Below are 72,089 nucleotides of genomic sequence, written 5' to 3' on the forward strand. Positions count from 1 at the left end.
ATGAAGCTGACAGTTCAGATGCATAGGATCACCACAGACTAATATCTAATCACAGGACTATAGAGTGCTTCTTTTCCACACATAGCTTACTACTACATTACTAAAGCCCTTTACTTCACATCATGTGCAGCTGTCAAGAAAAATTTACAAGGCATACCAAAAGGCAAAAAAAGATGATGTGGGAAAGACAAAGCAAACAATAGAACCACACATGGTAAGGACACCAATTATCAGAACAAGATTTAAAACAACCGTCGTTAACATGCTTATTCTTCTGATGGATAATGTGGACAGCACACAATACCAACTAGAGAGCTGGAAATCCCAAGAAAGAATCAAAAAGAAATACTAGAGACCAATAATACTGCAATAGAAAGAGGATGTCTTTGCTGGTGTTATCAGGATACTGGACACAGGTGATGAAAGAAACTCTGTATCCAAAGATATCTCAGTGGAAATCACTAAACCTGAAAAGCAAAGTGAACAAATACTGAAAACAGAACACCCCAGACTGTGGGAAAATTTCAAAAGAGATACTATACATATAATGTGAATACTAGAAAGAAAGAAAGAAATAGCAGCAATAATTGAAACAGTAATGACTGAAAATTTCCCCAAATTAATATCAGACACCAAACCACATATAAAAGAAGCCCAGAGAATACCAAGATAAATAAATTCCAAAACTACCACCTAGTCATAATATTTTCAAACTACAGAAAATTAAAGTAAAAGAAAAAAAATCTGACAGGAGAGGAAAAGATTATTTATCTATAAAAAGGAAAAAGATAAGTATATTTGACTTCTTACAAGTCATGCAAGCAAGAAGAGGGTGGACTGAGATATTTAAATTGTTGAGAAAAAAAAAAAAAACACCAACATAAAATTTTGTACCCTAAAAAATTATCCTTCAAATCAAAGGAGGAATAGAGGCTCTCTCAGACCAACAGAAAATTGAAGGAATGTGTTATCAGTAGACCTGTCCTGCAAGAAATGTTAAGAGAAGTTCCTTAAAGAGAAAGAGTATTACATAGGTCAAAAACCTGAGCTACATAAAAAAGTAAGATCATCACAGCAGGTACAGGGAGTAAAATAAAAACTTTCATTTTTTTATTCTTAATTGATCTATCAGAAAATGGTTTGTTCAAATAATAATAGCAGCATACATTCAATTATGTGATATACATATATATATGTGTGTGTGTGTGTGTGTGTGTGTACACACACATTAAGGTATAAGTAAAATGAATCTCAGCAAGGATATAAGGAAGAGGAGGGGAGAATTAAGATTACTTTGATATTATAAGGTTCTCATACTACTTATGAAATGGAATAATATTATTTGGAAGTAGAATTGAATCAGTTGTAAACTTATACTGCAAATTTAGGTCAACCACTAGAAAAAGTAAGAAAAATAAACAAATATGACTGATATGCCAAGAAGGCAAGAGAAAGTGGAATCATATAAAATGCTCAATTAAAACTAAAAAATACAGAAAAGAGTGGAACGACTAAAAAGAATGGGTAACAAGCATAAAATAACAATGAATATGGGAGATAATATTCCAACTATTTCAATAGTTGCTTTGCATATCAATAGTCTAAAAACATCAATTAAAGACAGATTGTCAGAAAGAATATTAAAAAAACACAATGCAAACAGTGTTGTTACAAGAAATTCACTTTAAAATATAAGGACATATATAAATTGGGAAAGGAGTACAGCAAAGTTGTATATGTCACCCTGCTTATTTAATTTCTATGCAGAGTATATGATGCGAAATGCCAGGCTGTGTGAATCAAAAACCAGGATTAAGATTACCAGGAGAAATATCAACAATCTCAGCTATGCAGATAATTGAACTCTAGTGGCCAAAAGTGAGGAGGAACTAAAGAGCTTCTTAATGAGCATCAAAGAGGAGAAAGAGAAACCTGCCTTGAAACTCAGCATTCAAAAAACGAAGATCATGGCATCCAGTCCCATCACTTCATGGCAAATAGGGAAAACGTGGAAGCAATCACATATTTTCTTTTATTGGTCTCCAAAATCACTGGGGATGGTGACTGCAGCCATGAAATTAAAAGATGTTTGCCCCTTGGAAGGAAAGCTATGACAAACCTAGGCACCATATGAAAAAGCAGAAACATCACTTTGCCAATGAAAGTCCATATAGTCACAGCTATGGTTTTTCCAGGGGTCATGTACAGATGTGAGATTTGGGTCATAAACAAGCCTGAGCACTGAAGAACAGATGCTTTCAAATTGTTTCTTGAGAGTCCCTTGGACAGCAAAGAGATCAAATCAGTCCATCCTAAAGGAAATCAACCCTGAATATCCATTGGAAGGACTGGTGCTGAAGCTGAAGCTCCAATACTTTGGCCACCTGATGCAAAGAATCAACTTACTGACAAGGATCCTGAGGCTAGGAAAGACTGAAAGCATAAGGAGAAGGAGGTGGCAGAGGATGAGACGGTTAGATAGCATCACTGACTCAATGAACATGAATTGGAGCAAAAGCCAAGAAACAGTGGAGGATAGACGAGCCTGACGTACTATGGGCCATAGGGTTGCAAAGAGTTGAACATGACTTTGTGATTGAACAAAATATAGATTAAAAATAAATGGATGGCATGAATTGCTCTAGTAATTATCTATGCTGGACATCTTTTTATGTGCTTTTGGCCATCTGTATGTCTTTTTTGGAGACATGTCCATGTAGATCTTCTGTTCATTTTCTGATTGGTGCTATGCATTATTCTGATATTGTGCTGCATGAGATGTTTGTATATTTTTGAGATTAATCCTTTGTTGGTTATACTGCTTGCAAATATTTTCTCCCATTCTGTGGGTTGCCTTTTCATTGTTTTATGGTTTCCTTTGTTATGTAAAAGTCTTTAAGGTGAATTAGGTTCCATTTGTTTATTTTTGTTTTATTTTCCATATTCTATAAGATGGATCTAAAAAAATATTGCTGCAATTTATGTCAAGGAGTATCCTACTTATGGTTTGTGGATAAAGAAGTTATGGTACATATATAAATGGAATAATACTCAGTCATAAAAAGAATGAAATAAGGCCATTTGTAGCGACATGGATGGACCTAGAGATTATCATACTAAGTGAAGTAAGTCAGACAAAGACAAATACCATGTGATACAACTTATATGTGGAATCTAAAATACGATACATATGAACTTATTTACAAAAGAGACAACAGACTGACTCACAGACTTTGAAAACAAACTAATGATTACCAAAGGGGAAGGGAGGAATAAATTGGGATTTGGGATTAACATATACACACTGCTATACATAGAATATATAATCAACAAAGGATATATTGCATAGTACAAACTATATTCAAAATTTTGTAATAACTAAACAGGAAAAGAATCTGAAAAATAACAGATATATGTATGACTGAGTCACTTGGTTGTTCACTTGAAACTAACACAACACTGTAAATCAATTATATTCCAATATAAAAAGTATTTTTAACTTTATTTTACACATTTTTGAAAGCTAAAACAGTAAATGGATGGAGAAAAATATACCATCTTGACAAAAATCAAAAGAAAGCAGGGGTAGCTATATTAATTTCAAACAGAGCAAACTAAAAAGGAAGGAAACTTATCAAGGATAAAGAAGAACATTATATACTGACAAAATGGTCAATTCTCCAAAAGAAATAATGATTTTTTGTATGTATGCACTGACAATAGAGCATCAAACTATGTGAGATTAAAAACTGACAGAATAGCCAAGTTCAGTTCAGTTCAGTTGCTCAATCATGTCCAATTCTCTGCGAATCGATGAACCGCAGCATGCCAGGCCTCCCTGTCCATCACGAACTCCCAGAGTTCACCCAAACTCACGTCCATCGAGTCAGTGATGCCATCCAGCCATCTCATCCTCTGTCGTCCCCTTCTCCTCCTGCCCCCAATCCCTCCCAGCATCAGAGTCTTTTCCAATGAGTCAACTCTTTGCATGAGGTGGCCAAAGTACTGGAGTTTCAGCTTTAGCATCATTCCTTCCAAAGAACACCCAGGGCTGATCTTCTTCAGAATGGACTGGTTGGAACTCCTTGCAGTCCAAAGGACTCTCAAGAGTCTTCTCCAACACCACAGGTCAAAAGCATCAATTCTTTGGTGCTCAGCCTTCTTCATAGTCCAACTCTCACATCCATACATGACCACTGGAAAAATCATAGCCTTGACTAGACAAAGCTTTGTTGGCAAAGTAATGTCTCTGCTTTTGAATATGCTATCTAGGTTGGTCATAACTTTCCTTCCAAGGAGCAAGCATCTTTTAATTTCATGGCTGCAGTCACCATCTGCAGTGATTTTGGAGCCCCCCAAAATAAAGTCTGACACTGTTTCCACTGTTCAAGTTCAGGAGACTAGCCAAGAGAATCAGATAAATCCACTATCATAGTTGGAGACTTCAACACTACTTGCTCAGAAATGGACAGATCTTGCAGGCAGAAAATCAGTATGGACATAAGCTGAACTCAACACCACCATGAATTAACTGGATATAATTGACATTTATAGACTACTTCATCCAACAACAGCAGAATATCATTTTCTCAAACTAACATGAAACATCTTGGCCACTAAACATACCTTAATAGGTTTAAAAGAATAGAAACCATGCAATATCTACTCACCTACCATAAATGAATTAAACTAGTAATCAAAAAGAAATGATAACTGGAAAATCCTCAAATATGTAGAGATTAAAGAACAAAATTTTAATAAAAACTCAAGAAAACAAAATTTTGAAGTAGATGAAAATGAAAACATGACTTAAAAAACAGGATTCAGAGAAACCCATGCTTAGAGAAAAATATGGCATTTTACTACAAGGCATATATTAGAAAAGAAATTATATAAAATAATAATCTAAGATTTCACCTTAGGAAACTAGACAAAGAGGAACAAATTAAATCTAGGTAAGCGGAAGTAAAGAAATAATAAGAGAGTAGAAATAAATGATATTGAAAATAGGAAACCAGTAGAAAAAATAAACGAAACCAGATGGTACGGGGAGGGAGATGGGAGGGGGGTTCAGGATGGGGAACACGTGTACACCTCTGGCGGATTCATGTTGACGTATGGCAAAATCAATACAATATTGTAAAGTAATTAGCCTCCAATTAAAATAAATAAATTTAAATTTTTAAAAAATAAATTAAACCAAAAGCTGGTTCTTTGATAAGATCAATAAAATCAGCATGCTTCTAAGACGTTTAAATAGAATACAAATTACTTATATCAGAAATGAAAGGAAAGAGAGCACATTAAAAGGATAATAAAAGAATATTATGGCCACAAAATAGAGAAGAGGAAATGGCCCAATTCTTTGAAAGACACAATCTGACAAAACTCACATAAGAAGAAACAGACATCTGAATAGTCCTGTATCTATTAAAGAAATTGAATCAGTAATTGTTAACAGTCCAAAAGGAAAATCTGTACATGAAATTGTAATGAACATTATGCTTATGCCATAAACTTAGATGGGCAAAAAAGTCACAAAACTTTATATCCTTTAAGCAAACTAATTCACCATAAGACCCCATTCCATCTCTGTCTATCAGGATTCCTTAACCAATCATGGTCACAATTGTGATAAAGTCCTTAGAGTTTGCATCTCAACAAAAGTCAGAGTTGTCCATCTAGTGTTGGCTCATCTCTTTATTACATACTGCCTATGAAATGATCATCAGCCGAGTTTTTTTTTTTTTCATCATCTTTGAGGACCAGATGTCCAGTCGTTTCTGCATCCACGTTGGGCACAGAGATCTTTGCTGAGGCCAAGAATTCAGGGGCCAGATATTGGGCATCTCTGAGCACATCAGTCATCATTTTCCTTTACCTACTTATTATTAGGGTAAAACTGTGTGATGCAAAGTCACAACTGTGTATACAGTTTACTTTTATCTAAATTCTTCCATAAGCTTAACACAGTTTATAAAACTCTGTGCATAATTGATGGAGAAGGAAATGGCAACCCACTCCAGTATTTTTGTCTGGAAAATCCCATGGACAGAGAAGCCTGGCAGGCTACAGTCCTACAGGGGTCGCAAGAGTCGGATATGACTTAGCGACTAGATCACCGTCATGCATAATTGAATACTACTGTTTGTAATGAAAGTAAAATTGTATGTTCAAGTATTAGGATAAAAAATCTTACAGAAATAGCATATGTCTGTGTAAAAAAAATGAAAAGAAACAATTTTAAATATTTGTATTTAACATAAATGTAGCCACAAAACTAAAAACACAAACATAAAATACAACAAATTACATATAATTATTTGTTACTAAAAATATAGACTAATAAAAAATAATCTTTAAATAGTAAATCATGAAGATAAAATATACAATTACTTACAACAATCTATTACATGTATGAGAATAGAAGCTGTACTGGTCTTAACATTTTCTTATTATACTTACAGTTTTGGGTTAGGCCTCCAACAGGTGAGCTATGAATAAATGTAAATGACTACTAATAGTCTTTGTAATTGGCAACAATTATTTATTTGAAAAATATATGGAGAACATCAAAGCATATAGAAAGGACATAATTCAAAAGCTAATATACGGGTGATATTACACACCATGTATGCTGAACAAATTTGTCATTCCACAGTCATTTTTCAGTCTTAACATCTCACCCCTATTCTCATTCTTCCATCTTGGGGCCTTGTCCTCAGAGCCTTGGCAGAAACTACTTATGAAATGAACTATATAGATGATTTACCTGGTTTCCAATTCCCTCCATCAGCCATACATAGACATTTATCTTTCCTTTTCAAACATGTTTTACACTATGTCAGTTAAAGGTATTACTTGGGAATGATGAATCATGAGAGTTAACTGTAGTGTGAAAAATCTGGGAGCCATATCATGGATGGAACAAAAAGAGCTTTGTCCCAAGTCTTCGTTATTTTAAAGCTTCCAAAATCAAAATAATTATTTAGAAGGCTATGGATACTTTGAGATTCCCTTCTGTTTTATCAAATACTTCACCCACACATTTCCAATTATGATATCAGCAGAGCTGGATGAGAACAGAACACAAGATCAGGAAAGTTGGGCTCACCTTTTTGTAATCAAGGGCCACCTCCTTTCCCTTTAGACCCTACCAACCCCTTTTTCTGCACCACACACACAGATACTCAGTTCCATGAACCTTAGTTCCACACATATATTTGAGTATATGTATCTAGCTTCACTTGCTTGAGGGGACAAATTGCTTCATGACAGACACATCAGCATCCCACATCTTAGACCATAAACCAGTACAAAATAAATCTCTTATAGTACAGAATAAATACAGTACAAAATAAATCTCTTGTGAATTAAGGTTATGTATAAATTATGATTTAAGTCAAAATGTATGTAGGACAGAGACAGGAGTATTTCAGAAAATATATATTTTTATGAGTAAGGCAGAAAAAGATTTAAATAATTTTGTCTGATTAATTAGTCTAGCGGCAGCAAACTGCTTGCTCACAGGCTGAATGAAGATTTGTCAACACAGCAGTACTGACAAAAAAATTAAATCAGCTATAAAGAAAAGTCTTAAATTCACACAAAAATGCACATTTCCAGCTTTTTAAAATAAGTCAGATCTAACCACAAGACCCTATATTGCTGCTTTATATCAATATACCCCTTTGGATAGAAAATGTTTTTTCTAGTTTTCCACAATAATTGTCAGTCTCTTTCAGTCAAACAAATGGAAATTATATTTCCCCACTGGCCTACTATGGTCCTGTTTTACACTTGTCACAACATTTCATTCTCAAACACCAACATTTTCATTCTCACCGGTGGCATAGTTTAAGTAATAATGCATATACACATTCTACTCACTTACTTTCCTGGTTCCTAAAAATATTTCATTCAACCCCCATAAATATCTAACAGGAGAGCTTGCTCAATAACTGCCTTAAGTGGTCATTACTGCCATTACTTCCCTTTCTCTGATAAAAAAAGACCCCTGATGGAATACTGGAGTCTCACTCACAACTTTTTTTCATACCAGAGCTGGTAATAAATGTCCCTTTCTTTCCTGATAAGGCAGTTCTCAGGATGTTAGTATAGTTGTCTATGGCCATGCCTCCAGTGAAGATATCAACAGGCAGAGGGCAGCAACAATAGAAAAACAGATTCTAACAGTGAATAAGAGCTTATTTCCATTGCTACTGTCATCCATGACTTTCCATATTATGATAGGAATATATTTCATATTCACTGAGCTAGACAGATTTCAATTTCTGACCAATTATAAACAAAAACCACCATTGATTTTCATCCCAAAGGCTTATTTATTTTTTATATGTAAATAAAAGTTACTTATATTTCAGTGAAATAATTCAGTGCATCTTCTGTTCTGACTCATTTATATATAATCTTAAGATTAACTGACTGTTCCTTTAACACTTTCTTTAATACCTTTCTTTGGAAAAAGGAAGAAAAAGCATCTGTATATATACAGGAATGTTGGAAGAAACTTTAGAAATCATCCACTTCAGTTTTTCAGTTTTACAGAAGATGTGCCCCACCCCCAAATTTATATGTTAAATTATGGCCTCTATGGAGATGATTAGATCATGAGGGTGAAACCCTCATGAAAGGAATTGTTGTTAATTGTTCAGTCACTAAATCCTGCCCAACTCTGCAAATCCATGCATTGCAGCACACCAGGCTTCCCTGTCCTTCACTATCTCCTAGAATTTCCTCAGATTCATATCAAATGAGTTGGCAATGCTGTCTAACCTTCTCACCTTCTGCTGCCCTCTTCTTCTTCTGCCTTCAATCTTTGCCAGCACCAGTATCTTTTCCAATAAGTTGGCTCTAAGCATTAAGCATTAAAAAGCAGAGACATTACATTGCCAACAAAAGTTCTTTTGGTCAAAGCTATGGTTTTTGCATTAGTTATGTACAGGTGTTAGAGTTGGAACATAAAGAAAGCTGAGCACTGAAGAATTGATGCTTTTGAACTGTGGTGTTGTAGAAGACTCTTGAGAGTCCCTTGGACTGCAAGGAGATCCAACCAGTCAATCCTGGTCAATTTCCAATAAAGGAAATCAGTCCTGAATACTCATTGGAAGGACTGATGCTGAAGCTGAAGCTCCAATACTTCGACCACCTGATGCAAAGAACTGACTGACTAGAAAAGACCCTATGCTGGGAAAGATTGAAGGCAGGAGGAGAAGGGGCCGACAGAGGATGAAATGGATGGATGGCATCAGTGACTCGATGGAAATGAATTTGAGCAAGCTCCGAGAGTTGGTGATGGACAGGGAAGCCTGGCATGATGCAGTCCATGGGGTTGCAAAGAGTCAGACACGACTGAGTACTGAACTGAAGTGAAACATCAGGTGGCCAAAGTATTAGAGCTTCAGCTTCAGCACCAGTCCTTCCTATAAATATGCAGTGTTGACTTCCTTTAGGATTGACTAATTTGATCTCCATTCAGTCTGCAGGACTCTCAGGTGGCTTCTCCAGCACCACAATTCAAAGATATCAATTCTTCGTCACTCAGCCCTCTTTATGGTCCAACTCTCACATCTATACACTACTGGGAAGACCATAGCTTTGACTATATGGACCTTTGTCTGCAAAGTGGTGTCTCTGCTTTTTAACACACTGTCCAGAAGAAGGCAATGGCAACCTACTCCAGTACTCTTGCCTGGAAAATCCCATGGAAGGAGGAGCCTGGTAGGCTTCAGTCCATGGGGTTGTGAAGAGTCAAACACAACTGAGCGATTTCACTTTCACTTTCCACTTTCACTCACTGGAGAAGGAAATGGCAACCCACTCCAGTGTTCTTGCCTGGAGAATCCCAGGGACAGCAGAGCCTGGTGGGCTGCCATCTATGGGGTTGCACAGAGTCGGACATGACTGAAGTGACTTAGCAGCAGGTTTGACATAGTTTTTCTTGGCAGGAAGTATACTGTGTTTTATTAAAGAGGTGTTTTATTAACTTTGCCAGACTCTTAGGCAAAGTTTTGTGTAGAGAATGTTTTTCAGGGATTAACACTTGTACAGTGGAAAAGGAATAAGCAGAATTGTCCAGTGGAGAAGCAGACCTGGAATGCACGTCCAAAAGCCTCACTTGACCCCACTGGAAAGAACTGAAGCTGAAATGGCCTGTCGAAGCTGTCTGATGTCAGCATCAATCAGATATTGAATTTTGGCAACCCCAGGAATGACCTGACCTGGGGTGCATTGTCTACACCATTTATTATAAGACTGTGTTTTTCCCAATGATGTGAAATGTCACTTTAAAAATATACAAGGTCATATATGTTTGTCTCTCCATTATTGGTGCTCAAACTCATATTTGTTTTTTCTATTTTATGGTATTGGCTAAACTCTAGTAAAATGTTGAAAAGCAGGTACAGTAGATATCCTTGCCTTTTTATTTTAACAGGGATATTTTTAATATTTCACCTTTAGGATATCTGTGATATATTTCTGGTAGACACAACTTATGAAGCTAAGACATCCTTGCTCTCTTCTTAACATGTTAAGGACCTATTATAAATGTAAATGTTAGCAAATGCTTTTTGTATATTTATTTAGGTGGTTACAAGCTTTTCTACTTTCATCTCTTAATGTAGATAATTTCCTAATGATATAGTTCTGTGGTTAGTGCAATTAGTTGACACGATCTTTTAATTCTCTATACATCAACACTCTTTCCGTTGCTTTATTACCAGAGAAATGTATTTACACACCTCTTGACTTTAGACTGGGTACGTGACCATGTGTGTTAGTTGCCCAGTCATGTCCGACTCTTTGAGACCCCAGGAACTATATAGCCTGCCAGGCCCATCTATCCATCGGGATTGTCCAGGCAAGAACACTGGAGTGGACTGCCATGCCCTCCTCCAGGGGGTCTTCCCGGCCCAGGGATGATACCAGTGTCTCCTATGTCTCCTGCATTGGCAGGCAGGTCCTTTACCAACAGCAGGTGCATGGAAGTCACTCTGTACCTTTCTGGAGCCTGAACCTTAAGATGTATTGTTTTCACTTGTCCTCATGTACTTCTGCTTCCGTTTTGAGAGGAACATGTCTGGCTAACTGGATGACTCAAGACCAAAGATGTGACAAATAGGGAGAGATATTAAATCACATGTGATTTTGGTTTTTCTATTCAGAAACAAAATTGGTCTATATTTCTCTTGTCCTATACTTGTCAGTTTTGGAATTAGGGAAAACTAGTCTTCTAAAATTGGAGAAGGAAATGGCAACCCACTCCAATGTTCTTGCCTGGAGAATCCCAGGGACAGGGGAGCCTGGTGGGCTGCCATCTCTGGGGTCGCACAGAGTTGGACATGACTGAAGCGACTTAGAAGCAGCAGCAGTCTTCTAAAATAATGTATCAGAGTGAAGTAAGCCAGAAAGAAAAACACCAATACAGTATACTAACGCATATATATGGAATTTAGAAAGATGGTAACAATAACCCTGTGTACGAGACAGTAAAAGAGACACCGATGTATAGATCAGTCTTATGGACTCTATGGGAGAGGGAGAGGATGGGGAGATTTGGGAGAATAGCATTGAAACATGTATAATATCATGTATGAAACGAGTCACCAGTCCAGGTTTGATGCACGGTACTGGATGCTTGGGGCTGGTGCACTGGGACGACCCAGAGGGAGGGTAGGGGAAGGAGGAGGGAGGAGGGTTCAGGATGGGGAATGCGGGTATACCTGTGGCGGATTCATTTCGATATTTGGCAAAACTAATACAATATTGTAAAGTTTAAAAATAAAATAAAATTTAAAAAAATAAATAAATAAAATAATGTATCACACAAAATTGTGTAAGTCTATTATAATTTATATAATATCAAGTTGGTTTTATCAACCAACTTTGTAATTTTTTCAGTTATCTTTATCATTTTTATTATCTTCCTGCTAGTCTTTTTTAGTTTGTTTTTAAATTTGGTTATTAATTTCAAACTTCTTGAATTTAAGAACATATATTGTTCTCTAAGAACTGCATTGTACCACTGTATACATTTTGTTATTCAATATAATGCAACTCAATCTTAAATAATTATTTTTATTTTTCCCCTTTGAGAATGTATGTAGAAATATATTCTTTAATTTCCAATAAAAAATAAACTCTGTATAGTTAGTTCACTTCTTTTTATTATCTTTGTCAGCAAATAAGTATTGAATATCACTTTTAATTTACTGAGGTTCATTTTGCTAAATTCTACATGTTAAATAGTATAAAATATTTCAAATATACTTGAAAATAATATTTATATCATGTATTCTGATTCCTAGATTCATAATTCTATATGTTAGACATTTCTTTGTACCTCTATACACCTTCTTAAAAGCACTAAAGAAGTTTTTAAATTATGATATTCAATTATCTGTGTTTCTCCACTAATCTTTATATAACTAAAGTTAGATTCAGGGCAGATATTATAAGTATCTATATATTCTCATTATATAGGATTTATTATTAGTAATCCATTCTTAACTACATGGTAAAATGCAAATAAAAAGAATTTAAGTAGTTTCTGGACTTTAATCATAAATAACAAGTAATTAACATTTTTATCAAGTACTGATGATTAAAGATAAAATTACACAGTAACCCTCCATATTTTAAACATGTAATTTAATTGTATTAAGGAAAAGAACTACAGATGATGGAAGATGTAAATTGATTTTATTTTTGCACATCTGTTCACATTTCTTTTCAAGTTTAGTCCAGGACAGTCTGTGTATGAATGGCACTGATTAATTCACATGTCCCTGTAAGTAGAAAGATGGATATTAAGGAGAGAATAAATAATTCTCTGAGTGCTACCATATCCAGATGAAATAATTAAACAATTTCAAATGCTTCACTTCTCAGTCCTTGTTGCTCAAACATGGGACCCTGACACTGTCAAAAACAGTCCTAAATAGAGGAGACAAATAGAGGAGACAAATTTGAGTCATCCTTCAAATTGTATTTCTCACATCACTACTGAGTTATTGGGCTTTAGTTTATAAGTCAGTTTCTTTAATGTTCAGCTCGTGTGAAACATTTAATCATCGCTTAATAAATTGACAAAAATTTTAAGAAACAGACTTCACAGATGTGTCAATCACTTGGTCACTCTTGGGTTCCCTCTAATCCCACTGCAACTGCATATTTACTCATATTTAGAAGCACAATTCCAATTTATGGAACCCACCCTACTGCAACTGCATATTTACTCATATTTAGAAGCACAATTCCAATTTATGGAACCCACCCTACAGAAAAAAATTATAGATCTGTTGAAGGCCAAAGAAATATTGGCAGTAACTGATGTCCATAAGCCACTTACTGTCAGTAATGTGTGATGTATACAGGAAATGCATTCCATTCGTGATTAGTTCTGTTAATTGGGGTCAAAACTAGCATAATCTGTTTGAATCTAAAAATAAATTCTTAATATATCATTATGCAAATAACTCAACACTCTTTTCCAATCTAACCTCTTAATGAAGACTCTAGGAAATTTTACATTTCTTATATGTGACAATTTGAAATGCACTTCATGTTTCTGCCCCTGTCAAACTTTCAGTGGAAGCCTAAAATCAGTTATATGACCATGAGTAATCAGGTGGCCAGAAAAAAAAGTCTTTATACTTCCTGCTTTATTGACTGTGCAAAAGCCTTTGACTTGTGGATCACAACAAACTGTGGAAAATTCTTAAAGAGATAGGAATGCCAGACCACCTGACTTGCCTCCTGAGAAATCTATATGCAGGTCAAGAAGCAACAGTTAGAACTGGCCACAGAATAACATACTGGTTCCAAATCAGGAAAGGAGTACATCAAGGCTGAATACTGTCATGCTGCTTATTTAACTTATATGCACAGTACACCATGGGAAATATCAGGCTGGATGAAGCACAAGGTGGAATCAAGACTGCTGGGAGAAATATCAATAACCTCAGATACGCAGATGACACCACCTTTATGGTAGAAAATGAAGAAGAACTAAAAGCCTCTTGATGAAGGTGAAACAGGAGAGTGGAAAAGTTGGCTTAAAGCTCAACATTCAGAAAACTAAGATCATGGCATCCAGTCTCATCACTTCATGGGAAATAGATGGGGAAACAATGGAAATGGTGACAGACTTTACTTTCTTGGGCTTCAAAAACACTGCAGATGGTGACTGCAGCCTATGACCAATCTAGACAGCATATCAAAAAGCAGAGACATTACTTTGCCAACCAAGGTCTGTCTAGTCAAAGCTATGATTTTTCCAGTAGTCATGTATGGATGTGAGAGTTGGACCATAAAGAAAGCTGAGCACTGAAGAATTGATGCATTTGAACTGTGGTGTTGGAGAAGACTCTTGAGAGTCCCTTGGACTGCAAAGGAGATCCAACCAGTCCATCCTAAAGGAAATCAGTCCTGAATATTCATGGAAGGACTGATGCTAAAGCTGAAACTCCAATATTTTGGCCACTTGATTCCAAGAACTAACTCATTGGAAAAGACCCTGATGCTGGGAAATATTGAAGGCAGAAGAAGGGGACAACAGAGGATGAGATGGTTGGATGGCATCACTGACTCGATGGACATGAGTTTGAGCAAGCTCTGGGAGTTGGTGATGGACAGGAAAGCCTGGCGTGCTGCAGTACCTGGGGTTGCAAAGAGATGGACAAGGCTGAGCGACTGAACTGAACTGAACTAATATCTCATGGAGTTGAACAAAGAATAAATAAGAGGCACTTCTTGTATGTGAATTTTGTAAGCAGACGTAATGCAACTAAACTGTTCCATCCAGTATCTCACTGTTTCTCACAGAGGGCACTGTGTGACAGTAGGTTGAACAAGGAGCCTCTCTGATGTTTTTCTGAACCTTATAAGTATTCCATCTGGAGGGTGGAAATGACAGCAGCTAAGGGGAATCTCTCCTTGCTATTCTTTGGAGCTCTGCATTCAAATGGGTATATCTTTCCTTTTCTCCTTTGCTTTTCACTTCTCTTCTTTTCACAGCTATTTGTAAGGCCTCCTCAGACAGCCATTTTGCTTTTTAGCATTTCTTTTCCTTGCAGATGGTCTTGATTCCTGTCTCTTGTACAATGTCATGAACCTCAGTCCATAGTTCATCAGGCACTCTATCTATCAGATCTAGGCCCTTAAGTCTATTTCCCACTTCCACTGTAAAATCATTAGGGATTTGATTTAGATCATAGATGAATGGCCTAGTGGTTTTCCCTACTTTCTTCAATTTAAGTCTGAATATGGGAATAAGGTGTTCATGATCTGAGCCACAGTGAGCTCCCGGTCTTGTTTTTGCTGACTGTATAGAGCTTCTCCATCTTTGGCTGCAAAGAATATAATCAATCTGATTTCGGTGTGGACCATCTAGTGATGTCCATGTGTAGAGTCTTCTCTTGTGTTGTTGAAAGAGGGTATTTGGTATGACCAGTTCGTTCTCTTGGCAAAACTCTGTTAGCCATTGCCCTGTCTCATTCTGTACTCCAAGGCCAAATTTGCCTGTTACTCCAGGTGTTTCTTGACTTCCTACTTTTGCATTCCAGTCTGCTAAAATGAAAAGGACGTGTTTTTTGGGTGTTCATTCTAGAAGGTCTTGTAGGTCTTCATAGAACCATTCAACTTCAGTTTCTTTGGCATTACTGGTTGGGGCATAGACTTGGATTACTATGATATTGAATGGTTTGCCTTGGAAATGAACAGAGATCATTCTGTTGTTTTTGAGATTGCATCCAAGTACTGCATTTCGGATTCTTTTGTTGACTATGATGGCTACTCCATTTCCTCTAAGGGATTCCTGCCCACAGTAGTAGATATAATGGTCATCTGAGTTAAATTCGCCCATTCCAGTCCATTTTAGTTCACTGATTCCTAGAATATTGACTTTCACTCTTGCCATCTCCTGTTTGACCACTTCCAATTTACCTTGATTCATGGACCTAACATTCCAGGTTCCTATGCAATATTGCTCTTCACAGCAGCAGATCTTGCTTCTGTCACCAGTCACATCCATAACTGGGTGTTGTTTTTGCTTTGTCTCCCTCTTTTCCTTCTTTCTGGAGTTATTTCTCCACAGATCTCTAGTAGCATATTGGGCACCTACCAAACTGGGGAGTTCATCTTTCAGTGTCCTATCTTTTTGCCTTTTCATACTGTTCATGGGGTTCTCAGGGCAAGAATATTGAAGTGATTTGTCATTCCCTTCTCCAGGGAACCACATTTTATCAGAACTCTCCACCATGACGCACCCACCTTGGGTGTCCCTACCGGGCATGGCTCATAGTTTCAATGAGTTAGACAAGGTTGTGGCCCATGTGATAAGATTGCATGGTTTTCTCTGATTGTGGTTTTCAGTCTGTCTGCCCTATGATGGAGACGGATAAGAGGCTTATGGAAGCTACCTGGTGGGAGAGAATGACCGAGGGGGAAACTGGGTTTTGTTCTGATGGGCGTGGCCATGCCCAGTAAATTTTTAATCCAATTTTCTGTTGATGGGTGGAGCTGTGTTCCCTCCCTTGCTATTTCAGTTCAGTTTAGTTCAGTTGCTCAGTCATGTCCGACTCTTTGCAACCCCATGAATCACAGCACGCCAGGCCTCCCTGTCCATCACCAATTCCCTGAGTTTACCCAAACTCATGCCCATCGAGTTGGTGATGCCATCCAGCCATCTCATCCTCTCTCGTCCCCTTCTCCTCCTGCCCCCAATCCCCATTTGCCTGGGGCCAAACTATGGTGAAGATAGTGAAAATAATGGTGACTTCTTTCAAAGGATCTCATGCATATACTGCTACACTCAGTGCCCCCAACCCTGCAGCAGGCCACCACTGACCCATGGCTCCATTGGAGACTCCTGGAGACTCACAGGCAAGTCTGGGCCAGTCTCCCATGGGGTCACTGCTCCCTTCTCCTGGGTCCTTGTGCACAAGGTTCTGTTTGTGCCCTCCAAGAGTCTTTTTCCCAGTCCTGTGTAAGTTCTGGCAGCTCTATGGTGGGGTTAATGGTGATCTCCTCCAAGAAGGCTTATGCCATACCCAAGTCTGCTGCATACAAAGCCCCTGTCCCTGTGGCAGTCCACTGCTGATCTGTACCTCCACAGGAGACTCTCAAACACAGTTTATCTCAGTCTCTGTGGAGTCCCTGGGCCCTGGTGTGCACAAGGTTTGTTTGAGCCCTCTTAGCATCTCTGGCGGGAATGGGGTTTGATTCTAAACGTGAATCTGCCCCTCCTCCCATCTTGCTGGGGCTTCGCCTTTGCCCTTGGACATGGGGTATCTCCTCACAGTCGCTCCAGTGCCTACCATCTTACTGGGGTTTCGCTGACCTTGCACGTGGCGTACCTCCTCAGGGCCACCACTCCTGACCTTGGACGTGGGGTATCTCCTCTCGGCCACTCCAGCACCACACAGCCACCGCTCGCTACTATCCTTCAGTTCCTCAGTTCCTCAGGGCCTTCAGACAGTCCCCCTCCTCCAGCTCCTTGCCTGGTCAACTCCTGCTCAACCCTCAAGACTTTAAAGGTCATTCCTCAGTCGCCTCCCTCAGCCTGAGACCATATTCAGTCCCCTTGCAATATGCATCATAAAAAAAGCATCCTGACTGTCATAAATTCCACCACACTTGTAATTCTTTTTTTTTTTTTTTTTTGGTGCTGAGTGGCATGAAGGATCTTAGATCCTCAACTGGGATTGAACCCATGTACTCTGCAGTAGAAACACAGAGTCCTAAGCACCGGACATCCAGGGAATTCCCACACTTCTAATTCTTAATCTTCCTCTCTCCCATGAACCTGTAGGTTTCATGAGGGCTGGGCTTTGTGTCTGGCTTGTTCACAGCTGGCTCCTCAAGGCCTGACACAAAGGCTGAACTGAACACAGAGATACAGTAACAAGCACTGGAATTTGACCAAGGTCATGAAAAATGTCCCACTGGGACTGAAACAGGCAAAGAAGCCTGGGAAGGGTGAGAGGCAACCACTCAAAGAGGTGACCCATACAAATATTGCTACAGAAGCTTGGGAAACCTCTAATCTAAAGAAGATACTAAGACATGGCCCCAGGATCAAAAAGCAAAATATATATATATATAGGATCATAATTTGCATTTTAAACAGCGAATATAAAAAAACAAAACAACAACAACAACAACAAAACAACAACAAGAAGAAACTATTCAGTCATAAATTGCATTTTAAACAGCTAAAAATGAGAGTCATCATCTGTAGGGAATCTAAAGGCGTGGCAGCCGAAGAACAAGGTGCAACTTAAGTTTACCTACAGACTCGTGGTTTGGACTCTTTAGCCTTTCTCAGTGTTCAGTGCAAAGAAATAGAGGAAAACAAGAGAATAGGAAAGACTAGAGATGTCTTGAAGAAATTTAAAGAAAATTAAAGATATCAAGGGGACATTTCATGCAAAGATGGGCTCAGTAAAGGACAGAAATGGTATGGACCTAACAGAAGCAGAAGATACTAAGAAGAGATGGCAAGAATATACAGAGGAACTGTACAAAAGGGATCTTCATGACCCAGAAGATCATGATGGTGTGATCACTCACCTAGAGCCAGACATCCTGGAATGTGAAGTCAAGTGGGCCTTAGAAAGCATCACTACGAACAAAGCTAGTGGAGGTGATGGAATTCCAGTTGAGCTATTCCAAATCCTAAAAGATGATGCTGTGAAAGTGCTGCACTCAATATGCCAGCAAATTTGGAAAACTCAGCAGTGGCCATTGGACTGGAAAATGTCAGTTTTCATTTCAATCCCAAAGAAAGTTAGTGCCAAAGAATGTTCAAGCTACCGCACAATTGCACTCATCTCACATGCTAGTAAAGTAATGTTCAAAATTCTCCAAGCCAGGCTTCAGCAATACATGAACCATGAGTTTCCAGATGTTCATAATGGTTTTAGAAAAGGCAGAAGAACCAGAGATCAAATTGGCAACATCTGTTGGATCATCAAAAAAGCAAGAGAATTTCAAAAAAAATCATCTATTTCTGCTTTATTGATTATGCCAAAGCCTTTGACTGTGTGGATCACAATAAACTGTGGAAAATTCTGAAAGAGATGGGAATACCAGAACACCTGACCTGCCTTTTGAGAAATCTTGAATGCAGGTCAAGAAGCAACAATTAGAACTGGATATGGAACAACAGACTGGTTAAAAATATGGAAAGGAGTATGTTAAGGCTGTATATTGTCACCATGTTTATTTAACTTATGTGCAGAGTACATCTTGAGAAACGCTGGGCTGGATGAAGCACAAGCTGGAATCAAGATTGCTTCAAGAACTATCAATAACCTCAGATATGCAGATGACACCACGCTTATGGCAGAAATTGAAAAGACTTAGAGATCCTCTTGATGAAAGTGAAAGAGGAGAGTGAAAAACTTGGCTTAAAGCTCAACATTCAGAAAACAAAGATCATGGCATCTGGTTCCATTGCTTCATGGCAAATAGAGAAATAGTGGAAACAGTGGCAGACTTTATTTTTGGGGCTCTAAAATCACTACAGATGGTGACTGCAACCATGAAATTAAACGATGCTTACCCCATGGGAGACAAGTTATGACCAACCTAGACAGCATATTAAAATTAGAGACGTTAATTGCCATCGAAGGTCCATCTAGTTAAGGCTATGTTTTTTTCCAGTAGTCATGTATGGATATGAGAGTTGGACTATAAAGAAAGCTGAGCACCAAAGAATTGATGCTTTTGAACTGTGGTGTTGGAGAAGACTCTTGTGAGTCCCTTGGACAGCAAGGAGATCCAACCAGTCCATCCTAAAGGAAATCAATCCTGAATATTCATTGGAAGGAATGATGTTGAAGCTGAAACTCCAATACTTTGGACACCTGATGTGAAGAGCTGACTCATTTGAAAAGACTGTGATGCTGGGAAAGATTGAAGGCAGGAGGAGAAAGGGACGACAGAGGATGAGATGGTTGTATGGCATCGTGGACTCAGTGAACTTGAGTTTGAGTAGACTTCTGGAGTTGATGATGGCAGGTAGGCCTGGCATGTTGCAGGCCATGGGGTGACAAAGAGCCAGACAGGCCTAAGCTACTGAACTGAACTGATTTGCAATGAAATGAGGAGACTGGATGCCATGATCTTAATTGTCTGAATGTTGAGTCTTTAACTAACTTTTATTCACGCTCCTCTTTTATACTCATCAAGAGGCTCTTTAATTCTTCTTTGCTTTCTACCATTCGGATGGTATCATCTTCATATCTGAGGTTATTGATATTTCTCCTACTGATCTTGATCCAGCTTGTGCTTCATCCAGCCTGGCATTTCACATGATGTACTCTGCATCTAAGTTAAATAAGTAGGGTGACAGTATTCAGCCTTGATGTATTCCTTTACCATTTTGGAGCCAGAATATTGTTCCATATACAGTTCTAACTATTGCTTCTTGACCTGCATACAGAGGTCACAGGAGGCAGTTCAGGTGGTCTGGTATTCCCATTTCTTTAAATCTTCTACAGTTTGTTGTGATCCATAGAGTCGAAGACTTTGGCATGGTCAATAAAGCATAAATAGATGTTTTTCTAGAACTCTCTTGCTTTTTCAATGATCCAATGGTTGTTAGTATTTTGATCTCTGGTTCCTCTGCCTTTTCTAAATCCAGCTTGAACATTTGGAAGTTTGTGGTTCACGTACTGCTGAAACCTGGCTTGGAGAATTTTGAGCATTACTTTGCTAGAGTATGAGATGAGTGCAATTGTGCAGTAGTTTGAACATTCTTTGGCATTGCCTTTCTATGGGATTGGAATGAAAGCTGATCTTTTCATGTCTTGTGGCCACTGCTGAATGTTCCAAGTTTGCTGGCATGTTGAGCACTGTGCTTTCACAGCATCATCTTTTAGGATTTGAAATACCTCAGCTGGAATTCTATCACCTAGCTCTGTTTGTAGTGATGTTTTCTAAGGCCTACTAGACTTCACGTTCCAGGATGTCTGACTCTAGGTCAGTGATCACACTATCATCATTGTCTGGGTCATGAAGATCTTTTTTGTATAGTTCTTCTGTGTATTCTTGCCATCTCTTCTTAATATCTTCTGCTTCTGTTAGGTCCATAACATTTCTGTTCTTAATTGTGCCCGTCTTTGCATGAAATGTTCCCTTGGTATCTCTAAATTTCTTGAAGAGATCTCTATTTTGTTCCCATTCTGTTGTTTTCCTTAGTTTCTTTGCATTGAAGATGGCTTTCTTATCTCTCCTTGCTTTTCTTTGGAACTCTGCATTCAGATGGGTATATCTTTGCTTTTCTCCTTTGCCTTTAGTTTCTCTTCTTTTCTCAGCTATTTGTAAGGCCTCCTCAGACAACCATTTTGCCTTTTTGTACTTCTTTTTCTTGGGGATGCTCTTGATCACGGCCTCCTGTACAATGTCACAAACCACCATTCATAGTTCTTCAGGCACTGTGTCTATCAGATCTAATCCTTCGAATCTATTTCTCACTTCCAGTGTAAGGGATTTGATTTAGGTTTTACCTGAATGGTCTAGTGGTTTTCCCTACTTTCTTCAATTTAAGTCTGAATTTGGCAATAAGGAGTTCATGATCTGAGCCACAATTAGCTCCTCATGTTTTTGCTGACTGTATACAGCTTCTCCATCTTTGGCTGCAAAGAATGTTATCAATCTGATTTTGGCATTGACAATCTGGTGATGTCCATGTGTAGAGTCTTCTTTTGTGTTGTTGGAAGACAGTGTTTGCTATTACCAGTCTGTTCTCTTGGCAAAACTCTGTTGGCCTTTGCTCTGCTTCATTTTGTACTCCAATGTCAATTTGCCTGTTACTCCATGTATCCCTTGACTTCCTACTCTTGCATTCCAATCCCCTATAATGAAAAGGATGGCAGAGTTGAAGGACATGCACTCATCTTCTCCTGTGAGAACTCCAAAACTACAACTCACTGCTGAACAATCATTGACAGAAGAATGTTGGATACAACTGAAAAAAGATACCCCACATCCAAGGGCTAAGGAGAAGCCCCAGCAAGACAGTAGGAAGGGTAAAATCACATTTGGACTCAAACCTCATAACCACCAGAGACACTTGGAAGGCTCAAACAAACCTGCGCACCAGGACCCAGAGACCCCACAAAGACTGAGTTAGAATTGTGTTTAAGTGTCTCATGCAGAGATACGGGTCAGCAGTGGCCTGCTGTAGGGCAGGGGCTCTGGGTGCAGCAGATCTGGGTATAGCATAAGTCCTCTTGGATGAGGTCACCACTAACCCCACCATAGAGCTGCCAGAACTTACACAAGAATGGGGAAACCAACTCTTGGAGGGACAAACAAATGTTGTGTGCACCAGGACTCAGGAGAAAGGAGCAGTGATGTCAAAAGAGACTGACCTAGACTTGCCTGTGAGTGTCCAGGAGTCTCCAGCAAAGGCGTGGTTTGGAGTTGGCCTGCTGCCGTGTGTGGGCACTCAGCGAAGCAGTTCATGGGACGTTCTGAAGGAGGTCACCATTATCTTCATTACCTCCACCATAGTTTGGAACAGGGAGGGAAAACATCCCTGCCCATCAACCGAAAATTGGATTAAGGATGTATGGAGCATGGCCTCACCCATTAGAACAAGACCCAGTTTCCCCCTCAGTCAGTCTCTCCCATCAGCTTCCATAAGCTTCTTATCCTTATCCATCAGAAGGCCAACAGAATGAAAACTACAATCACAGAAAACTAATCAAACTGATCACATGAACCTCAGCCTTGTCTAATTCAATGAAACTGTGAGCCATGCCATGTAGGGAATCCCAAGACAGATGGGTCATGGTGGAGAGTTCTGACAAAATGTGGTCCACTGGAGAAGGGAATGGCAAACCACTTCAATATTCTTGTCTTGAGAACCTCATGAACAGTATGAAAAAGCAAAAAGATAGGACACTGAAAGATGAACTCCCCAGGTCCATAGATGCCCAATATGCTACTGGAGATCAGTGGAAAATAACTCCAGAAAGAATGAAGAGACAGAGCCAAAGTAAAACAACACCCAGTTGTGGACATGACTGATGATGGAAGTAAAGTAAAGAACCTGGAATGTTAGGTCCATGAAACAAGGCAAATTGGAAGTGGTCAAACAGGAGATGGCAAGACTGAACATTGATATTTTAGGAAGAATCAGTGAACTAAAATACACTGGAATGGGCAAATTTAATTCAGATGACCATTGTATCTACTATTGTGGGCAAGAATCCCTTAGAAGAAATGGAGTAGCCCTCATAGTCAACAAAAGAGTGCAAAATGCAGTACTTGGATGCAATCTCAAAAGCAACAGAATTATCTCTGTTCTTTTCCGAAGCAAACTATTCAAAATCATAGTAATCCAAATCTATGCCCCAAGCAATAATGCTGAAGAAGCTGAAGTTGAATGGCACTATGAGGACCTCCAAGACCTTCTAGAACTAACATCAAAAAAAGATGACCTTTTCATTATAGGGGACTGGAATGTAAAAGTAGGAAGTCAAGACATGGATGCACAATTTTAAATAAATGTGCTAGAGACAAGAGTAAGAACCCTTTGAATGGAAAAGATCTATTTATGCTTTATTGACTATACCAAAGCCTTTGACTGTGGAGATGACTATAAACTGTGGAAAATTCTGAAAGAGATGGAAATACCAGACCACCTGACCTGCCTCTTGAAAAGTCTGTAAGCAGGTCAGGAAGAAACAGTTAGAACTGGATATGGAACAACAGACTTGTTCCACATAGGAAAAGGAGTACATCAAGGTTGTATATTGCTACCCTGCTTATTTAACTTATATGCATAGTACATCTTGAGAAACGCTGGGCTGGATGAAGCACAAGCTGGAATTAAGATTGCCAGGAGAAATATCAATAACCTCAGATATGCAGATGACACCACCCTTATGGCAGAAAGTGAAGAAGAACTAAAGAGCCTCTTGATTAAAGTGAAAGAGGAGAGTGAAAAATTGGCATCGATTCATTGCAAGTAGATGGGGAAAGTGGAAACAGTGGCTGACTTTATTTTTTGTGCTCCAAAATCACTGCAGATGGTGATTGCAGCCATGAAATTAAAAGACACCTACTCCTTGGAAGGAAAGTTATGACCAACCTAGACAGCATATTAAAAAGCAGAGGCATTACTTTGCCAACAAAGGTCCTTCTAGTCAAGGCTAGGCTGTATATTGTCACCCTGTTTATTTAACTTATATGCAGAGTATATCATGAGAAACGCTGGACTGGAAGAAACACAAGCTGGAATCAAGATTGCCTGGAGAAATATCAATAACCTCAGATATGCAGATGACACCACCCTTATGGCAGAAAGTGAAGAGGAACTAAAAAGCCTCTTGATGAAAGTCAAAGTGGAGAGTGAAAAAGTTGGCTTAAAGCTCAACATTCAGAAAACGAAGATCATGGCATCTGGTCCCACCACTTCATGGGAAATAGATGGGGAAACAGTGGAAACAGTGTCAGACTTTATTTTTCTGGGCTCCAAAATCACTACAGATGGTGACTGCAGCCATGAAATTAAAAGGCTCTTACTCCTTGGAAGGAAAGTTATGACCAACCTAGATAGCATATTCAAAAGCAGAGACATTACTTTGCCAACAAAGGTTCGTCTAGTCAAGGCTATGGTTTTTCCTGTGGTCATGTACGGATGTGAGAGTTGGACTGTGAAGAAGGCTGAGCACTGAAGAATTGATGCTTTTGAACTGTGGTGTTAGAGAAGACTCTTGAGAGTCCCTTGGATTTCAAGGAGATCCAACCAGTCCATTCTGCAGGAGATCAGCCCTGGGATTTCTTTGGAAGGAATGATGCTAAAGCTGAAACTCCAGTACTTTGGCCACCTCATGAGAAGAATTGACTCATTGGAAAAGACTCTGATGCTGGGAGGGACTGGGGGCAGGAGGAGAAGGGGACGACAGAGGATGAGATGGCTAGATGGCATCACTGAATCGATGGACGTGAGTCTCAGTGAACTCCGGGAGTTGGTGATGGACAGGGAGGCCTGACGTGCTGCAATTCATGGGGTTGCAAAGAGTCGGACACGACTGAGCGACTGATCTGATCTGATCTGATGGTTTTTCCAGTGGTCATGTATGGATGTGAGGGTTGGACTATAAAGAAAGCTGAACACCAAGGAAGTGATGCTTTTGAACTATGGTGTTGGAGAAGACTCTTGGGAGTCCCCTGGACTGCAAGGAGACCCAACCAGTCCATCCTAAAGGAAATCAGTCCTGAATATTCATTGGAAGGACTGATGTTGAAGCTGAAACTCCAATACTTTGGCCACCTGATGCGAAGAGCTGACTCATTTGAAAAGACCGTGATGCTGGGAAGGATTGAAGGTGGGAGGAGAAGGGGGTGACACAGGATGAGATGGCTGGATGGAATCACAGACTCAGCGGACATGAGTTTTAGTAAACTATGGAAGTTGTTGATGGACAGGGAGGCCTGGCATGCTTCAGTTCATGGGGTCGTGAAGAGTCAGACAAGACTGAGTGACTCAATTGAACACTACAGAACTAGAGACCAACAACAAAAAAATAATAATACACAGAATTATAAAGCAATTATAGAAAATAATAATCCTCCCAGTAAACTTCCCAAATTCATAAAGGATAATTGCATGAAATGTTGTTTCAGTTGAAGTGAAAATATTCTCAGAAAGATCATAATTCTAATCTGCTGGATATGTTTTATTTTTCAGGATTGTGGGGAGAGGGCAAACACAGCCAGCACTTGTAAAGAACTTACTATGTGTCCGAGTCTTTAAAGGGCTTTGCATCTATACATAATATAGTCCTCATAACAACCTTGTGACTTAAGTACCATTATTCCTATTTTTCACTGATAAGGAAATAGGTACAGAGTGGTTAAAAACTTAACAGTAATCACAAAACAAATAAATGGTCAAGCTAGAATTCAAACTTGGATCTAACTTGAAAGCTTCATTACATTTTATTGCTCCTTTACTTTTTTAGTTCTATGCTTTGATATCAAATCACATGAATTGGATTCATATACCTATATTTTAGGGAATCTAAGATACTTTCTTGATGGCTGTTTCTTAATCTTTTCACAAAGAGTCAACAGAATTTTTCATGCAACCAAGTTGTGTTAGCTCTTTACCTGTTAGGAACTGTAATCTTGCAAGCCACAAATTTTGGTAATATGTGTTCTTATTTTAAAAAGGTTAAATTGTGGTGGTGGCGGGGGATGATGTACATGAGAATTCATGAAATACGTGGTAGTCCTTAAATACATTTAAATTAACTTTGTTAATTTTTACAGAACTAAATAGTTAGAATTTTCATAGAGCTAATTCCTCCTTACCTGTCTGATGTGGTGCTGTTGATGGTAGACCACACTTAAAGCAAGACTGAAATAAACCTATTCTTGGTACAAGGAAACAAGTAGCTGAAAAAAAATGAATAAAGATATAAAGGTGCTTTTTGGACAGTAAATTCACTTGAACTGGAGCCCTTGACCCAAAATATCCCTCCATCCAAATAATTTGTTACTGTATCTACAAAACAAAGTACTGTACTCTTAGGGATAGACATTTAGCTTGAAAATCCTGGGTGATGTGGAATAGAGCTGAGGTTTTCTGAAGTAGTAAACAATCCCTACTATCTCAGAGGCATAAAAACACAAAGATTTGTTTATGTTGTGTCTATCACAGACCCTGCTTGTTGCAGTCACTCAGACTCAAGACAATGGAGTGGCTGTCTTTGCATGTAGTGTTGGGTTCTATTATAAAGAAGGCTGAGCGCCAAAGAATTGATGCTTTTGAACTGTGGTGTTGGAGAAGACTCTTGAGAGTCCCTTGGACAGAAAGGAGATCCAACCAGTCCATCCTAAATGAAATCAGTCCTGAATATTCATTGGAAGGACTGATGCTGAAGCTGAAACTCCAATACTTTGCCACCTGATAGGAAGAAATGACTCATTGGAAAAGACCCTGAAGCTGGGAAGATTGAAGTGGGGAGGAGAAGAGAGGATGAGATGGTTGGATGGCCTCACTGACTCAATGGACATGGGTTTGAGTAAACTCTGGGAGTTGGTGATGGACAGGGAAGCCTGGAGTGCTGCAGTCGGTCGCAAAGAGTCAGACATGACTGAGTGACTGAACTGACTGAACTAATATCAGAGAAAACGGGAAAACTTTAAGAGTTCATGTTTTTGCAAGTAATACTAAGTTCTGGCTTCAGCAAATAAATTTTAATGACTCTTTTGGTCAAAACTGGGCACCATGCTATTTCCAAATATAAGTCAGGAGTACAATTCTACTATGGGCTTGAAAGTTGGGGAGGTGGTGGTAAATGGGCTTATTTGGCTAATAGCAATTATGACTATCATTAGGTCACCAAATTCCCTTCAGAGAAGTGCTCCCATAGCTTATGTCTGAACATCATCAGTGAACCATTTAGTTGTTAACTAAAGACACTTTATAACTCAGGGAAACCTACAAGTGAAAAATGCTGTGAATGAACTGATTAGACATCAATACTATGTCTACTTCAAACAGATGGCAGAAATGTAAACTCTGCTGAAATGGAAGGAAGAAGTTTTAATTATTGAAAGATGTTCTGCATATTATTGACAGAGAAATTTATCCTGTTGACTAATTTTTTTCTAGACAATGATTCATTTGCTGACCAGTGCAGCTTCACTAGTTTTTCTGTAAACAAAATTCATCATCACAAATTGCCTTTTGATTAGTTTAATTAAAATTTCTGCTTCACAGTCACTAAACAAGAGAAACTTAAGGAGTAGGAAAAGGTCAGAAAGTTGCCTTATGATTTAGTTATTCAACAGAGAACAAGATAAAAATTATTTAAATATTGGAAGGTAACTAATTTTTAAAAGCATAATTCCTTTCCTGAAAACTTGTTTTTCCTATAAAATATTTAATAGATCCTCACTTAAAATGTTGTGAGTCTCTTTATCTTTTGAAGCAATACTTTCTTATTCTTCACTCTTAACATAGCTATTGCTTTTATAATTTTATTTATGCTTATCTGTTTTTATCAAAACACTGCTTTTCCCATGTACAATGAAGAGTCAGGGTAGCAATCATCTATGTTTTTATTATCTTACTCATGTATTTACCTGAATCCATTTGGTTCTTAAAAAGAAACCAGTGTCAGTACAAAATTGAAAAGTATTCAAATTGTGCTTACAAAAGAACAATTTTTAAATGCCTAATTTAAGAGGAGTTTCAAGTTCCATTTTCTAAGAATTCACATGTCTAATGTATGAAATATATATATTATATATATAAGTGATTTTAAAGGGTCATATATTTCAGTAAATTCTTTCATTGTTTTTATTAATTGCTTGCCATTATATGGTCTCAATCGTTTAAGGGAAAACTAAAAAGTAAAAATTTGAATAAGATATCATCTTGATAGTTGTAAATTTGAACAGATTACTAATGAGCTTGAAATTATACAATAGAGCTAACTGATAACTTAGAGTTATATTTTCTTCATCCTGATCAAAGCCTAATGTACATTCTGACTTGATATGAAAAATGAGTTTGGTTTCATGCATATCAGTTAATTAAATGAAAATGTAATGTAGTCCTTTTAGACATCAGTAGAAAAAAATGTATGGAGATATTTGTCCTGATTCCATATATCTTATTAGCGATAATAATTTTCACACTGCATTCAACTTCATGAAGAAATTCCTTGAGGACCATCCAGCATTCACTAAATCTCCTGGAGGCCCTTCTAGCTCCTTTGTTTTGCTAAATCTCAAACTTGATGTCCTATGCTTCAGATTTCTGCTATGGTATTTTGATACTTTTGGTATTAAAAAAACTGTGCTAGTTAGCTATTGCTGCACTAAAAAATGGAATGAAACTCAAAAACATCTTATTGTACCACAGTTTTAAGATTCAGAAATTCAAGTAAAGCAAACTTGGAATAGCTTATTTCTGCTCCTTAGTGATTATTAAAAATTTTAAATATGCAAAATAATTTTAAGAAAGTGAAAGGACAATTGAAAGTAAAATGTTTCCATGTCTTTGCTCCATCTGAAAAGTGATAAAAATACCAATTTGTATATTAAGTTGGAATAAATCAGGGATATGATATATAATCTCTAGTATCATCACTCAAAATTATTAAAGAAAGTTTAAAATATCAAAATAGTAGAGGAAGTAATTGAAATCTAGGGTTAATGCCAAATAGATAATGAAGGAGGTAAGATGGAATAGAAATCAAACGGATCAAAGAGCAAAAATACAGTATGATGTTAGATTTAATTTGCCTGCAAAGCAGGAGAAAGGATTTGATCCCTGGGTTGGAAAGATCACATGAAGAAAACAGTGGCAACCCATTCCAGTATTCTTGCCTGGTAAATACTATGGAGAGAGGAGTCTGGTTGGCTATAGTTTATAGGGTTACAGAAGAATAGGACACAAGTTAGTGACTAAACAACACAGCATACTAGTAACTACAATAAATGCAAGTGAACCAGGTATTTCAAATACAAGATCAAAGATTGTTAGATTTTTAAAATTCAGTCATATTTTGATTATAATAGGAGCACCTTAAATACACAGATTTGGGTCATCCCAATGCACCAGCCCCAAGCCATTCTCCCAAATCATCCCACCCTCTCCCTCTCCCACAGAGTCCAAAAAACTATTCTATACATCTGGGTCTCTTTTGCTGTCTCGCATACAGGGTTATCGTTATCATCTTTCTAAATTCCATATATATGCGTTAGTATACTGTATTAGTGTTTTTCTTTCTGGCTTACTTCAATCTGTATAATAGGCTCCAGTTTCATCCACTTCATTAGAACAAATTCAAATGTATTCTTTTTAATGGCTGAGTAATACTCCATTGTGTATATATACCACAGCTTTCTTATCCATTCATCTGCTGATGGACATCTAGGTTGCTTCCATGTCCTGGCTATTATAAACAGTGCTGCGATGAACATTGGGGTACACGTGTCTCTTTTAATTCTGGTTTCCTCAATATGTATGCCCAGCAGTGAGGGGGAGGGAGATGGGAGGAGGGTTCAGGATGGGGAACATGTGTACACCCATGGCGGATTCATGTTGATGTATGGCAAAACCAGTACAATATTGTAAAGTAATTAGCCTCCAATTAAAATAAATAAATTTAAAAAAATAAATTAAAAATAAAAAAGAAGAGATAGAAAAAGTAAATAAATAAAAATAAATACACAGATTTGACTTGCAAAAACTATATGCAGATCAAGAAGCAACAGTTAGAACTAGAACAGTTAGAGGGTTCCCTTTTCTCCACACCCTCTCCAGCATTTATTGCTTGTAGACTTTTGGATCGCAGCCATTCTGACTGGCGTGAAATGGTATAAATAAATAAATAAAAAAGAAAAAAAAGAACTAGAACAGTTAAAATGTGGAACAACAGACTGGTTCAAAATCAAAAAGAAATATTTCAAGGCTGTATATCATCAATCTGCTTATTTAACTTATCTGCAGAGTACATCATGAGAAATGCCGAGCTGGATGAAGCACAAGCTGGAATCAAGATTGCAGGGAGAAATATCAATTACCTTATATATGCAGATGACACCACCCTTATGGCAGAAAGTGAAGAACTAAAGAGCCTCTCGATGAAGGTGAAAGAGGACAGTGAAAAAGTTGGCTTAAAACTCAACATTCAAAAAACCAAGATCATGACATCTGGTCCCATCACTTCCCAGCAAATAAATAGGGAAACAATGGAAACAATGAGAGATTATCTTCTTGGGCTCCAAAATCACTGAAGATGGCAATTGCAGCCATGAAATTAAAAAAATTCTTGCTCCATGGAAGAAAAGCTATGACATAACTAGACAGTGTATTAAAAAGCAGACACATCACTTGGCCAACAAAGGTCCATCTAGTCAAAGCAATGGTTTTTCCAGTAGTCATGTATAGATGTGAGTGGTCAAGTCAAAGTCACTCAGTCATGTCCGACTCTTGCGACCCCATGGTCACAAGGTTCCTCTGTCCATGGGATTCTCCAGGCAAGAATACTGGAGTGGGTTGCCATTTCCTTCTCCAATAGATGTGAGAGTCAGGCCATAAAGAAGACTGAGCACTGAAGAATAAATGCTTTGGAACTGTGGTGTTGGAGAAGACCTTGGACTGCAAGGAGAGCAAACCAGTGAATCCTAAAGGAAATCAACCCTGAATATTCATTGGAAGGACTGATGCTGAAGTTGAAACTCCAATACTTTGGCCATCTGATGCGAAGAGCTGAGTCATTGGAAAAGACCATGATGCTGGGAAAGATTGAAGGCAGGAAGAAAAGGGGACAGACAACAGAGGACAAGATGGTTGGAGGCATCACCAACTCAGTGGACATGAGTTTGAGCCAGCTCCCGGAGATGGTGAAGGACAGGAAAGCCTGATGTGTTGCAGTCCATGGGGGAGCAAAGAGTCAGACAGGATTGAGCAACTGAGCAACAACAACAAATAGACAGATAAAGGAATATTGAAAGTAAAAAGCAATATCAACCAAAAAAAGAAATATAACTACAGTAATATCATATAAAAGTATACTTTAAATTAAAAAAGTAGTAACAAAGAAGGACATGTGATCCTGGCAGGAGGGTAGCAGAAGGGTTTTAAAGTTTCATGTACTTAATAACAATAGTTTTAATTTTACGATGCAGACAAAGTGACACAGTCTATAAGGAGGAGATAAACTGACAATCATATTAGAAAACTTAATACTTTTTAATTTCTGGAATTGAGGGACACAGATGAAATATTTATTTATAGGATATAATATTTGAGTCTAAATTAATCACATTGACTTAATTGGCATATATGGGACATTACACCAAGCAACTGCAGAACACATACTCTTCAAGATCACTGAAACATTTACTCAAATTGACCAAATGCTCTTGAACTCAGAAACAACATAAAACTAGGAAATACTCAAAACATTGTAAATTAAGCTATACACTTGAAATAAAAAGTCATGGATCAAGAAGGAAATCATAACAGAAAACAAAGTATTTTGAAAAGTATTATGGTTAAGATCAAACAGATTAAAACGGAAGGGTCAACACTAATGGAGGATTAAAGGGAATTGTATAACCTTTACTGAATGAGAACAAAAAGAACTGAAAACCAAATCCAATTATCTCTGTGAAAAAAATGAAACCAACACAACATTGTAAAGCAACTATAAACAATAATTTTTTAAGGCATTGTGGCAATTAGTGAAAGCTGAATATGGTGATTTTTAGATAATAGTAATGTATCAATATTAATTTCCTGCTTATGATGTTGTAATATGGTTATGTATGAGAATGTTCTTGTTTTCAGTTAAGTACACCAGGCCTTTGTGTTGTCAATTTAGTCTCAAATAAGGAATAAAGAATCCTTTGTATTGATTGCATGGATAACTTTTCTGTGGGTTTAAGATCTGGTTTTTTTAATTCTAAAATTTACAGGGAAAAATCTGCATTGGTAAGGGGATTTTACTTTTTAATCATTTAAATATTATTGACTTCAAGTTAGACTTCTTTAAAAGGAATCAGAATTTACCTGCATGATCCTTTGTATAATTATAACTGGATCAAATCAGTCAGTGCTTCAGAATCAGCTTTTTGCCAGACATAAATGAAAGAACGGTGTTTACTTTTTAACTGTACTTCCTCTTCTATTACTAAGCATGAAGTTATATTTTTTAATATTTTTTGTCTTTAGCCTTAAGTTCCAAAAATTCATTGCATGTATTAACTATGCTTATAAACTTGTTTTGACATAATAATGTGACTTGATATGATGCAAGAGAAAAATAGAAACAATGCCTGAAAGACTATACTAATTGTACTTAACAAACTGTATTTCTGAAGATTTATGCTTAATTATAATGATTGTTTGTTGGCTTTAAGAATCTACATTTGATATATTGTGATTTCATCAAAGGTGGATTTTATTTTACATACTTTAATTGTTAAAATTGAGAGAAAAGTGAGTGAACTGCACTGTATATTACTAAAATACTTTGATTTTCCTTTTAAGAGCAAGGTGTTGATATTTATCAGATTTTACAGAGAGACCTTTAATTCTTCACAAAGTAAATTACTATAAAATTTCTCCAAATGATATTCTAGCAGTGTATTTATTTTATTATAAACAAGAATTTTGCCCAATCAATAAAATTTGGCATATTCTGTGTGAAATAAGAGTTAATTTTTCACTAGGATAATAATGGTATAAAAATTAAGAAACCTGACAATTGAACTTTGAATGATCAGTTGGATCAGTATTGTCATGGCTGTAATTACTTCCACAAAAATATCATTTCTCCTTTTAATATGCACTTTGGGTGAATGGCATGACTTACAATTATCATGAAATTGTTTTGGTCATCTTAACAATCACTACATACATTTTCTGTTTAAATGAGGAATGAATTTGCATTAATTCATTAAGGATGTTTTTATCAAATGCTTAATTTGTTTCCACATGTGGTACATGGGAATTATTGAGGATGAGAGAGAGATACAGTTAAGACATGAGTATTTTCTTATGACTGTAAAAAAAAATTCTCTTTTCCCTTCAAAAAGCCTGGAACTAAAAGTGATTTAATTTTTTAACTTAATTAAATATCGATTGAGTATCTATTTTCTGCCTTTCTTCATCACTGTATGACATATGAAGATAGACGAAGTGTAGCACTGTAATCCACCAGGCTCCTCTGTCCATGGGATTTCGCAGACAAGAATACTGGAGTGGGTTACCATTTCCTTCTCCAGATCTTCCTAACCCAGGGATCGAACCTGTATCTCGTGCATTGGCAGACAGATACTTTACCACTGAGCCACCAGGGAAGACCATTCAACAGATGCAGCAAAACAAATCATGAAAGTGTTATGCAATGGTACATGGCTTTGTCAAATACTAAAATGATGGTTCCAGAATGAATAAAATTTGAGTATCAGAGAAATTAACCTAATTAAAATTAAGATTGGTAAAAGAGTAACCAGGCAAAGAAGGAAGGACATTTCAGTATGAAGATACATCATGAGAAAAGAGCTCATGTTAGGCATAGACATAAAATGCTTGATAAAAGAGAAGATCGGTGCAGGTGAAGTAAAATATGAGCAGTAAAATAGCCTAGACATAAAGATAGGGATTGATTTTTGTGGGACCACACAGGCCATATGAAGAATATTATTGTTTATTGTAGCTGTTGTTCAGTTGCTAAGTCGTGTCTGACTCTTTGCGACCCATGAACTGCAGCACAACCAGGCTTCCTGTTCTTCACTAACTCCTGGAGTTTGCTCAGACTTATGTCCATTGAGTCAGTGATACCATCCAACTATTTCATCCTCTCTTGTCCCCTTTTCCTCAGAATCAGGGTCTTTTCCAACAAGTCTGGCTCTTCACATCAGGTGGCTGAAGTACTGGAGCTTCAGCTTCAGCATCTGTCCTTCCAATAAATATTCAGGGTTGATTTTATTGTAGAGCAATGGGAAAACCATAAACATTTTTAATGGAGAGATGACATGTAGATTTGTACTTTGAAAAGATTGCCTGCTTTAAAGCAAAGTATTACTAGAAAAAAAGAGAAATATGTAGTAAAATGATAATAAGTTACACAGTACACCACTTATTCTTATTTTATAACATGAAACGATTTAAAACAGAACCATTTCTTCTGGTTAATTGCTCGTTCTTTGGTTCTCTTTCCCCTTCTTTTGCTTCTCTCCAAAAAGTTTCCAGGTATAAGCATTCCCACTACCTTTGAGTTACCCGTGGTCTCTGCGACAGAATGGTTTTTCTCACAATTTCCTGACCAAGTATCTATTGTGTTGTAGATGGTTCTATTATGTTATAAACCACTCATCCAATTCTGGCTAGACTGCACAGAATCTTAGTGGCTCTTTTTTTTTTTTTTTTTTTAATTACAGCATTCTTTAGATTCTCAGATATTCCCAGCGTCTCCATATTCCATCCCTCAACAACCGTCCATCCCATGGCCATCCCACCATTGGTACCTAGGAAATGATCCTCTACAAAACTGTATAACCCATAAGAGGTCATTATGTCACCTATGTCCTCTGTAGCCACTGCTACACATGTCTGTATTATTGTAAAATATGGCAAAAGACCAAATGGAACCTTTCATGGATTTCATCCAGGGAATTGAGCCATTAGTTCTAATGTGCTCGTTTCCTCTTATCCTTCTGGAAGTTTCTACTGAATCCCAAGAAATATTATCATATTCATCCACCAAAACCACAAATATGTACACATTGAGTTTTCTCACATAGAGATCCAGAAGTAAGGACATTCATGACGTTAATGTTGAACTCTGTGCCCTTGACCTCTCTTGAGGATAGGATTTCTCCCAAATACTCCCATGATATTCTAAGTTCTCTTTATCTCTTGCTAATAGTGAAACAGATATTCAATGGTACTACTCCAGGCCCATAATTTGTTGATAGCAAGAAAACAAAACCACTTTATTCATGTCCAACTCTTTGTGACTCTGTGGACCATAGCCCACTAGACTCCTTTATCCATTGGATTTTCCAGGCAAGAATGCTGGAGTGGGTTGCCATGCCCTCCTCCAGGGCACCTTCCTTACCCAGAGATCAAACCCATGTCTCTTATGTCTCCTGAATGGCAGGTGGGTTCTTTACCACTAATGTTACCTGGAAAGCCCAAAAGATAATATATACAGACAATCCTTCCAACTTCACACTATTATACGGCTTCCCTTGTGGCTCAGCCAGTAAAGAATCCAACTGCAATGTGGGAGACCTGAGTTCAGTCCCTAGGTTGGGAAGATCCCCTGGGGAAGGGAAAGGCTACCCACTCCAGTATTCTGGCCTGGAGAATTCCATGGACTGTATAGTCCATGGAGTTGCAAAGAGTCTGACACGACTGGGCAACTTTCACTTTCACTTCCAGCTTCACACTGCTAGGGAATTTTAAAAAAAGCCTCCAAAACATTTTTTTTCATTGATTATAAAAGCTAAGCATTGATTTTTTTTCCCCATTCTTCTCATTTCCTACCACAATTTTAATTCTCTCTTCTCATTCTGTTTCTATCACATAGTATATATCAGTGTGTGTTAGTTGCTCAGTTGTGTCCCACTCTTTGCAACTTCATGGACTGTAGTCTGCCAGGCTCTTCTGTCCATGGAATTCTTTAGGCAAGATTACTGGAGTGGATAACGATTCCCTTCTCCCTGGGATCTTCCTGACCCAAGGATTGAACCTGGGTCTCATTACAGGCTGATTCTTTACCATCTGAGCCATGAGAGAAGCTTCCATATATTGGACATTGGTTAACCAAAAAGTTGTCAAATACAGGGGGAAGGACATAAAAAATAGTATATTTCAGATTAGATTTTATAATTACATGGGGAAAAAAACAGTGAAATGAGGTGTCTATTACAGTGATCTAGGATTAAAAATCGTAAAAATGTTGGTGATAGAACTGGTAAAAAGTGAGTGAATTTGAGACAAATCTGGCCCAACACCTATTTAGGTAAATAAACTTGTAACATTCATTCATTCATGTACTCTTTATGACTACTTTGCATTGTAAAAGCAAAATTCAGTTGATGTGATGGAGACCACACAATCAACAAAGCCTAAAATATTCACTGCCTTCTCCTTCATAGAAAATTGTTGCCAATTCCTAATTGACAGCACAAGTACAAATTCAATGTACTATTTATGCTGATTTTATTAAATGTATCAACAAGAAGATTTTTAACCTTTGTAAGCAGTGGCTTTGATCTTATCTGTTTTTGTTGTTGTTGTTTTTAAGATTTATTTATTTTTGGTTGCTTGCACTGGGTCTTCGTTGCACAGGAGCTTTCTCTACTCAATTAGAGAGTAACCCCAGTAGTGAGAAGGGGCTACTCTTTGTTGTGGTACACCAGCGGCTTCTTGGGAGAAGGCACTAGCACCCCGCTCCAGTACTCTTGCCTGGAAAATCCCATGGACGGAGGAGTCTGGTCGGCTGCAGTCATGGGGTTGTGAAGAGTCAGACACGATTGAGCGACTTCACTTTCACTTTTCACTTTCCTGCATTGGAGAAGGAAATGGCAACCCACTCCAGTGTTCTTGCCTGGAGAATCCCAGGGACGGGGGAGCCTGGTGGGCTGCCGTCTATGGGGTCGCACAGAGTCGGACACGACTGAAGCGACTTGGCAGCAAGCAGCAGCAGCGGCTTCTCATTGTGGTGGCTTTTCTTGTTGTGGTCACGTGCTCTAGGGCATGTGGGCTTCAGTAGTTTGGCACACAGGCTCAGCAGCTGCAGCTCATGAACCTAAGGGCATGAGCTCCGTAGTTGTGGTGCAAGGGCTTAGTTGCTTCACGGCGTGTGAACCTTCCAAGTCCCCTTCACTGACAGGCAGATTCTTACCCACTGCTCCACCAAGGAAGCCTCTGATCTTACCAGTTTTTAACCTCATGTTCTAGAGGCAGAATTTATGTAAATATTTTTAAACTTCATATGGAAAGGAGCTTTTAAAGACAGCATATACATTCATTTTTTTAAATTAAGTGAATTATTCTAATAATAATGTAATTATTCTGTTTTTTAATTACTTTTACCAACTCATTCATAAAAAAATTTAACATATATAAAAATATAGAGAAAATAACATAGTAATCTTTCATCTGCATGTGTATCCTAGTTTGAATAATAAATTCATGACACTGTTTTATATCTCCGCATTCCTTTATTCAACTGTGGAAAGCTCTTAGAGAGATGAGAATACCAGACCATCTTACCTGTCTCCAGAGAAACCTGTATGCAGGTCAAGAAGCAATAGTTAGAACCCTATATGGAACAACTGATTGGTTCAAGATAGAGAAGGGAGTATGACAGGGCTGTCTGTCATCAGCATTTGTTCAACCTTTACACTGAGCACATCATGAGAAATACTAGGCTGGATGAGCTACAAGCTGGAATCAAGATAGGTGTGAGAAACATCAACAACCTCAGATATCCAGGTGATACTGCTCTAATGGCAGAAAGCAAAGAGGAACTAAAGAGCCTCTTGATGAGGGTGAAAGAGGAAAGTGAAAGACCAGGCTGAAGACTAAATATTTTTTAAAAATAAAATAAAAACTAAGATTATTGCATCTGGCCCCATTACCACATGGCAAATAGAAGGGGGAAAAGTGGAAGAGGTGACAGATTTATTCCTCTTGGGCTCCAGAATCACTGCAGACAGTTTCTACAGCCATGAAATCAGAAGACGATTGCTTCTTGGCAGGAAAGTGTCTAGGTTTGTAAAAACCTAGACAGTACATTGAAAAGCAGAAACATTACTCTGCAGACAAAGGTCCATATATTCAAGACTATAGTCTTCCCAGTGCTCACATACAGTTGTGAGAGCTGTACCATAAGGAAGGCAGAACACCAAAGAATTGACGCCTTCGAACTATGGTGCTGGAGAAGACTCCTGAAAGTTCCTTGGACAGCAAGGAGATCAAACCAGTCAATCTTAAGGGAGGTCAAGCCTGAATATTCACTGGAAAGACTGGTGCTGAAGCTGAATCTCCAGTATTTTGGTCATCTAATGCAAATAGACCAAAGATCTATCGGATCTTTGAGATCACTGGAAAAGTCCCTGATGCTGGGAAAGATTGAGGGCAGAAGGAGAAGAGGGTGTCAAAGGATGAGATGGCTGGATAGCATCACTATGCAATGAACATGCACTTGGGCAGACTCCAGGAGATGGTAAGGGACAGGGAGGCCTGGTGTGCTGCAGTCCATGGGGTCTCAAAGAATTGGACAAGACTGGGTGACTCAACAAACAAACAAACAAATTCCTTTATCCCTGTCTATTTTGAAATGAATTCAAGATATTTGGGCTTCTCAGGTGGTGCTAGTAGTAAAGAATCTGTCTACCAATGCAGGAGACAAAAGAGACTCAGGTTTGATCCCTGGGTCAAAAAGGTCCCCTGGAGGAGGACATGGCAACTCACTCTATTATTCTTGCCTGGAGAATCCCACAAACAAAGGAACCTGGAGGGCTATAGTCCATGGGGTTGCAAAGAGTTGGACATGACTGAAGCAACTTAGCATGCACATGCAAGGTATTTATATCTTTTGTCTGCAAATATTTCAGTTTATATATCTAAAATATAAGTACTCTTTTTTAATATAACCACAAAACATTTATCACACCAAAAAGTGACAGTATTCTTTAATAAGACTTTTTTTTTAATAATTTTAAAGTATATTTCAGTGACCATACCTTAAAGTCTTTATTTTGCAGTTTGCTAATGTGATTTGGGTTTCCCTGGTGGCTTGGTAATAAAGAATCTGCCTGCCAACGCAAGAGACACCAGTTCAATCCCTGAGTCAGGAAGATTCCTTGGAGAAGGAAATGATAATGCACTGAAGTATTCTTGCCTGGGAAAACCCATGGGCAGAGAAGCCTGGTAGGCTACAATCCCTGGAGTCACAAAAGAGTTGGACGTGACTTAGCGACTAAACAACAGCAGTGTGACTCTTAGGTCTTCAGATTTATAGTTTCTATCTTTATTTTTTCCATATAGTTTATTTATTGAATTAATTAGGTCATTTGTACGGTAGAGATTCCTATATTCTGGATTTTGCTGGTTGAACTTTTGTGGTGTCATTTAATGTTTCTTTAACTCCAGTATTTCCCATAAGTTCACAAACTAGATTTAGAATCAGGTTTATATTTTGGCAGGAGTATTTGTATATGGTGTTATGTAAGTACATGATAATGACTTGTGTCTTCTCTTTTATATCAACATGCATTGATTATTATTGCCTCAATCCATCACTTTCATTATGGTTGTAAAATTGTGTTAGCTTAATTCTATTAATCTCTACTTCTATTAGCTAAAATATTTTTATAAAAAGGAATATTCTCTAATCAAATATTTATTTACACTAAAGCATATTGGAAGAGCAGTATAACAACTGGTTCTTTCAAAATAATGAGGTAGTTTCCTAGTATTTTGTGTAAGTGATCATCGAGAATAGTTTTATTATTACAAAGTCATGGATGGAAATGTATTTGATGTGTTTCAGTCCATTACAGTTATTAGTCTTAAAATGTTCAAACTGTCCCAAATTTGGCCACAGGGAGCTTGTTAAAGTTGGCTCCAGGTGTCCTTTTAAAGACTCAGTAATCATTTATAACTTCCTCATGATTCCATTGGACATGAATAGCTCAGTTTGTACATATCCTGTTGCAGATCTGGAATTAGCTATTTGTCCAAGGAGGTCTGTATCCTTTTAGTGAGAAATGGTAGTTAGCACTTCGTGTTACTAGGAATGCTCATTGGTTATTGGGTTGGTCATTATTTTTAAGATTTTTTTAAAAAAACATAACTAGGACACATTTTGTTTTAAGATAACAATGTTGATGCTTCCAGTTCAATATCAGAATTATTCTTACTTAATCTCATTGATCTTACCTCCATATCTTCACCTATCAATGTTAAAAATACTTGTTCTCAGTGACCCCAACATAGTCATTTATTTTACCCTGTGTAAGAAATACACAATAGTCTCAGAATAATAAAACCAACAGAATCTACAACAATGTTATTACTGACTACTGTTTTTAGTATACCTAGACATTTCCTTTAGGTCAACTCTACTTCTAACAATTACTCAATATATTTTAGCAACTACTTTAGTAAACTGTTTGCTAACTTTAGTAGATTTCCACTGAAGTTGTCCATAGTTCTGGAAATCTCTATAATATTTTGAAGTTAAGTAAAATAAACACGGGGTGCTTCCTTGGTAGCTTAGTGGTAAAGAATCCTCCTGCCAGTGCAGGAGGCACTGATTTGGTCCCTGGGTCGGGAAGATCCCTGGAGCAGGAAATTGCAACCCAATGCAGTATTCTTGCCTGGGAAATCCTATGGACAGAGGAGCCTGGCAGGCTAGTCTATGGGAATGCAAAAGAGTCAAACATGATTTAGCAACTGAACAACAACAAAATAAACACAAAATCACTTGATAAGATATCTTGAGAAATGTCATAATTCTGCGTCTTGTTTTAGAAATCTTTTATTATACCTCTACAAGAATTTCAAATCTCTTTCCAATCATCTCTATGTCCTCTGCACAATCCCCCTCTAGAAAATTTCTTTAGATCATAATCAGCCTAAGAATCTATCAAGAGGAAAATAAGCATCATACCCTTTATTTAAGCACTGTTCTTTCAAAAGAAAAACTAGTGCATTTTTTTCCCCAAACAGTACTTGAAGTGTATTATTGAATGCTACCTTTAGGAAAACAAAAATCCATACACATATAGTAAAGCATATAAAGATATATACATATTAAATAGGATTTACTCTTTTCTCTATGGATTATCATGTTTAAATCATTAAAATGTACTTTGTTTCTTTTAATATTCCTCTATCATTCCCTTTTCAGTACTATCTTATCTTCTTTATTGTTAGACACACTGAAATGTACAACATGCAATATTAATGTGGCAAATTTCATGTTTTCTTAAGTCTGGATTTGGAAATATGATGAAAGCTTAATGTTCACTTGAATGTGGATTTGGAGATATCACACTTAAAAATTTGATGTATCATGAGTATTTCCTCTTGAGGGCTTTGAAAATATGTCTTTACTGATTGTTATGTACAATCCATAGTCAGCTGCAAGCTACTCATGACTGTATAGCTAAGTATAAATGATTTGACTGTGAGTCAACTCCTTATGCATATAGAAAAATGCCTTGTATAACAGTTATATTTCAAGAGGAATTCAATTATAGCTTTTTTCAAAATCAAGGAAAGATATTCTGAGTATGCCAAGTTATTTGCAATAACAGCCTCTCAGCATCATATTAATATAGATGATAAATACAGTTTTTATACAAAATCTGAATGTTATGAATTGTAAATGTGTAAGGTTTCTTTATTGTAACATTATTTATAGAAAGTATTCCACCTAAAGTAGTTTACACTCATAATCACTGATTAAATACACTTCTGATTTTAGTGAATGCTCAGACCACTCTATAAATGACATTGAATTTTTTATTTAAATTATAAAGAATCTTTGTTACAAGAAAATTAAGTAGCAAAACCAAGATTATAGATAGACATTTGTGGTGGAGAGAATACCAACTTTCATCTAATGATAGCCATATAGTTCATTTTATTTATGCTACATTTATTTATACTAAATTACAAAACTAGATTTTTAGGTTGAATTTGGGCAAGTAAAACATCTAGGATTGAATGACAACCAAAGCATTTATGATTATTTTTCTTCTCTCAATGTTTTTATCTTGGATCTTCAGATTTGGTCTTCCACCATTCTTGACCTTATGTTTACCCATTATGTGTATGAAGTTCTATTTGAAACAAGGGAGGCGTTATTTTGTTTAGTTTCATTTATAATGGAGGACTGGAATTTTTGAAAAATGACTGAGTATTAAGTTTCTTTAAAATTTATAAACTTCAATATGCCAGACAGCACTTAAAGCCAACCAACAATATCTTCCAAGTCCCTGTGTTCTTGTTCAGTACTTCTCGTCTCACACCAGTGTTTATTCAGGTGGCACCAAGTTATAAAGAATCTTAAGGAAGGCTCTCAAGGAGAGATCATGACAAATACAGAGCCTAGAGCATATACACTGAAGTGTCAGTAGATAAAAGGTTCTACTCCTTGTCAGGTAGAGAGTCATAAATAAATGCCCATTGTTTGTATATAACCCTCAAGTTTCTTTCAGCAGCTGATTATCAAATCACTGAAATTGAATTCTTTAATGATAACTTGGTAGCTCCAGAATTTTTCCTTCCTTGAGAAAGAAATGGCAACACACTCCAGTATTCTTGCCTGGAAAATCCCATGGACAGAGGAGCCTGGCAGGCTATAGTCCATGGGGTCACAAGAGTTGGATACAACTTGGTGACTAAACCACCACCTCCACCAGAATTGTTATCAGGTAAAAGCGATGACAAGTTCTTTAGTCTGTGAATCAACAGGGATCTATTGGTCAGAACTGATTTAACACAGTAATATCCAATAAATACACTGTTGAATTATAGTTAATTTTATCCAATAGCAATAAGAAAGAGGAGAAAGATGAAAAGGAGAAGATGGACAAGGAGGAAAGGGAAGGAAAAGTAAGTGCAGTTATTCCTCACCCAAACACTTTACCAGAGTATACAAGAAAAAAGGGGATGCATATATTGCCATTCAGGATTCTGCTTGTCTGTGAAAATGAGTAGACTTCCTTTATTCAGCCTGCAAGTGTTATCAGGAAGGAGCTAGTCTGGGTTTCTCTTTTGGAGGAATCAGATGGAAGTCCAATCCACAGCCCTCAGTTTGTAACCTACCTGCAAAGTTAAAAAAAAATGCCTTCTCTTTTAGAAGATGCTTGGGCTTGTTTGCGTGCTATGCAATTCAGACTATTTGGGTTTTGCAATGGCTAAACCCAATATATCACTCCAGTACTCTTGCCTGGAAAATCCCATGGATGGAGGAGCCTGGTGGGCTGCAGTCCATGGGGTCGCTAAGAGTTGGACACAACTGAGCAACTTCACTTTCACTTTTCACTTTCATGCATTGGAGAAGGAAATGGCAACCCACTCCAGTGTTCTTGCCTGGAGAATCCCAGGGACTGGGGAGCCTGGTAGGCTTCCGTCTATGCGGTCACACAGAGTCAGACATGACTGAAGTGACGTAGCAATAGCAGCAAACCCAATATATATATAATTTAATAGACAATTAAATATAATATATATGGAATATATGGAACACAATATAATAATTCCAGTATAATATATATGGAATTTTTAGGAGAAATAAATTTGGCATTGAAATATAGTAGGATTCAATTTTTTAATGGAATTTCCTGCATTGTTATTTATAATTTCAAAAACTCTCATTCTTACAATCTTAGTTTTACTCATACTTACTTGCTTTCAATTTCCATTTCCTATTCTATTTCTTTAAAAAGTGCTTCATATGCTTTGAGTATGCAACAGTCAAAATATCAATTAGGAAGCCATAATTTATATGCTTTGTAGTAAGTTTTTAAGAATAGTTAACAAAATTATAAAGATATTTGCCTTTAAAAGTTTTGTTTTACTAAAAATTTGAAAATAAGAATAGCCTGAGAAATGTAGGAAAATATGAAAATTTCTAAAAGGTAATTTATAGTTTTTAAGAATGACATGAAATAAGGCTAAACAGTTTTCTAATTCTCATTCCCTTTGAAAACCTCAATAAGAGCCCTTTACAATTAATATGCATCTCTAAATTTGATGAATGAATTTTAAATAATATAATTTTAAAAGGAATTTGATTGCTTTGATATTTTTAATCAAACTATAAAAGTTTTAACTAGTAGAGAGAAAATGATTTTAAAGGAAATTAATCATTTATAGATAGATATTAAGCATGTTTTTAACTAATTGCTCAATACTTACCTTATTTCTCTTATTTTAATCTACTTAAGTATGTTAGCAATAATTTAAACATTTCTCCTTTTTCTGAATAAATTTATATTAATTTACTCCCCAAATTATTTTTAGATACTCATATACATATTTTGGAGAAGGCAATGGCAACCCATTCCAGTACTCTTGCCTGGAAAATCCCAGGCAAGGACAGAGGAGCCTGGTGGGCTGCAGTCCATGGGGTCACTAAGAGTCGGACATAACTGAGCGACTTCACTTTCACTTTTCCCTTTCATGCACTGGAGAAGGAAATGGCAACCCACTCCAGTGTTCTTGCCCGGAGGGTCCCAGGGACGGGGGAGCTTGGTGGGCTGCTGTCTATGGGGTCACACAGAGTTGGACACAACTGAAGCGATTTAGCAGCAGCATATACATATTTTGATCAATTTAAATTTAGTGTATTTTGAGACTATGAAAACAATTTTAAGGTTTATTTATATGGATGATGATGCATACAAGTTGACATCAGATCAGATCAGATCAGATCAGATCAGTCGTGTCCGACTTTTTGCAACCCCATGAATTGCAGCACTCCAGGCCTCCCTGTCCATCACCAACTCCTGGAGTTCACCCAGACTCACGTCCATCAAGTCCGTGATGCCATCCAGCCATCTCATCAATGCAAAGAAATAGAGGAAAACAACAGAATGGGAAAGACTACGGATCTCTTCAAGAAAATCAGAGATACCAAAGGAACATTTCATGCAAAGATGAGCTCGATAAAGGACAGAAATGGTATGGGCCTAACAGAAGCAGAAGATATTAAGAAGAGATGGCAAGAATACACAGAAGAACTGTACAAAAAAGATCTTCATGACCCAGTTAATCACGATGGTGTGATCACTGACCTAGAGCCAGACATCCTGGAATGTGAAGTCAAGTGGGCCTTAGAAAGCATCACTATGAACAAAGCTAGTAGAGGTGATGGAATTCCAGTGGAGCTATTCCAAATCCTAAAAGATGATGCTGTGAAAGTGCTGCACTCAATATGCCAGCAACTTTGGAAAACTCAGCAGTGGCCACAGGACTGGAAAAGGTCAGTTTTCATTCCAATCCCAAAGAAAGGCAATGCCAAAGAATACTCAAACTACCGCACAATTGCACTCATCTCACACGCTAGTAAAGTAATGCTCAAAATTATCCAAGCCAGGCTTCAGCAATATGTGAACCATGAACTTCCTGATGTTCAAGCTGGTTTTAGAAAAGGCAGAGGAACCAGAGATCAAATTGCCAACATCCTCTGGATCATGGAAAAAGCAAGAGAGTTCCAGAAAAACATCTATTTCTGCTTTATTGACTATGCCAAAGCCTTTGACTGTGTGGATCACAATAAACTGTGGAAAATTCTGAAAGAGATGGGAATACCAGACCATCTGATCTGCCTCTTGAGCAATTTGTATGCAGGTCAGGAAGCAAGAGTTAGAACTGGACATGGAACAACAGACTGGTTCCAAATAGGAAAAGGAGTTCGTCAAGGCTGTATATTGTCACCCTGTTTATTTAACTTATATGCAGAGTACATCATGAGAAACGCTGGACTGGAAGAAACACAAACTGGAATCAAGATTGCTGGGAGAAATATCAATAACCTCAGATATGCAGATGACACCACCCTTATGGCAGAAAGTGAAGAGGAACTCAAAAGCCTCTTGATGAAAGTGAAAGTGGAGAGTGAAAAAGTTGGCTTAAAGCTCAACATTCAGAAAACGAAGATCATGGCATCCGGTCCCACCACTTCATGGGAAATAGATGGGGAAACAGTGGAAACAGTGTCAGACTTTATTTTTCTAGGCTCCAAAATCACTGCAGATGGTGACTGCAGCCATGAAACTAAAAGACGCTTACTCCTTGGAAGAAAAGTTATGACCAATGTAGATAGCATATTCAAAAGCAGAGACATTACTTTGCTAACAAAGGTTCATCTAGTCAAGGCTATGGTTTTTCCTGTGGTCATGTATGGATGTGAGAGTTGGACTGTGAAGAAAGCTGAGTGCCAAAGAATTGATGCCTTTGAACTGTGGTGTTGGAGAAGACTCTTGAGAGTCCCTTGAACTGCAAGGAGATCCAACCAGTCCATTCTGAAGGAGATCAGCCCTGGGATTTCTTTGGAAGGAATGATGCTAAAGCTGAAACTCCAGTACTTTGGCCACCTCATGCAAAGAGTTGACTCATTGGAAAAGACTCTGATGCTGGAACGGATTGAGGGCAGGAGGAGAAGGGGACGACAGAGGATGAGATGGCTGGATGGCATCACTGACTCAATGGACGACATAGACTTATTTAAATTAAATATAAATCACAAATAGAATAAAGGTAAATTCAGCAGATTTTAACCAATTTTACAGCACTAAATATATTCCCTATCAAACTCATTAACAGACCAAACAGTTATTAGAGCTTTTAGATAAAGTTTTGTGAAATCTCTTTTTTTGTAGTGGCAATTCAAAGGTACAGACTTTTAGACTGAGGTTTTAAACATATCCTGAATGTATTCACTATCAGAGTTATTTTAGTAGGAGTCATCAGTACAACTGGCTCTTCCAGTTATAAGGTTATATGATCTAAAGTTCCAAATTAGCATAGTTCTGCAATCAGGAATCTGTAGCTTCTGGTTTCCACTATTAATATAAATGTCTTGGCATGCCAACGATGATTAATTCTGACACCTGTAAAAAGTTATGGGTTGCACAGTAGTGGAGCAAGTCTTTTGCTTAGTTTTGTTTTTCTATTTCTTTTCATTTTATGAGAAATGTAGTTCTGTTCTTCAGAGGATACACTCTAATAAAGTTCATCTGGTAAAAGTTAGGATTTCAAGATTAGGTGGATCTACACATCTAACAAAGCAACAATAAAAGGGTCCAAATGGGTAGGAATTTTGAAACCGCCAGGTGGCATTTCGGCTCCGAAGGGCTGTGGTGTTTTATGTCTCAGTACATAAATAATTCAACAAGAGACAAAGTGATAGGTAAGAAATGACTTGCTAGGATAGGATGCTTGTGAGACAAGCAGGCAAGTGAGCTTTGGGCTGCCGTGAGTACTTAGTAGGTTATATTTTAATAATCAAAGGAAAAAGAAGTGGAGAAGACCACCTTTTTCCTCTTTCTACCATCATTAACTCCTCTTACATATTGGGCAAGGAAGTTTTTGACCATATATGGTGCACCCAGGACTGTCATGGCACAATGGAAAAATTATCTCAGGTCTCAGTCAGTGAGGGTCTTTCACTTTGAAATTTCCCCTTGATCTCAGAGAGGCATCTGTGAGCAGTGACTTGAAACAAGATCTTAGTTCCCCACCCAAGAATTGAACCTCAGTAGCCTGGATGAAGACTAGGAGTCTTAGCTGTTAGTCCACCAAGGGCTAGAGGCTAGAAGCAAAATTCCCTTGGCCCTTGCCCACGTTGAAAAATGTATTTTTAAAGAAGGCAAAAACTGTAAAAATAGGTGAAAAGTGAAAATGAAAGTCGTTCAGTCATGACTGACTCTTTGTGACCCCATGGATTGTATAGTCCATGGAATTCTCCAGGCCAGAATATTCCAGTTCCCTTCTCCAGGCGATCACAGAGTTTATTATTAGAGACACAGTCCAACAAGTGGGAGACCACACAGAGAAACTGTTTAGTTAAGACAGAAACAAGACAGAGATACACACCCAGATATAAAAGGTGTGAGTGTCCTCAGTAATGAGGAGGAGTGCAATAAAAGAGGTGGTTAAATTCATTTGTATAGGGAAGGTCTTCCAGATCTTTGTGTAGCTTTAGCTGATTATCTGGTTTCTTTTTCCACACTTGATCTGCCCTGGAGTCTTCCGCAACACGCCTACACGACTCTTTTTCAAGATGGATTCCAGCCCAGAGGCTATGGGGGGCCTTGCAATCACTTATTCTAGGGTGGTGCTGCATTCTTTTTGACCCCCAAGGAGCCTTTCTGCACATATGCAGTTTCTATCTTGCGCCAAGGATGGAAAAAATATGTGAACTTTTGATCTTTTACTCAAACAGGGTTTAGCCCCTCTCTCTCCCTGCCATAACTGTTATCTTACAGTGTCCACAGGAGGAAAGTCCAGATTACTGTTCCTTTTGTTATTTCCATCTCAAAGTGCACACAGGAGGCTGGTGGTAAATATCTAGCCTAAAGCCCATCTGCCTCCTTAGAAATATGAACAGGAGGCTAGTTGTAAATGCCTAGTCTGGAGCCCATCTATCTCCTGCCTCAACCTCTCTATACATTATTGTTTTTTTGTGTGTGCAGAGAGCATATCTTAGGGATATTAACTTGCTGACATCACTGGGAAGGTTGTAGGCTTTATTTTTCCACTAGTGTTTTATTATCTTGAGGCATAACTCTTGTCTCCATTGAATGGCTTTATTACTAAGCAAGTTAGCTTAGCTTTGTTGTCAGTCTGGCTTTGATACTAAGCGACTTGATTTGCTTTCTGAGTCAAGCAAGCTCACACATCCTTTCAGGAGTTTTCCATTACTTTCTTGAGTGATCATTAACTTACTGTGGTCTCCCAAAGCCCCCTAAAGTTTACTCTTTATCTGCAATCCCCTAGTGGGATTTCTGAACTACCTATTTGACTATCCTACTCTATCCCAATCAATTTGGTGTGAAGAAAGTCCTGTAATATATGCTAGATGTATGCTTCATATACAGAGAGCAATTACAGCAAATGTAAACCATCATCAGACAATAGAGAGAAGAAATGCACAAAATGCCTCAAAACCAGGAAGCCTGACATTCTACTAGCAAGTGCTGGTCCGTAGGCATATTCCTGCATGTTCCTATCAAATCAGCAGCTTCAACAGCATATACCTCCAGCTATCTCACTGAGCCCAATTTCAAATCATCAGTTTCACTGTAATCAGTAAACAAAGCTGACAAGCTACTACAAGCTCCCACTACCCCCTCAGATCCATCATCACAAAGCAACACTATTAATCAGCGTTTCATACCTTGACCAGAGGACACTGTCATACGTGTGTATCTCTTATTTCACTAAGAAAGCTAAGACTAACTCCAGATCTCCTGAAATTAATTTTTACAGCATAGTTGACATGCTAACTGACAGTCAAGGCCTTCTTATGACAAAATGCTCATTCTTGGATTGTCAACAGTACTTGCCTTATAACATCATATATAGTCCAGGAATCATTGCATCTGGTCCCATCACTTCATGGGAAATAGATGGGAAAACAGTGGAAACAGTGGCAGACTTTATTTTGGGGGGCTCTAAAATCACTGCAGGTGGTGATTGCAGCCATGAGATTAAAAGATGCTTACTCCTTGGAGGGAAAGTTATGACCAACCTAGACAGCATATTCAAAAGCAGACATTACTTTGCCAACAAAGGTCCATCTAGTCAAGGCTATGGTTTTTCCTGTGGTCATGTATGGATGTGAGAGTTGGACTGTGAAGAAAGCTGAGTGCCGAAGAATTGATGCTTTTGAACTGTGGTATTGGAGAAGACTCTTGAGAGGCCCATGGACTACAAGGAGATTCAGCCAGTCCATTCTGAAGGAGATCAGTCCTGGGTGTTCATTGGAAGGACTAATGTTGAAGCTGAAACTCCAGTACTTTGGCCACCTCATGCGAAGTGTTGACTCATTGGAAAAGACCCTGATGCTGGGAGGGATTGGGGGCAGGAGGAGAAGGGAACGACAGAGGATGAGATGGCTGGATGGCATCACCGACTCGATGGGCATGAGTTTGAGTGAACTCCGGGAGTTGGTGATGGACAGGGAGGCTTGGCATGCTGTGATTCATGGGGTCGCAAAGAGTCGGACACGACTGAGCGACTGAACTGAACTAATTAGTTACAAAATCAGCAATAATGTTCAAGTCTTCTGAATCACAGTTATTCTCCATTTTATCTCGATGCCTTATAGCATAAATGTGAACTTCCTGGGATTTGAAAAGCGTAATTCATTTATGAAATAGATATTCTGTATATCATGCAAAGAAAGCAGTTCTAGTATCCTAGAAATGACAGTATAAAAATTTTCTGATGTGAATTAATTAGCTCTATCTACTGTTTATCTACAAACCAAAGTTAAGCATCATCTAAAATAACATGTATTTCAATAAATAAGTATACTATTGACTTATTTTAATTATTTTAGGTTTATATATTTTTTCTTACTTTTTCACACTACATTATATGTTGCTGGAGAAGGCAATGGCATCCCACTCCAGTACTCTTGCCTGGAAAATCCCATGGACGGAGGAGCCTGTTAGACTGCAATCCATGGGGTCGCTAAGAGTCGGACACAACTGAAGTGACTTAGCATTATATGTTGCTACTTAATGAAACCTATATTTAAAGTAAAGGTATCACATTTTTTTTTCAACTTCTGGATAATACCATGTTTAAAAATATTTGTACCCTTTACATTATAAAGATTTAGCTCATTATGTCCTTTTAAGTCATCTAGCATTTGCTTGAAAGAAGCCATTTAAGGTTTGTTTATGTCTTATATTTATTAAAGACAATTTTTTGTCACTGAAATGCTGAAAGATTTCTGTTGCTTTCTATATTAAAATGTAATCTTTATTCTTGAATATTAATTTTTCTTAGGGTTAGCATCCTTTCTGTCTTTCATCAAAAACAGATGAAGTATAAAAACATGATTTATATTTAAAGATATTATTTTTCTATCATATGAATGATTCAAATGAAAATATCAGTGATACTTATTAAAATCAAATTGCTAAATTGTAGGTCTGTAAAGCTTTAGTAAGAAATGTGTCCTTATGTGCGATACTTAACAATAATGTTTTATTCTCAAGCATTTATTTGATGTATTCGATTTAATTTGCTTTCATCTAAACAAGTTGCTGAAATTTGTTATTTTCTGCTTTCAAGAAAGGTTCCTTTTGGAAAATATTGATTAAATATAAATATAGTATAAAGTAATGTAAATTAGTATTGTAAATATAATTTATTAATTTAAGCCAAAATTCTGTCTATGAATCACGTCACATAATCTGTATATGTGCTTAGTCACTCAGTCTTGTCTGATCCTCTTTGCGACTCCATGGACTATAAATAACCCACCAGGCTCCTTTGTCCATGGGGATTCTCTAGGCAAGCATACTGGAGTGGGTTGCCTTGCCCTCCTCCAGGGGATCTTCCCAACTCATGGATTGAACCCAGGTCTCCTGCATTGCAGGTGGATTCTTTACCATCTTAGCCACCAGAGAAGTCCAATCTGTATATATTGTCTATTTATGGGGTATAGAGATCAAAGTCATCCCTATAAAGAAACAATTTGCAATCATGATTTGTGTGAACTGAATTCAGACATTATATGTGAAATTGAGATCTATGACAAGTATCTTAATTCAGAATTATATGATTCTTAAGACTGAAGAACAACTATATAATGCATAATGTATTAATAAAGAACTATCTTTAGGAAAGGAAGAAATGAGAAACAAAGCCAGATTAAGATGCAGTTAATATGATTAATTATAGCATTATATGATATAAAATGTATTCATCAAGCTTATTTAAGGTACACTATTTTATAGAATATATAGCCTCATTTAAAATGGCATATTTGAAAAATATATGCATTGACAAGAACGAACAATTAAAAAACAAATTTTGAAATGTTATTTCTAAATATTCAAAAGCTTGACATCAGATAAGCAAAAAATTAGATCATTACTTGAGATTCTTATTGTTAATTTTGAATAGATACCTAGAATATTGAATTGATTTGTTTCTGTTAGTAGTAGTAGAATAAGAAAGAGCCCATAAACACATATCTTGAGGAAAGGAAAGGCCAAGTTATTTCTAAAACTTTGGCCCATAATACTAAAGTTTAAAAACTAGATCGAACTTTTATTTTAGAAATACTCCAGGTTGCAGCTTCTTTCTTGTAGCTACTCTTGCTAGATTATAAGAAAAAAAGCATAACATAAAGCTCAATTCCTAAGATGATTCCAAAATATTCAAGTAAATTATTTATAGGGTCTAGCACATTTCTACCCATATCATATACAGTTTTCTTTACCTTAAAATGAATGAGAGAAAAATACTGAACTAATGGTTCATTCAGAGAATACGCCACAAGGATATGAACAAAGGATAAAACAAAATAAATTATCATAAAATACAGGTAAATACATATATAATATCTATATTATAAATTTTGGAAAAGTAATTAGTGCAGAAATCAAAGTAAATTTTATCTCCAAGAATATTCATTTGTGTTATTTTTTTTAAAGGATGCAAATAAGATGCCCCCAAATATGGAAATATTAAGTAACCTGAGATGTCCATACAGTGAAATACAATAGAACCTTTAAAACTGATGATAGGGGAAATGACAGCAAGTGATGTTTAGAATCAGTTTAAAAATATAATGTAAGTATGAAATATTCATATTGCATATACAAACGTATCTATTGAAAGATTAAAACAAGATGATAATAGTGATTCTCCCTATGTAGTACATTTCTGGTTTATTTTTTACATAATTTTTTTAGACTTTCTCTATTTTTAAACTTCCTCTACAGTAAATAATAATTTACAATGTAAATGAAATTGATATTTTAGAAGACACTTTAATGGAAATACTAGATCAAAAGAAGCATGAAAAAGTAGCCCATCGTGGGAATGATAGCTTACCATTAAAAGATAACAATGAAGAAAGTTCCTTAACTCATTTCTGCAATGAGACAAGAAAATGATTATTACATTATTGGCACATTGAGAGAACAGGAGTCATAGGGAACAATCAGAAAACAATATAAAACAACCTTAGGTTATTTACTTAAGACTGCCCCTGAAAATTTACTACATGAGGCTGTTTTATTTCTGTCCAAAACCAAAATTTGCCCAGACCACAGAGCTGTTCTTAGTTAATAAAACTTCCCTGCTCAGTTTAGTATTAAAATCATCCCACTCTATAGTTAATGTACCCAAACAGGTATTATAATTAAAACTCTCAATAAACTTCAGAGTTGAAATTCTTCCATATTCCAGCTAGACCAGCTTCTCCTCCTATCCCACCTAATAACTCCAGAGTTGGAGAGACTTAGGGGAGAAGATGGAAATGATAATGTTCTCTCATCTGCAATTCCAATATAAAGGAGATGCAAGGTTTACCTGGAAATTTATGACTCCTCCTTCAGCTTATGGTCGTCCAAATAGATTCTCTTGACTAGGCCCTTCTCTGTCCTCTGATTTTTGTTGTTTAGTTGCTAAGTTGTGTTCGGCTCTTTGCGACCTCTTGGACTACAACACACCAGGCTTTCTTGTCTTCACTCTCTCCCGGAGTTTACTCAAACATCCATTGAGTAGATGATGCCATCCAACAATCTCATCCTCTGTTATCCCCTTATCTTCCTGCCTTCAATCTTTCCCAGCATCAGGGTCTTTTCCAATAAGTTGGCTTTTCGTATCAAGTGGCCAAAATATTGAAGCTTCAACATCAATCCTTCCAATGAATATTCAAGGTTGATTTCCTTTAGGATTGACTGTTTGGATCTCCTTACTGTCCAAGGGACTCTCAAAAGTCTTCTCCAACTCCACAGTTCAAAAGCATCAATTCTTCAGCACTCAGCTTTCTTTATGGTCCAATTCTCACATCCATACATGACTACTGGAAAAACCATAGTTTTGACTATACAGACCTTTATTGACAAAGTAATGTCTCTGCTTTTTAATACTCTAGTTTGCCATAGCTTTTCTTTTTTTTTTTTTGCCATAGCTCTTCTTCAAAGTATCTTTTAATTTCAAGGCTGCAGTAGCATCTGCAGTGATTTTGGAGCCCCCAAAAATAAAGTCTGCCATTGTTTCCCCATGTATTTGCCTTGAAGTGATGGGACCAGATGCCATAATCTTTGTGTTTTGAATGTTGTGTTTTAAGCCAGCTTTTTCACTCTCCTCTTTCACCTTCATCAAGAAGCTCTTTAGATCCTCTTCAGTTTCTGCCATTAGGGTGGTATCATTGCCATATCTGAGATTACTGATATTTCTCCCAGCAATCTTTATTCCAGCTTGGGATTCATCCACCACCACCCCACCCCCGGCACTTCCCATGATGTACTCTACACATAAGTTAAATAAGCAGGGTGACAATACACAGCCTTGACGTACCCTTTTCCAATTTTGAAACAGTACGTTGTTCCATGTCCAGTTCTAAGTATTACTTCTTGACCTTCTCTAATAGACCATGATAAACCCAGCCCTTTTATCAGCCATTAGTACAGGCCTTTTTCCAAACCATCCCAACCACTACTTTGCAGCCACCAACTCTTATTTTTTCTAAGGAGGGATATGAGTTCACTTGTTTCTGAAACATCCAAATTTCAGCAACACCTATCATATTCCCCAGTCATCTTATGTAAGTTTTTATCATTATATCTGCAGTAAGAGGGAAGCATAATTCCCTCACAGAAATTTTATAACTCAATCTTGAAAGCCATTTCAACTTAGTTTTTATATCATCAAATGTTTAAGAAGCCAAGGGTTCTGATATGTTTTTTTAAAACTCTTTTGCAAATACATGTAGGTAGACAAACACATCACAGATCTTTCCTATTTCTGAAGAAGGGGATGAGATGATAGGGTCCCTTTGACTAACTACAGAAGTTTCCTGTCCTCTCCAAAAACATGTATCCTGTGTATGGACCTGATTTATGCCTTCTACAGAATAGCTCAGCATCACCTGCCTTCAGAGCTTCTCCTCATTGATCTATTTCCCAGTTGATAGCCTCACTTAGTAGTTTTACAGTCCCCACAGTCATAAAACCACAATCTTGTAACACATACCATTGTCTCAGTCTGTGCTGGGGTGAGATTCCCATGGCCTCCATTGAAAACATCACTGATGGAATCATAGAAATTCCAGGTGCCAAGGCAACCAAAGCAATGGAGACTCTGTATTCCTTCAAATGCTGTCAAGAGGAGGTAGTCAACACAACTCAGAAGACTGGAGGACATAACACTATGTAGGATGGACTTTATCTAGTGGGAGACAGGAAATAGAACTGTTCACTGAGCAGTGACTCTAAACTGCCTCTTTGGAGATATTCTTCATGAGTGAGCCAATATATGGGTTTTCTTGGGAGTTGCAAATGCTTTTATTTGCTATTCCTCCTTTTCTGCTTCAGTTCCCTTCCTCCCTACATTTTCTTTATTTGAATGACATTCACCGATAAAACAACAGCATGAAAGTTTGCCTTGGGTTCGTTTTCCAGAAAGTTTAGACTAATGCACCTTGAAATTAGGTAATTTACTGAGAAGAATTTAGGAGATTATTGTATAAAGAACTTGGATTGCAGATGGTCAAGAAAATATAAATGTTGGTGACACCATGTAACAGCTATTAACATCCTATGGAACTACAGTTCTGAGGAACACTTCATTTAATTTTGAACCAGTTGTCTATTTCAAATCTAAAGTTTTATGATTCCTTACTTTGTAAGTAGATCTATTACATTCAGGGCTTCCCTGATAGCTCAATTGGTAAATAATATGCCTGCAATGCAGGAGACCACTTAGATTCCTGGGTCGGGAAGATCCACTGAAGAAGGGATAAGCTACCCACTCCAGTATTCTTGGGCTTCCCCTGTGGCTCAGCTGGTAAAGAATCCACCTGCAATGCGGGAGACATGGGTAGGCTCTTCAGGTTGGGAAGATCCCCTGGAGAAGGGAAAGGCCACCCACTCCAGTATTCTGGCCTGGAGAATTCCACGGACAGTCCATGGGGTTGTAAAGAGCCAGACATGACTCAGCAACTTTCACTTCACTTCACTGTTACATTCAGAGATACTGTAAATTCAGTCATTCAACCTATAATTTTCAAGAGGTCATTATTCTGACTTTGAAAAGAAAGATATTAAGTAGTAATAAAATTAACAATTTTTTGCACAAAGATATGTGTGTAGCAAGAATCACCCACAATGACTTCCATTTATTTTGACCTCATATCACCAGAGCACTGAGCCAGTAACTGCTCAATGTCAGAAAGATGAGCTGACCCAGAGGAAGCAAAGCACTGACATTGGCATCCAAATTGTTATGTATTGAAACAGCATCTCAGCTTTCACCTGGCACATTGGCTCTTCTTGCTGACACTGAGACTACAAACTGCCACTTGGCATTATCTAGCAAAGTCTAGAAGGATAAAGGTTCAATATACAGTGTAATGTAATCAGGGCCAGCCTATAATTATGGGGAAAGTTCTCTGAATTTACACTGACACTGAAATGACAGTCCTTGTATTCATTCAATAACCATACTCTTAAGAACTTAACAGCAAATACCAAAATAACTTCTTTACATTAATAACATCAATTTAGTGAAGTTAAAATTTTGGAGCAATGTTGAACTACTAATTATAACTCAATCGATGTAAAAAGAAAAATCATAAATATTAATATGTAATAAGCACAATAATAATACCCTGAATGTGTTATTTTATTATTGTTACCAAATAATCAAAATAATTTGTATAAATAAAATAGGAATAGGCAATATTTGTAACTTTTCTTTTTGTGTATCTCTTACTAAAGTACTCAGTCTCCATCACTGCTATCACATATTGTGTCTTCCACTGCTTCCCCATAAATCATATTTTTCACTGTTACTTTTAAAAGCAATATTTGGAGAGAAATTTATAATGTTCATAGTCATCAGGCATTATTAATGAAATAGAAAACTCCTCATATTTTGATAAGTAAAACTGGAGAGCCATAAAACTAAACTATACCACATTGTCTTAAAAACTCACCTCTTAATTTCCTGTCCTTTCCTTATGCTACCAAGGGTACATTTCATGCAAAGATGGGCTCGATAAAGGACAGAAATGGTATGGGCCTAACAGAAGCAGAAGATATTAAGAAGAGATGGCAAGAATACACAGAAGAACTATACAAAAAAGATCTTCACGACCCAGATAATCATGATGGTGTGATCACTCACCTAGAGCCAGACATCCTGGAATGTGAAGTCAAGTGGGCCTTAGAAAGCATCACTATGAACAAAGCTAGTGGAGGTGATGGAATCCAGTGGAGCTATTTCAAATCCTAAAAGATGATGCTGGGAAAGTGCTGCCCTCAATATGCCAGCAAATTTGGAAAACTCAGCAGTGGCCACAGGACTGGAAAAGGTCAGTTTTCATTCCAATCTCAAAGAAAGGCAATGCCAAAGAATGCGCAAACTACCACACAATTGCACTCATCTCACATGCTAGTAAAGTAATGCTCAAAATTATCCAAGCTAGGCTTCAACAATACATGAACCGTGAACTTTTGGATGTTTAAACTGGATTTAGAAAAGGTAGAGGAACCAGAGATCAAATTGCCAACATCCACTGGATCATAGAAAAAGCAAGAGAGTTCCAGAAGAAAAACATCTATTTCTGCTTTATTGACAATGCCAAAGCCTTTGACTGTGTGCATCACAATAAACTGGAAAATTCTGAAAGAGATGGGAATACCAGACCACCTGATCTGCCTCTTGAGAAACCTGTATGCAGGTCAGGAAGCAACAGTTAGAACTGGACCTGGAACAACAGACTGGTTCCAAATAGGAAAAGGAGTACATCAAGACTGTATATTGTCACCCTGTATATTTAACTTATATGCAGAGCACATCATGAGAAACGCTGGGCTGGAAGAAGCACAAGGTGGAATCAAGATTGCCGGGAGAAATATCAATAACCTCAGATACGTAGATGACACTACCCTTATGGCAGAAAGTGAAGAGGAACTCAAAAGCCTCTTGATGAAAGTGAAAGAGGAGAGTGAAAAAGTTGGCTTAAAGCTCAACATTCAGAAAACGAAGATCATGGCATCTGGTCCCATGACTTCATGGGAAATAGAGGTGGAAACAGTGTCAGACTTTATTTTTTTGGGCTCCAAAATCACTACAGATGGTGACTGCAGCCATGAAATTAAAAGATGCTTACTCCTTGGAAGAAAAGTTATGATCAACCTAGATAGCATATTGAAAGGCAGAGACATTACTTTGCAAACAAAGGTCCATCTAGTCAAAGCCATGGTTTTTCCTGTGGTCATGTATGGATGTGAGAGTTGGGCTGTGAAGAAAGCTGAGCACTGAAGAATTGATGCTTTTGAACTGTGGTGTTGGAGAAGACTCTTGAGAGTCCCGTGGACTGCAAGGAGATCCAGCCAGTTCATTCTGAAGGAAATCAGCCCTGGGATTTCTTTGGAAGGAATGATGCTAAAGCTGAAACTCCAGTACTTTGGCCACCTCATGCGAAGAGCTGACTCATTGGAAAAGACTCTGATGCTGGGAGGGATTGCGGACAGGAGGAGAAGGGGACGGCAAAGGATGAGATGGCTGGATGGCATCTCATGGATGCCACTGACTCGATGGGCATGAGTCTGAGTGACCTCTGGGAGTTGCTGATGGACAGGGGGGCCTGGCGTGCTGTGATTCATGGAGTCGCAAAGAGTTGGACACAACTGTGCAACTGAACTGAACTGAACTGAACTAAGGCATATTTTTACTGTTCATATTACTTCTAAAAGAACTATATACTCAGTAATTCAGTTTCTTTCAATATTATTGTGACAACATTTAAGTATTACCCTTTAGTCATACATTTCTATATTGGAATTCTTTTCAGATCTGGATATTGCTGTTGATCATTAATTTGGAGTTGCATAACTCATTAATTTGTGGTAAGGTGTTACAAATTCATTCTACTCCTCTTCCAACAACACAAGAGAAGACTCTTCACATGGACATCACCAGATGGTCAACACCGAAATCAGATTGATTATATTCTTTGCAGCCAAAGATGGAGAAGCTCTATACAGTCAGCAAAAACAAGACCAGGAGCTGACTGTGGCTCAGACCATGAACTCCTTATTGCCAAATTCAGACTTAAATTGAAGAAAGTAGGGAAAACCACAAGACCATTCAGGTATGACCTAAATCAAATCCCTTATGATTATACAGTGGAAGTGAGAAATAGATTTAAGGGACTAGATCTGATAGATTGAGTGCCTGATGAGCTATGGACAGAGGTTCGTGACATGGTACAGGAGACAGGGATCAAGACCATCCCCATGGAAAAGAAATGCAAAAAAGCAAAATGGCTGTCTGGGGAGGCCTTACAAATAGCTGTGAAAAGAAGGGAAGTGAAAAGCAAAGGAGAAAAGGAAAGATATACCCATCTGAATGCAGAGTTCCAAAGAATAGCAGGAAGAGATAAGAAAGCCTTCTTCAGCCATCAATGCAAAGAAATAGAGGAAAACAACAGAATGGGAAAGACTAGAGATCTCTTCAAGAAAATTAGAGATACCAAGGGAACATGTCATGCAAAGATGGGCTCAATAAAGGACAGAAATGGTATGGACCTAACAGAAGCAGAAGATATTAAGAAGAGATGGCAAGAATACACAGAAGAACTGTACAAAAAAGATCTTCACGACCCAGATAATCACGATGATGTGATCACTGACCTAGATCCAGACATCCTGGAATGTGAAGTCAAGTGGGCCTTAGAAAGCATCATTACGAATAAAGCTAGTGGAGGTGATGGAATTCCAATAGAGCTATTTCAAATCCTGAACGATGATGCTGTGAAAGTGCTGCACTCAATATGCCAGAAAATTTGGAAAACATAAAGTGAAAATGGAGAGTTAAAAAGTTGGCTTAAAGCTCAACATTCAGAAAATGAAGATCATGGCATCTGGTCCCATCACTTCATGGGAAATAGATGGGGAAACAGTGTCAGACTTTATTTTTGGGGGGCTCCTAAATCACTGCAGATGGTGACTGTAGCCATGAAATTAAAAGACGCTTATTCCTTGGAAGGAAAGTTATGACCAACCTAGATAGCATATTCAAAAGCAGAGACATTACTTTGCCAACAAAGGTCCATCTAGTCAAGGCTATGATTTTTCCAGTGGTCATGTATGGATGTGAGAGTTGGACTGTGAAGAAGGCTGTGTGCCAAAGAATTGATGCTTTTAAACTGTGGTGTTGGAGAAGACTCTTGAGAGTCCCTTGGACCACAAGGAGATCCAACCAGTCCATTCTGAAGATCAGCCCTGGGATTTCTTTGGAAGGAATGATGCTAAAGCTGAAACTCCAGTACTTTGGCCACCTCATGCGAAGAGTTGACTCATTGGAAAAGACTCTGATGCTGGGAGGGATTGGGGGCAGGAGGAGAAGGGGACGACAGAGGATGAGATGGCTGGATGACATCACTGACTCGATGGATATGAGTCTGGGGGAACTCTGGGAGATGGTGATGGACAGGGAGGCCTGGCGTGCTGCGACTGATGGGGCAGCAAAGAGCTGGACATGACTGAGAGACTGAACTGAACTGAATTGAACTCAGTGAATACTAAGGACACAACAGGAACTAGAATCAAGACTAAAATTAAGCAGTGGCGAAATGACCAATAGTTAAAACCAATAACCATCATGTTGATAGATGGTGGTTAATTGAGTGCTGCAGAGCCACAATATAAAGTCAGGATTGCTCTCCTAGCAACAGCTTACACGGAGATGAAATGACTGCAAATATAAAGGCTCCATGATCGAAATCAATGTTTCCTTTGGTATGTGAAAGTTAAAGTCACTCAGTCATGTCCGACTTTGCAATCCCATGGACTTTACAGACCATGGAATTCTCCAGGTCAGAATACTGGAGTGGGTAGCCTTTCCATTCTCCAGGGGATCTTCCCAACCCAGGGATTGAACACAGGCCTCCCACATTGCAGGAGGATTCTTTACCAGCTGAGCCACAAGGGAAGCCCTGTGAAAGGTCTAATAATGTACGTTTAAAAGGACATGTGAAAAGAGTTTACTTTTATGTTCCTCTCTCCTTTATGCTTTTCTTCATTATGCTTATACTCAATATCTCCCAGGAGCCTCTTTCAAAACACATGTGAGTAAATCTACCCCACAATGCAAGTAGATCTAGTGGATCCTAAGCATACGTGTATTTTAAGAAAGGCCCCCAAATGCCAAACACAGTAAAGAATATTGTGTTTATTATCTCCATTTGTTGACATTTAACCCACACAGAACCCTGAGAGATAGGTATTATGAACCTCTCTTTCCATAAGAGGGAGAAGGAGACTCGAAAATGTAATTAATAAAGAAACCCATCTAGTGATTCTGCTTATAATCACTATGCTCTACTACCCTCGCTGCTTAGTAATGTTTTATGTAAAATCAACCTATGATCTCCACCACCGTCATTTCATACTCAGAAAAACAGAGTACATTGGAAGCACATGCCACATGAAAGATAGAATTCCCATGGGAAGCAGGCGGTCACGCCTGAATATCAGAAGTCTCATGGAACATTGACAGCTACGTCTATTCCAGTGTATCTGTGTTACATCCCTATCACCTCCTCTTCCAGCTCTGCCCTCCTGGCACTTACGCTTATGTGACTGTGACACACCTAATCACAGAGGGGTGGGCATCCGCTCTTGCCCTCCCTGTTGCTGTTGTTCCTTCACTAAGTCATGTCCAACTCTGTGGGGCACCATGGACTATAGCCCACCAGATTCCTCTGTCCATGGGATTCTCGAGGCAACAACACTGGACTAGGTTGCCATTCCTTCTCCAGAGGATCTGGAGGAATTGCAGGAGGATCTCCTGCATCGCAGGCAGATGCTTTACCACTGAGCCACCCGGGGAGCCTTACCTTCAGGATTTGGTGGCAACTTTGTGCAAATTTACTTTCCCTTAAAGTGGGGGAAACTATGATTTATGTTTTATTTTAAAACTGTTTGCTTTGTATGTTTTCTCCCAGAACAGATACAAAAATATCACTATCATACCCTCAGGTTTTAAGGGGAGAGTCCAGCAGATGTAAAACACATTTATTGTTAGCAAAGTGAAAGTGTAGAAAATGAAGTCGCTCAGTTGTGTCTGACTCTTTGCGACCCGGTGGACTGTAGCCCACCAGGCTCCTCCATCCACGGGGTTCTCCAGGCAAGAATACTGGAGTGGGTTGCCATTTCCTTCTCCAGGGGATCTTCCCAACCCAGGGATCAAACCCAGGTCTCCCGCATTGCAGGCAGACGTTTTAACCTCTGAGCCACCAGGGAAGCCCAAAGAGATGGCCTTAATTGGTTTTACTCTGATTTAAGAAGTCCATTTCTGCCCATCTTAGCTACTCAACTTAACTTTTAATTTCACACTTTGTTGCCTTTATTTTTGCTGTTCTGATCACTTGGACTGTTTCGTTATCTTTGTTATGCTTGGTTAATAACTATTTACTTTGGCAAGGCAGTCTTTGCTTCAAACAGCTACCCTTCCTGATTTAATTGATATACTCGTTTTCACTTAATATTCCAAGAAAGAGCAATATGGGGAACTAGAAAGCAAAGAATCCCTATATCAACAATCAGTCTTTACAATTAATGCCTATAATCTAGAACACAACAATTTAGGCCTTGATATCCAACCACTTTTAATGGCAAAGTGTCTTCATTAAATAACAGAATATATTAATGTCTAACAGAACATTAGTCAGTGATTAATCAATAAACTGCTAAAGTAAAGGAAAAAACTCTTTGTAGCTGATTACTTTTTCAACTTATAAAAATTTTGTTTCTATTAAATTTCCAGGTGTTATATTCCCCTGACCAAATCATAAATTTTTAGCAGGTATCCCAAATCTCAAATATTATAATACAGAAATTTTAATTTTGTTTCAGTAAAACATTGCATTCTCAGAAGTTGTTACCATAGAAATACATCACTCAATATTGTGTGGTTTCAACTGAGCTTCAAAAAAAATTTCACTGTTCAGACCAAAAGAAAAAAAAGACTTGCTCCCTCAAATAATGCATTTTTCTTCTAATTCTGCTGCATACACTCAGAGTTGTGAGGCCATTTTTTTCCTAGTATCCTTAGAACCTGCACCTACATTATAAATTAAGGACTGCTTTAGTCATTTTAGAGATTCTCTGTGGAGAATAACAACTAGATTTTCTCTGTATTTGCCCAGCAGTTCAAAGGAAAAAAAGCAAATTAAATGGAAAAATAAAATAGCTGTTCCTTCTTCTCCAAATGATGTTTCTTTCTTTTTTTTTTTAAACTTTACAATATTGTATTAGTTTTGCCAAATATCGAAATGAATCTGCCACAGGTATACCTGTGTTCCCCATCCTGAACCCTCCTCCCTCCTCCTTCCCCATACCCTCCCTCTGGGTCTTCCCAGTGCACCAGCCCCAAGCATCCAGTATCGTGCATCGAACCTGGACTGGCAACTCGTTTCATACATGATATTATACATGTTTTAATGCCATTCTCCCAAATCTCCCCACCCTCTCCCTCTCCCATAGAGTCCATAAGACTGATCTATACATCGGTGTCTCTTTTGCTGTCTCGTATACAGGGTTATTGTTACCATCTTTCTAAATTCCATATATATGCGTTAGTATACTGTATTGATGTTTTTCCTTCTGGCTTACTTCACTCTGTATAATAGGTTCCAGTTTCATCCATCTCATTAGAACTGATTCAAATGTATTCTTTTTAATGGCTGAGTAATACTCCATTGTGTATATGTACCACAGCTTTCTTATCCATTCATCTGCTGATGGGCATCTAGGCTGCTTCCATGTCCTGGCTATTATAAACAGTGCTGCGATGAACATTGGGGTACACGTGTCTCTTTCCCTTCTGGTTTCCTCAGTGTGTGTGCCCAGCAGTGGGATTGCTGGATCATAAGGCAGTTCTATTTCCAGTTTTTTAAGGAATCTCCACACTGTTCTCCATAGTGGCTGTACTAGTTTGCATTCCCACCAACAGTGTATGATGTTTCTAAGAATATTAGAAAGTTCTAGTAGTTGGAGTGGACAAAAGGATATATCACAACATAAAAGTATCTCTGATGTTATTGGAGTTTTTTGTCTACTTGTGGAGGGTGACAGCGAGAGCAGTAGCCATTAGTGCTCACTAAGCGCCATTGTATGCGCAGGGACTGTGTACGATGCTCAGAATCAGTTATGAGAGAAAGCGGACAGTCCCTGGATTTAATGACATCACAGCCTTAAACGGTGGCCCAGTGGTAAAAGAATCCACCTGCCAGTGCAAGAGATGCAACAGATGTGTGTTGGATCCCTGGGCTGGGAAGATTCCCTGGAGCAGGAAATGGCAACCCACTCCAGTATTCTTGTCTGGAGAATTCCATGGACAGAGGAGCCTAGCGAGCTGCAGTCCATGGGGTCACAAAGAGTCAGACACAACTGAGGAGGCACTCCCACAGCCTTAAACATCCAAGGTACTCTCATTAGATGATCTTAGATATAAAAGATCAGATCAGATCAGATCAGTCGCTCAGTCATGTCCGACTCTTTGCGACCCCATGGATCACAGCACGCCAGGCCTCCCTGTCTATCACCAACTCCCAGAGTTCACTCAGACTCATGTCCATCGAGTCAGTGATGCCAGGAAGTTCACAGTTCACATACTGCTGAAGCCTGGCTTGGAGAATTTTGAGCATTACTTTACTAGCATGTGAGATGAGTGCAGTTGTGTGGTAGTTTGAGCATTCTTTGGCATTGCCTTTCTTTGGAATTGGAATGAAAACTGACCTTTTCCAGTCCTGTGGCCACTGCTGAGTTTTCCAAATTTGTTGGCATATTGAGGGCAGCACTTTCACAGCATCATCTTTTAGGATTTGGAATAGCTCAACTGGAATTCCATCACCTCCACTAGCTTTGTTCATAGTGATGCTTTCTAAGGCCCACTTGACTTCACATTCCAGGATGTCTGGCTCTAGGTGAGTGATCACACCATCATGATTATCTGGGTCGTGAAGATCTTTTTTGTACAGTTCTTCTGTGTATTCTTGCCATCTCTTCTTAATATCTTCTGCTTCTGAAGCCTTTATACTGACATGATATTCATTAAAGAGAGAGTTCTTCAAGGACCTATGAGAAACAAAAATGTAAAGTTCATCCACAAATCTTAAGTGCTCTCTTATAGGTAGGACACCAGAGAACTGGAGATACTAAGAATACAATTAATATATTATTAATTATTAATGTATAATATAAAATAAAATGCATCTTGAATAATTTTCTGTATATTTTCTAAGACTCACAAAATAAATTTTTATCCAAGAAAAACAAAATATTTTCATGTTGTAAATACCTATTCTTTTTTGTAATATATTCAGATAAATGTTAATACAGTTTGATATTAATATACATATTTATACAGGCATTAATATTTTCATACTGCTTTTATCATGCTCAAAAATATATTAACATGGATAATCTGCCAATTTGATCCATTACTTTATTACATTAACCAAACTAATTATATGCCCATTAGGTATGTGGTTCATATACACATATGTGATATAGAAAAGACACAAATATGGTGAATGAATATAAATTACAGTATTTTGGGGACTGGAAGAAGCACAAGCTGGAATCAAGATTGCTGAGAGAAATAGCACTAACCTCAGATATGCAGATCACACCACCCTTATAACAGAGTGAAGAGGAACTAAAAAGTCTCTTGATGAGAGCGAAAGAGGAGAGTGAAAGAGTTGGCTTAAAGCTCAACATTCAGAAAACTAAGATTATGGCATATGGTCCCATCATTTCATGGGAAATAGAAGGGGAAACAGTGGAAAACAGTGTCAGACTTTATTTTTGGGGGGCTCCAAAATCACTGCAGATGGTGATTGCAGCCATGAAATTAAAAGACACTTACTCCTTGGAAGGAAAGTTATGATCAACCTAGATTGCATATTCAAAATCAGAGACATTACTTTGCCAACAAAGGTCCATCTAGTCAAGGTTATGGTTTTTCCTGTGGTCATGTATGGATGTGAGAGTTGGACTGTGAAGAAGGCTAAGCGCTGAAGAATTGATGCTTTTGAACTGTGGTGTTGGAGAAGACTCTTGAGAGTCCCTTGGACTGCAAGGAGATCCAACCAGTCCATCCTAAAGGAGATCAGTCCTGGGTGTTCATTGGAAGGACTGATGCTGAAGCTGAAACTCCAGTACTTCGGCCACCTCATGCGAAGAGCTGATTCATTGGAAATGACTCTGATACTGGGAGGGATTGGGGGCAGAAGGAGAAGGGGATGACAGAGGATGAGATGGCTGGATGGCATCACCGACTTGATGGACATGAGTTTGAGTGAACTCCAGGAGTTGGTGATGGACAGGGAGGCCTGGAGTGCTGCGATTCATAGGGGTCACAAAGAGTTGGACACGACTGAGCAACTGAACTGAACTAAACTGGGGGCAAATTTAGAGATAGAATATTTTTCATTCTCTGATTTTGCGCTTAATTTCTATTCTGTCTATTGTACTTCGTATCTTCAATTCCATTTCTAAATGCCATTTACCAGAAACAGAGCATAATCTCTAGAGTTCCAGGAAATGTTTGAAGCCACGCATGAAATAGATTTTCTTCTTCTCCTCCGAAGCCTTCGTTAGGAGACTATCATTTGCCTTTTAGGTCTATTCCATGAGGCATATTGGACACAAGTGTGTTTACCAATAGCAGTTTGCTTATCAGTCACTTCTGAGTATTCTTCAGGTCACTAAAAGCTATCAGAACATAATGTGGTGGAACAATCTGGTTACTAAACATGAAATTTTTTTTAATTGTTCCACTCTACATATTATGCAGATAACTATTACAGAAATCTCTATTGTGGATGATTTTTAAAAAGAGGGTGAAAACGCTAATATCTTTCTATAAATTAACACTGTATGTCACCAAATAAAATGTCCTTTATTAACAGAAATTCTATGTAAATTTTTTACATAATATGCTGGAAACTAACTTATGAGTGCTCATAGAATACCACACAGCTGGATGCTCCTCGAAGATCTGCTGAAACATGCCTCCTTTAATCAAGAGCACTTGGATCTTTCTTCAGAAGTCTTGCAGTGATTTAAAGAATTTGACCACAGCAATTACCAAACTCACACATCACACAGTTTCATTAAAGATCCTTTCACTGCTCATTAGCATCAGCCAGACATTATGTAAGCATTCTCTATGACTACTTAGAGGGTTTTTTTTTTTTTTTTTATGCTACATGTTTCCAGTAGATTATATTACCTGTCAGGGATTATTGTATAGTTTTGGTGCTGTGTACTGTGTTAACAATGTGAGGACTCACAGGAACTTGTGTATCCCTAAGCATGGCACTGATTTAATAAACTATGTGACATCATAGAAGATAGCCCTCACTTCTTAAAAGATGGCCAAACATTATTCTAATTGGGACTTATTCTATAGTTTTTTGATTGTAAGGGAATACCATGACATTTTTCATTCATCCAGAAGTGATTATTAAATTTTTAAAGTAATATTAACAGAAAGCATTGTTGTATGAGTGTCACTTTCCACCTTTAACATCACAGATAAATTATGTTTATAGTTTCTTTTATAGTAATTATCATTCACATGCAGAAAACAACACAATTCTGTAATGCAATTATCCTTCAATTAAAAAAATAAATTTTAAATAAAGGAAAACAGCTTGTTATATAGAGACCTGCTTTGTGGTTGTCAAATACCTAATCAGTCCTGGATTTGCAAATCTGATGGCAAAGCTGTTCATTACAAGTTTAAGGCCAAAGTTTAGACTCAACTGAATAAGGAGTCCTTCCAATGAGAAAGTTCCCACTGCCTTATGAAATTTTAACATGGACCTTGGAAGAAGGCAGGACATTTTGATCAAAAATTCCACTAACGCCATCCAAAGTGAGAATGAGGTAACACCTGAAAAGGAAATCAGGGTTGCTGAAGAAGGGGGAAATAAATACTGAACAGGCAAAATGGCAAACAAAAAATGGACATTTCAAGCTAAAGTAAATCAGTGATTCTATCTAACATAGTTATACTTTTAGATTCTCTATAAATATGAAGAGCCATTATACATTACTGTTTTAACAATATAGGGCCTACCGTCAGACAGACATACCTACCTCACATTCTAGATCTACATCTTCAAGAACTTTGAGCATATTATTTATCTATGCACCAATGCTGCTGCTGCTGCTAAGTCACTTCAGTTGTGTCCGACTCTGTGTGACCCCATAGATGGCAGCCCATTAGGCTCCCCCGTCCCTGGGATTCTCCAGGCAAGAACACTGGAGTGGGTTGCCATTTCCTTCTCCAATGCATGAAAGTGAAGTCGCTCAGTCATGTCTGACCCTCAGCGACCCCATGGACTGCAGCCTTCCAGGCTCCTCCATCCATGGGATTTTCCAGGCAAGAGTACTAGTGGGGTGCCATTACCTTCTCCATGCACCAATGCACCCCATTGTCAATTTCATAGAAGTCATCGTAAAGATTAAAAAACTATAATTCCAAACATAGTCAGCATGAACTAATTACTATTACTAGTGTGACCCACTACTATTGGAGGTAACACTTAAAAAATTCTTTACACCAGATAAGCACCCAGTAAGTACAGGCAATAGTGACAGTGAAAGTAACCATTATTATTTTTATTAACCAACAAAATACATATTGGTACTTCAAAAGGATATTTTTGCAAATGAGAACTAACTGACGGGGAACTTGCTTTGGGGCCTGAAGATTTTAATATGGGAACCTTAAAAATAATATAAAAGTATGAATAAAGAATTAGATACAGGATATTGGAAAGATTCTCTATTAGCCTCTTAGTCTGACTCTGAAAGGAAGTACTTTCATTATAACACTACACTTAAGAAACATAAAACATGAAGTGTTGAGGCAGCTTGATCAAAAAAGTCACACAGTTGGTGAGTGATGAGCTAGGCATCAAGCCTGATATTGTGTTTTCACTTTGCAGAGGAGAAGTCTTAGTCTCACTGAGTTTGTATAACCTACCAGATAGCCCAGAATTAATGAGTGTTGGGAACAAGATTAAAAGCCAGATATGTCAAAATCTAAAGTCCATACTCTCTACATTGAGCTTTTGATGCCAACTTGTGAACAAACACCTTCTTCCAACAACACAAGAGAAGACTCTACACACAGACATCACCAGATGGTCAACACCGAAATCAGATTGATTATATTCTTTGCAGCCAAAGATGGAGAAGCTCTATACAGTCAGCAAAAAGAAGACCAGAAGCTGACTGTGGCTCAGACCATGAACTCCTTATTGCCAAATTCAGACTTAAATTGAAGAAAGTAGGGAAAACCACTAGACCATTCAGGTATGACCTAAATCAAATTCCTTTTGATTATACAGTGGAAGTGGGAAATAGATTTAAGGGCCTAGATATGATAGATAGAGTGCCTGATGATCTATGGAATGAGGTTCGTGACACTGTACAGGATACAGGGATCAAGACCATCCCCATGGGAAAAAAAAATGCAAAAAAGCAAAATGGCTGTCTGGGGAGGCCTTACAAATAGCTGTGAAAAGAAGAGAAGCAAAAAGCAAAGGAGAAAAGGAAACATATACCCATTTGAATGCAGAGTTCCAAAAATAGCAAGAAGAGATAAGAAAGCCTTCTTCAGGGATCAATGTAAAGAAATAGAGGAAAACAACAGAATGGGAAAGACTAGAGATCTCTTCAAGAAAATCAGAGATACCAAAGGAACATTTCATGCAAAGATGGGCTCGATAAAGGACAGAAATGGTATGGACCTAACAGAAGCAGAAGATATTAAGAAGAGATTGCAAGAATACACAGAAGAACTGTACAAAAAAGATCTTCATGACCCAGATAATCACAATGGTGTGATCACTGACCTAGAGCCAGACATCCTGGAATGTGAAGTCAAGTGGGCCTTAGAAAGCATCACTATGAACAAAGCTAGTGGAGGTGATGGAATTCCAGTTGAGCTACTTCAAATCCTGAAAGATGATGCTGTGAAAGTGCTGCCCTCAATATGCCAACAAATTTGGAAAACTCAGCAGTGGCCACAGGACTGGAAAAGGTCAGTTTTCATTCCAATCCCAAAGAAAGGCAATGCCAAAGAATGCTCAAACTACCGCACAACTGCACTCATCTCACACACTAGTAAAGTCATGCTCAAAATTCTCTAAACCAGGCCTCAGCAATATGTGAACCGTGAACTTCCTGATGTTCAAGCTGGTTTTAGAAAAGGCAGAGGAACCAGAGATCAAATTGCCAACATCCGCTGGATCATCGAAAAAGCAAGAGAGTTCCAGAAAAATATCTATTTCTGCTTTATTGACTATGCCAAAGCCTTTGACTGTGTGGATCACAATAAACTGTGGAAAATTCTGAAAGAGATGGGAATACCAGACCACCTGACCTGCCTCTTGAGAAATTTGTATGCAGGTCAGGAAGCAAGAGTTAGAACTGGATATGGAACAACAGACTGGTTCCAAATAGGAAAAGGAGTACGTCAAGGCTGTATATTGTCACCCTGTATATTTAACTTATATGCAGAATACATCATGAGAAACGCTGGACTGGAAGAAACACAAGCTGGAATCAAGATTGCCAGGAGAAATATCAATAACCTCAGATATGCAGATGACACCACCCTTATGGCAGAAAGTGAAGAGGAACTAAAAAGCCTCTTGATGAAGGTGAAAGTGGAGACTGAAAAAGTTGGCTTAAAGCTCAACATTCAGAAAACGAAGATCATGGCATCCGGTCCCATCACTTCATAGGAAATAAATGGGGAAACAGTGGAAACAGTGTCAGACTTTATTTTTCTGGGCTCCAAAATCACTGCAGATGGTGACTGCAGCCATGAAATTAAAAGACACTTACTCCTTGGAAGGAAAGTTATGACCAACCTAGATAGCATATTCAAAAGCAGAGACATTACTTTGCCAACAAAGGTTCGTCTAGTCAAGGCTATGGTTTTTCCTGTGGTCATGTATGGATGTGAGAGTTGGACTGTGAAGAAGGCTAAGCGCTGAAGAATTGATGCTTTTGAACTGTGATGTTGGAGAAGACTCTTGAGAGTCCCTTGGACTGCAAGGAGATCCAACCAGTCCATTCTAAAGGAGATCAACCCTGGAATTTCTTTGGAAGGAATGATGCTAAAGCTGAAACTCCAGTACTTTGGCCACCTCATGCGAAGGGTTGACTCATTGGAAAAGACTCTGATGCTAGGAGGGATTGGTGGCAAGAGGAGAAGGGGACGACAGAGGATGAGATGGCTGGATGGCATCACTGACTCGATGGACATGAATCTGAGTGAACTCCGGGAGTTGATGATGGACAGGGAGGCCTGGCGTGCTGCGATTCATGGGGTCGCATAGAGTCGGACATGACTGAGCGACTGATCTGATCTGATCTGTGAATCATTTTACACAGGATGCTGAATATTTTTTTCATATTTTATTACTTTTCATCAAAGAATCAGACAAATGAAAATTAGCCTGGACTCTGAAGGAAATAAGGCTAATTTCAAAGGTGAAGTTGCTATTTTTTGAGGGCATTTTAGCAGAGGTTATTTTTTATATGTTTTAAATTTTTATATATCTTATTTGTAACATAATTTTATATCCACCAGTCATCTGTTGTGTCATAGAGCATTTGATATTTCTAAACTAAAAGTTCCATATTAATTTTTATCCTAAGATTTTGAGTTTTAAACAATTTCACATAATAATATAAATAACCTATTTTGGGAGCTATAGACAAACTTTGTTCCAACG

At 38.0% G+C, this 72,089-nt stretch overlaps 1 long non-coding RNA gene across 2 annotated transcripts; it reads right to left on the bottom strand.

Annotated features, from left to right (window-relative positions):
* Window positions 1–12,701: 12,701 nt before the first annotated feature.
* Window positions 12,702–55,357, bottom strand: LOC133257421 (uncharacterized). 2 transcript variants are annotated; one of them, XR_009739552.1, is made up of 5 exons: window positions 55,283–55,357; window positions 53,135–53,174; window positions 40,475–40,545; window positions 26,359–26,442; window positions 12,702–12,809 (listed from the first exon to the last, which is right to left on the bottom strand). It is a non-coding gene; the product is annotated as an uncharacterized LOC133257421 (long non-coding RNA). The 2 variants fall into 2 exon arrangements; XR_009739547.1 differs by lacking the exon at window positions 40,475–40,545.
* Between the last annotated feature and the right edge of the window lie 16,732 nt (window positions 55,358–72,089).

The sequence above is a fragment of the Bos javanicus genome, chromosome 2 (assembly GCF_032452875.1).
Source record: "Bos javanicus breed banteng chromosome 2, ARS-OSU_banteng_1.0, whole genome shotgun sequence".
In the NCBI taxonomy this organism is placed as follows: domain Eukaryota; kingdom Metazoa; phylum Chordata; class Mammalia; order Artiodactyla; family Bovidae; genus Bos; species Bos javanicus.